Raw genomic sequence first — 55,887 nt, 5'->3', positions numbered from 1 at the left:
TCTATCATCGATAGGCTTTTCATGGACAGAAACATTTTCGAAATCTTTTCTATGGACAGTGACTCTGTAAAAGTACTCTATAGACCTTTAATAGGACCCTTATGGACAAAAGAACTTCAAACGGTGCTCTATGGCCAAGAGATCTTCGAAAGAAAGAAGATGCTCGAAAGGTCTTCTATAAGCAGATGAGCTTCAACACTTGCTATTTGGAAGAAGATCTTCGAAAGGTCTATGGCAGAAGATCTTTGAAACTCTTCTAGGCACTGATGACCTTTAAAGGGTGCAGAAATATTTCGAAAGGTCTGCTAGGAACAGATGATCTGCAAAAGGTACTCTATGGACAGAAGACCTACAAAAGCTCTTCAAAAGGTGTTCTATGGGCAAAATATCTTTGAAGCTATTCTATGATCAGATGACCTTCAAACGGCACTCTTTGGACAGATGACTTTAAATAGATACCCTATGGACCGAAGAACTTCAAAATGTACTCTACGGCTAGAAGATCTTCGAAAGGTCTTCTATAGACTGTTCTATGACAAGAGATCTTCGAAACTCTTCTATGGACAGACGACCTTCAAAAGGTCCTATACGGGCAGAAGAACTTCGAAAGGTCTGTTAGGGACAGATGACCTTCAAAAGGTACTCTATTGGCAGAAGACCTACGACAGGTCTTCAATGTACAGACGACATTCAAAAATACATCTATGAATAGAGGACCTTCGAAATAGAGGACCTTCTTTTCTATGGACAGATGACCCTCTAAAAGTAGTCTATAGACCTTTAATATGAACCTTATAGACAGAAGAACTTCAAACGGTGCTCTATGACCAGAAGATCTTTGAAAGAAAGAAGATACTCGAGAGGTATTCTATGGGTAGATGAACTTTAACACGTGCTCTTTTGAAGAATATCTTCCAAAAGTCTATGGCAGAAGATCTTCGAAACTCTTCTATGGACAGATGACCTTTAAAAGGTGCAGAAGAATTTCGAAAGGTCTGCTAGGGACAAATGATCTTCAAAAGGAACTCTATGGACAGAAGACCATCGAAAGGTCTTCAAAAGTTGTTCTATAGACAAAATATCTTCGATAGGTATTTTATGGGCAGAATACTTTCTAAAGCTCTTCTATGGACAGATGATCTTCAAACGGCACTATTTGGACAGATGACTTTAAATATATACCCTATGTACCGAAGAACTTCAAAATGTACCCTACGGCTAGAAGATCTTCGAAAGATCTTCTATGGACAGTTCTATAGCAAAAGATCTTCGAAACTCTTCTATGGACAGACGACCTTCAAAAGGTGTTATATGGGCAGAAGAACTTCGAAAGGTCTGTTAGGGACAGGTGACCTTCAAAAGTTATTCTGTGGACAGAAGACTTCCGAGGGGTCTTCAATGTAAAGAAGACCTTCAAAAGAACATCTATGAATAGAGGACCTTCGAAAACTCCTCAATGGGAAGATGACAATCAAAAGGGACAAGACTTTCGACCTTCGACAGTTCTACCATGGAACGAAGGCCTTCGAAATGTCTTCCATGGACACTTGACCTTCAAAAGGTGCTCTATGGACAGATGACCATGGAAAGGACTTCTAGGGACAGATGACAATCAATACCTATTTTATATACAAAAGATCATCGATAGGTTTTTATGGAAAGAAGACTTTCAAAAGTCTCTACTATGGACAGAATAACTTCAAAAGATGCCCTATGGCCAGAAGATCTACAAAAGAAAGAAGATCTTCGAAAGGTCTTCTATGGACAGATGAGCTTCAACGCGTGCTCTGCGGACAGCACATCTTCGAAAGGTATTTCATGGATAAAAGACCTTCGAATGGACTTCTCTAAGCAGAATACATTCGGAAAATCTTCGGTTTACAGAATACCTTCGAACGGTCTTCTAAGAACAGATGCCTTGAAAAGGTACCTGATGGGCAGAATACCAGCAAATGGACTTCTATGCACAGATGAGCTATAACGTTTTCTATGGCCAGAAGATCTTCAAAATGTCTTCTATGAACAGTTCTATTACCAGAAGATTTTCGAAATGTCTTCTATGAACAGTTCTGTAACCAGAAGATCTTTGAAAGGGGTTCTATGGACAGCTGAACTTTAAAATGTACTCTTCGAAAAGTCTTCTATGGATAGATTCAAAACGTGCTCCATCTATAGAAGAAAGGTCTTCGATGGACAGATTACCCTCAATGGACCTTCTATTGCCAGAAGACCTTGGAATGATTTTCTATTGAGAAAAGAGCTTTTAAAGGTCATATATGAATATAACCCCTTTTAAAGATCTTCTATGGATATAAGACCTTTGAAACAAGATCTATGTACAGAAGACCACTGAGAGGACCTAAGGCCTTCTAGAGCTGTGACAATAATCTTAGTGTGAACATGACGAAGACTGTCAAAGGTAAATAACTCGATGTTATCCTAGACCACCTTATGAAATGGAAATGATAATGGAGAAGCGGACACTAATGTTGGGGATTCAGACTACAAGTCATACACTGGTTATATGTAACCATGGTTCAGCCCAATGTAACCTATGACTGCTTGTTTGGTAGAAGAATAAGGTACTTCTCTCCATACTATAACTATCAAGTGTGCAAAGGGCAGGGCCAATCAGCGGAACCCCTCATTCTACTTTAAATGGAGTCGTTAATGTCCAACAATTAGTTATCCTGGTTGATAATCTGATGATATAGACATCATGGTACGATCAGTAAAGGAAGTAACCGATACCTTTATGAAGGTCGAAGGAGAATCTGCTAAAGTGGGTCTGGCGGTAAACGTCGAGAAGACCAAGTTGATGGTGTCGACGCGCAATGCGTCCATTGAGATCAGACCAACTGTTGAAAGTGGTTCCTATAATTTTGAGGTAGTAAAAACTTCGTATACCTCGGCACCGTCGTAAACACAACAAACGAAATCAGTTGTGAAATAAAAAGAAGAATTGTATTGGCCAACAGATGCTACTTTGGCTTAAGTAAGCACTTCAAAAACAAAGCCACAACTCGTCAAACAAAAATAACGCTTTACTAAACACTGATACTACGCAAGCGGATAAGGCAGTGCTTGGCGTGTTTGAGAGAAAAATTCTTCGAAAGATCTACGGGTCAATCTGCGTTGACGGTGAATATTTACGTCATATGAACCACGAGCTGTATCTGCTATACAACGACATCAATATAGTTAAACGTATCGAGATGCAGCGATTGTGTTGGCTAGGCCATATAATAAGAATGAGCGATGATGAACCCGCTAAAAAGGCGTATAAATTCGAGGCGGTGCACACAGAATTGGTAGGCCAAAGAAAAAAACAAGTGGATGAAGAGAGGAAAAGGTGCGGTATTCTAGAAAGCGAAGCACTAAAAAACAAGGAGAATTGGAGATCTTTTCTTAGTTCGGTCTACAAATGTTCTGTAATGGGCCAGCTAATAAATTAGTTATCCTGGTTAAACCTTAGGGAGTCAAAAACGTAACGAAATTCGCACTTGGGCCTTTGGAAGTTCTTATTCTTCACTGACAATCAACTTGAACTTGGTGACGGTAATCACCTGTGTGATGCCCCTCAATTAGGTTTGACTCATCTTTTTTATAAATTCCAAGCAGAGACATTTAAAGCGAATTCGAGTTGCTTCAACGGAAATCAAAGTGATTCGAGAGCAGGTCTTAAAGTGAATTTATCCGAAATTTTGTGTGGGAGGTACCTGATGTAGTGGGCAAATATAGTCCATATTCGAACTTAATCTATATCTGGTAGATATATTAGGATGTGTAAAGTATGGAACAAATCGGTCCTTCACTGCAAGAGTTATCATGCACACAAATTTCCGAACATTTTTGAACTTTTGTGGGGTCGATAGATTGGACCAAATCGACAGATCCGTTCGAGAGTTATCGTGCGCTTCAACCACTACAGTCGGGGTCATATGGGTTTTTTGCACCTTTCAGGCTTTTTTCTCAGGAAGTATAGACTTGCTCCTGATGAAATTTCTACCGTCTTATGGGGGGCAGTGAATACAAATTGTTACAACAAAAATTGAAGCGATTCGAGAGCAGATCCTAAACTGAACTTATCCGAAAATTTGTGTGGGGGGTACCCGAAGGAGTGGACCGATTGTGTCCATATTGAAACTTCGTCTAAGCCGGGCAGACGTTTCACCATGTGCAAAGTATGGACCAAATCGGTTGCTCCCTTCGAGAGTTATAGTGCGCACAAATTTTCCGAAATTTTTTAACTTTTGTGGGGTGGTACGGGAAGGAGTGGACCGATATATCCCAACTTCGAACTTAAACTAAGTTTGGACAAAATATTACGAAAGCCAACTTTTGGACCGAATCGGTTGATTTGTTCGAGAGTTATCGTGCGCTCCAGCCAGACAGACAGACGGACGGACATTTCTAAATCAACTCAAAATTGTCTGAAACGGATTTCGTCCTAACATATTTGGGGTCTAAAACGATTATTTCGATGAGGCACATTTTGCCCGTATGAAAGTGTATATACCTTCGTTAGCATAAATGCTGAGCGTATAAAGAATTAGCGTATCAACTAGCTCGGGATGGATCTCAGTCGAGCGATATACCAATTGATGGAACTGTTATTCCAAAGCCTTGGGAATGCGCACCGCAGATGACAAGTATGCAGAATATCCAAGTCAATATGGCCTGCCATCTTCCAAATAAATATGTTCCCACAAACCTCTCAAAATGGACATGGGAGATTTTTCTCACATCAATGGGTGTACATCGATTCATATTAGCTGATTGAAATGAGATCTAATATTCGTCGCCTAGTTTGAACATGTAGACAAGTTTTACACGGCTGATATACTCAGAAAATATTCCATACATTGCCATCGCTAAAAATGTGATGTTGTCTGGCCTCTGAATTGAAGCCGGGTATTCGGTGGGCAAGACAAGTGTACATACAATCGCACCACGGTGGCGCCACCAATAGAAGAAACATTTACCTTCTCTTACTCGATAAGTAGTTGCCTGACTAGTGTATATTATATGGAGATTCATAAGAGCTAGTGATGGGGCTGCTGTCACGGTTTGTGGAAGTCACAAAATGGCCAGTATGGCCAAAGTTAATACACAGTACTTGGAATGCTTAAGAGAAAAATTCTTCTTGGGGGAAAAGTTGAAGTGCATCTGAAGATCAGTTTTGCGTTCTGTTTCAAGAATAGACTAATTTTCGAAGATCTTATGCAATTACATAATGATGTAAACACATCAAAATATTCCTCACTTGAAAAATTTCCACCATGAATTTCAAATTTCATATTTCTTATTTATTTAATTGAATAGCATTTCAATGTGACGTTTCACTTAAAATCTTTTAAATATCTATTTTTGGGCGAGACTTTGTAAAGATTACAATCTTCTTAATGTTTTTGCTCTTGCAGCATAATTACCTTAAGTTGGTGGGCACACTAATCTACCTACCATGTAAATCTCATTTGGTTTCATTTTTGGTATTTGTTGTTGTTGGTGTTTTATTTTTGTTTAATGGACCAAAAATAGAATTGTTTATAATTGAATATCCATCCAGCCAAGGTAAGTAACCTTGAAATTCTGAGTTACAGGCAAACAAGTTAGAATGTTACAAGCTGTTGGAGTCTGAAAAAAAAAGACCATTAACAGCGACTAGCACGCACAATAAACCAAGCGATAACGATAATAACCGAAAATAATAATGAGAATAACAATAATGGACACTTAAAGGGCATCCAAAAATAATTTCAATTACAAATCCAACAGTCATCATCATCCTCGCCGTCATCTCATTGTAATCGATCAAAAAAATCTTTGAATAATGGCTAACGCGTAAGAAGGTTCAATAATTTGTATATGGTTTGTGGACGGTTTTACATTGTTTGTAATTGATTTTAAGATAATGGAGAGTATTTGTGGTTGTTCTGTTATTTTCAACAAACAAAATAAAACGTATATAAATATATTTATATGGTCCAAACAAAATAACACAATATTTCGTACTATACAATTATTCTTTAATTCACATAAGATGGCTTTATTGGAAAAATTACTTACTTACTTAGCTGTCCCATTACAGAACATTCCTTGGCCTGCCAATTTTGCGTGCACCGTCATGTGGCATGTATTTATACGCCTTCTTAGCGGGTCCATCATCGCTCATTCTCATGATATGGCCTAGCCAACGCAATCGTTGCATCTCGATACGTTTAACTATATTCATGTCTTTGTATAGCTGATATAGCTCGTGGTTCATACGACGTCGATATTCACCGTCAACGCAAATCGGCCTGTAGATCTTTCGAAGAATTTTCCTCTCAAACACACCAAGCACTGCCATGTCTGCTTGCGCAAGTATCCATGCTTTGGAGCCATACAGTAGCACGGGTAGTATCAGCGTTTTGTATAGTGTTATTTTTGTTTGACGAGATGTGGCTTTGTTTTTAAATTGCTTACTTAAACCATAGTAGCAGCTGTTGGTCAATACAATTCTTCTTCTTATTTTACAACCGATGTTGTTTGTTGTGTTTATGGCAGTACCGAGGTAAACGAAGTCTTTTACTACTTCAATATTATAGGTACCAACTTCCACAATTGGTCCGAGCTCTATGCACGCTTTACGCGTCGACACCATCAATTTGGTCTTTTCACCGTTTACAGCCAGACCCACTTTCGCAGATTCTGCTTCGACCTTCCTAAAGGTATCAGTTACTTCCTTTACTGATCGTCCCATGATGTCTATGTCATCAGCATGTGACTGTTGGTGTAAATAGTGCCATTTCTTTTGACATTTGCATCTCGTATTACCTTTTCCAGCAAAATGTTGAATAGGTCACTGAACTGTTCGGAGAGGTTCTTTCCAATTTTAACTGAGGACCTAGTATCAGTTAAAGTCATCTTACAAAGCTGAGCTGATGAGCTTTTCGGGGATACCAAATTCAGACATTGCATGGAATACCTTTGATCTGAGGGGACTGTCGAATGCTGTTTTATAATCGACAAAAAGGTGATATGTGTCGATCTGCATCTCTTGGGTCTTCTCCAGGATTTGCCTCAGGGTAAAAATCTGGTCAATGGTGGACTTGTCAGGTCAAAAGTCACATTGGTATGGTCCAATAATTTCGTTGACCATTAGCTTTAGTCGTTCGCACAATATCCCTGACACTATCTTGTAGGCGATAGGGAGAAGGCTTATGCCCCTGTAGTTAAAGCATACAGTCTTATCTCCTTTCTTGTGGAAAAGACACAGGATGCTCAGGTTCCAATCGTCGGGTACGCGTTCTTCCTGCCAGATGGTGCTAACTAGCTGATGCATACAACTAATCAGCGCCTCCGGTTTTAAACAGCTCGGCTGGTAAGCCATCGGCTCTGCTGCTTTATTATTCAGCCGGTTGATTGCTTTTTTCTGGGATTGGATCTGTGTATCATCGTCTTCGCTACTATTGGGTACCAGCAGATCGGAGAAATGTTCCCTCCATATCCTGAGCACGCTATCTGTATCTGTTACCAGATTACCTTGTTGGTCTCTACAGGAGGATGTGCCTGTACCAAAGCCGCCTGTTGGATGTTTCACTCTTTGGTAGAATTTTCGGACTTCATTCTGACTCCTGTACATCTCGTTTTTTTTACACTCCCGCTTTTCCATTTCTCTCTTTTTCTTGCGGAAAAGACGTTTCTCTTCTCTCCTTTTCTACCGATATCTCTCTCGTGCGCTACGCGTTGCTACGGATTGTAAAGTAGCCCTATACGCCTCATTTTTTTCTTCGGTAGCAGCACGACACTCCTGATCATACCATGGATTCTTTGGTGGAGGTCTCTGGTATCCAAGTATGGATTTTGCAGCTGTTTGCATGGAGTGGGCAATACTTTGCCTTTGCGCTGATATATTATCGGGATGAGGAGTGCTTTGATTAAGCAATTGGGCTAGTTGAGTGGAATGTGCTGTGGCTATCTGATGTGATTGCAGCTTACCGAGGTCTAACTTTCGTGTTGTGTCTGTTCGTGCTTTATTTGCAACGTTTAGACGGGTACGTACCTTTGCTGCAACAAGATAGTGGTCCGAATCAATGTTTGCGCCTCGGAACGAACGCACATCCAACACGCTCGAGAATGTCTTCCATCTATCACTACGTGATCAATTTGATTTCTTGTTTTCTGATCTGGATACAGCCAGGTGCCCTGATGGATGTCGAGATGATGAAATCTGGTGCTGCTAACTACCATGTTTTTTTGCAGCTGCAAAGTCTATCAGCCTCATACCATTGTCAGATGTTTCACTGTGGAGACTGAATTTTCCGACTGTTGGGCCAAAGATATTCTCCTTTCCAAGTTTGGCATTAAAATCGCCTAGAATAATTTTAATGTCATGGGCAGGACAACGGTCATATGTTTCTTCTAAGCGCTCATAAAATATATTTTTGGTCAGTTCGTCCTTGTTTTCAGTGGGTGCATGAGCGCAAATAAAGCTGATGTTGAAGAATTTTGTTTTTATTCGAATTGTAGCAAGTCTTTCATTCACTGGTGTGAAGCTGGAGACCAGGTGTTTTGACCTCCGACCAACTACAAATCCGCAACCAAACTCATGCTTTACGTCATGGCGGCTATAATACAGTGCGTCACCTTTAGGTGTTGTTGTGACGCCTTTCCCATTCCATCGTATTTCCTGTATGGCAGTAATGTCGGCCTTGTACTTTTGAAGTACATCTGCCAATGCGTAAACTGCACCTTCTCTATAGAGAGTACGAACATTCCATGTGCAGATTCGCAGATCATAGTCCTTAAAACGTTTGCGAGAGGTCGTCAACTTTAGAGGGATTTGTTTTTCTTTTCTTTTGTATTTTCATAGTAGGCTGCTTTTTCTAGGGGAGGGTTACTCACCCTGCGCACAAATCCAAGTTTTTAACGTTCTTATGGGTGAACGCGCTGCACATTTTAGCTCACTACCTTTAACGAGTGTTAAAGGCAACTCCCCAGGTGACAACACGGGGAGGTCAGTGTCCACTTGAGATGAAAGGGGAACCAAGATAAATCCTGGACTTTGCCACGTTAAAGCCGGTCAGGACCGTTTCTTGGTATTTTTCATCCCCTACGTCAGCTTCTCTACAAGATTGGCTTTCGTGATTTTTTCCTAGGTTGTACCTTTTTAAGATATATAAGTTTAAGTTGGGAAATTGCAGTCATGACATTGTTTTATAAGGAGGCGATACAGTCAATCCATTGTCCTAATTTGAGCTTCTATATCTCAATAACGGTAAAAACTACTAAGATATCATAAACGTCAATACTATAGAGAATTTTCATTAACGTCTTTTTTATTCCCATTTCGTAAGGACTTGCGGTTTTCAAGCAAAATCGTGAAAACCTAAAAACCCTTAAAATGTCAGCTTTAATCCCGATTTATATAAAAATAGATCCGGCGTTTTTTTAGTTTTTAGATTTTTCTCATCTATGAACATTGTAGGTTCAGAATCCGCAAAAACTTCCCAGGTGTAAGCCCCTTCCATTTAAATGTGATTCAAGAACACATTGCAGTGGAGAAAACCACAAAATAACTCAAACTTGTTTCAATAAAATATTGAAACAAATTTGTGTTTTTAGGCTTAGCTTATTTAAAAAAAACACTCTCAACAAATACCTGTGGTTGGCATCTGGTTTTATAATTTTAGAATGATTTGAGTATTCAAGAAACGAAATAAAAACAAACAAACCAAAATTCTAAAGAAAGCCACACCTTTAAACCATCAAAAGGATTGTGTCGTACGAAGTGAATCGACGTATCGAATTACTTAAATCTGTAAAAAACTCAGATTATAATTTAAGTTTTAAATTGTTTCATTAAAACAAACAAGAATAATTTCTAGAATGGAACAACGTGGCTGGAATTCAAATCCTAAATAATCAGCTTTAATTGTCAAAAAAAATCATTAAAAAAATAATATGGATGGTGGAAATAAATGAATCGGATAAAGCTTTTAAAGGCGTGCGCCAGAAATTATGGTATTTACTTGAAACAAATATGATTATGTATTTTTAATATTTTCAAAAAAACTCAATATGGTTATATTAACATTCATTTTATTTTTTTAGATTTTACGACATCAATGAAAATATGTACTAGTTGCCATTATTCAAATATTCTATTCTTCTTTTCCTTAATATAGTTCTGTCTTTCAAAATGTTCAGAGGAAATAATTTTTTATATGTGTATTTTCAAATAAAAACCTTATCCATATTTATTAAAATATTATTATTTCTGATTCCTCAAATTTACTCCATGAAATTATCACCACTTTCATAGACACAATGATGAGTACATTCTGCTAAGGTACACCAGCGATTATTGTTGCCACCATAACCCTTATACTGCATTTGTTCACACTGTCGTGTCTCCTTGCTATAATACCACATACGGCGACCAACATAGCCTTCTTTTTGAATACCTTCATCACTCGTCTCATGACATGATGGGTGGGCTAAAAAATATTTCACAACTTGCAGATTACTTTCTTTTGAGATTAAATTAACTTACTTGGTCTTCCAATGCAACCTCCATGAGCCAACACGACAGGTATGGCTATAAACAATACAGCAAATAAAATCTTCATTTTTTTGTTTGGTTTTTGTTCTTTACTTCTATTCTATGTATGCACTGAAACTGTGGTTCAATTTCGAATGAAGATCTCATCCAAAATTACGCTGTATTTATAAGAAGATTAAGATTCTGAAGTCATCATATTCTTTTTATTGTTGAGTGAAGATGAAATACTAGGTTGGGTTATAATAAAATCTTTAAAATGCAGGTAACAGAGAGAGAGAGAGTGAGAGAGAGAAAGAAATGTACGGTTAAGAATCAACGAATATATTATACCCTCTAAATGTAATTTTAATGAAATATTTTATATTTTTAATATTTTAAACTTTATATTTAAAATTTTATATTTTACGGGTGACGTAGGGGATGAAAGCGTCAAGCGTCACCTGGGGAGTTGCCTTTAAAACCCGTTAAAGGTAGTGAGCTAACATGTGCCGCGCGTTCACCCATAAGAACGTAAAAAACTTGGGTTTGGGCGTTGGGTTAGTAACTCTCCCTTAGAAAAGCAGCCTACTATGGAAAAACGAAAGAAAAGAAAAGAAAAACAAACCCATCTAAAGCACTGCCGACCAAGAAAAGGGCACACAAAATTCTGAATATTGGCATCTTTCGACAGTGTGTTAGTAAGGTTGTATGCACGCATGCTTCAAAACACAAACAAATCAAAACATTTGCTCTCTTTTGTGTGCTCTTCCGTTGCGTTCGGGTCCTGTGTGTGAATTGCCGAAAAACTTTGTAACTTCAAAAATACCAAAGAATGGCATTGCTCTAAAGTTGACGAATCCCGCAAACGTTTTTGGGACCATGATCTGGGAATCTGTACCCGGAATGTTCGCACACTTTATAGAGAAGGTGCAGTATACGCATTGGCAGATGTACTTAAAAAATTACAAGACCGACATTACTCTCATACAAGAAGTACGATGGGATTGGTAGAGGCGTCACAACAACACCTAAAGGTGACTCACAGTACTATAGCTGCCATGACACAAAGCATAAGTTTGATTGCGGAGGTTAAACATTTGGTATCCAGCTTCACCCCAGTGAATGAAAGACTCGCTACAATTCGATTAAAAGCAAAATTCTTCAAAATCAGCATTATTTGCGCTCATGCTCCCACTGAAGACAAGAACGAACAGACCAAAGGTATATTTTACAAGCGCTTAGAAAAATCTTATGACCATTGCCCTGACCATGACATTAAAATTGTTGTAGGAGATTTCAATGACAAAATTAGAAATGAGAATATCTTTGGCCCAACAGTCGGCAAATTCAGTCCCACAGTGAAACATCTGGTAAATAAATTGAAAAAATCTTTTAGTGATAAATGGAATATATTCATCGAGCCTGTCGAATGTAGGATCGTTCCGAAGAGCAAACGTAGATTCGTCTAAACGTTGCAAATAAAGCACGAACAGATACAACGCGGTAGTCGGACCTCGGTAGGCTGCAAACACCACAGATAGCAACAGCATATTCCACTTAACTAGTCCAATTGCTTAATGAATGCACTCCTCGTCCCGATAAAATGTCAGCACAATGGTAAAATATTATCCACTCCATGCAAACAGCCGCAAACTCCATACTTGGATACCAGAGACCTACACCAAAGAATTTATGGTATGACCAGGGGCGTCGTGCTGCTACCGAAGAGAAAAATGCGGCATATATTGTTACTCTACGATCAGTAGCAACACGTAGCGCACGAGCGAGTTAGCGGGAGAAAAGGAGAGAAGAGAAACGTCTTTTTGCAGGAAAAATAGGGAAATGGAAAGACGGGAGTATGAGAAAATGGAGATGTATAGGAGCCAGAATGAAGTGTGAAAGTTCTAACAAAGAGTGAAACATCAAAATGATGGCTTTGGCACAGGCACATCCTCCTGTAGATCCCTACAAGGTTATTTGTTAACTGATACAGATAGTGTGCTCAGGATATGGAAAGAATATTTTTCCAAACTGTTGGTATCCGATAGTAGCGAAGACGGCGAAGATACCATATATCCAATCCCAGAAGGTGGTATTGAATTTATACCGCCCAGCCAGGATGAGGTAAAGACAGCAATAAACCGGCTGAAGAATAATAAGGGAGCTGGAGCCGATGGCTTACCAGCCGAGTTATTCAAAACTGGAGGCGACACGCTGATAAGGTGTATTCATCAGCTAGTTACCACCATCTGGCAGGAAGAAAGAGTACCCGACGATTGGAACCTGAGCATGAACCTCTCCGAAGAGTTTGGTACCAAAAGTGGTTTCAGACAAGGAGACGGCCTCTCATGTGACTTATTCAACATGCGAAGGTCAAAAGAAATGGCACAATATATACAAAACACCATATCGTCGGTGACATGCTTAAGTGTTCCATACGCCATTTTTGACATTTTGAGATACAAGGTTTTGAACCATGCTCTTTCAGATTTTTTGGTCGGTTTTTCTCTATCTCTTATAGTTTCTGAAATATTCAGATGCCAGTATGTTCCATATCCGTTTTGTGACCCAAAAAATCTTGTCGTTTTGTTCCACATCCATAAAGCCTGGCGTATGGAACAAAACAACTTTGAACTTTTTAGTTCCATATCCATGTCGATTGGCGTATGGAACAAAAAGAGACAAAAACGAATTGTTCCGCACCAAAAATGATGGCGTTTGGAACAAAAAATTACCCATTTTTGCCAAGTAACGAATAATGTGGCGCATGGAACAAATTGTTTTAAAGGACTTCGTTTAAAAACTGATGAATAAAGTTTCTAAATCCAAAAATTTTTGAATATTGTACTGTTATATGAAATGTATCAATCGTTTATACAAAAAAATAAGAAAAACGCGTTTAAATGTTTTATGTTACCTTAGAAATGCAAAATATCAATCCGTTTTGTCCGATCGTAATTTTTCCACAAAAAAAAGTGATAAGTGGAGACAATCCCTTAAATAAATGTTAAGAAAACCTATAATAATGGTCCTTATTGTATTTATATGAGAAAAATAAATATTTCATTTAAAGTCCTGATTTTTAAACTCCACAGTAGCACTTCATATAAGGGAGGTGGAACACGATTGATGAAAAGTGTTTTGGTTGAAATGTGACAAAATGTGTTCCATGTGACACAAACTGCCAAAAACATGAAAAAAGATTCCATGGAACAATTCAGAAACTTTTTGCAATTAAAAAAATTGGCCATAACTTCTATACTATCACAGATATCTGACTAAAATAAACTACTGATATATTCTATGACTTTAGGTATGTAGAACTGAGCTCTTAAAGTATTGGATTGTTGCACCATTTTTATTCTGTATGGCCTTAAACATTAACTTGAGTTTTTCTCGAATCAGGCAAATGGCGTATGGATCACTTAAGCATGACACCGACGATATGTAACTTGCTTATGCCGATGACATTGTCATCATGGGTGGATCGGTAAAGGAAGTAACTGATACCTTTGCAAAAGTCGAAAGGAAATCTGTTAAAGTGGTGATGGTGTTGACGCGCAATGCGTCCATAGAGATCGGACCAATTGTTGACTTTGGTTCCTATAATTTTGTGGTAGTAAGAAACTTCGTATACCACGGCACCGCCGTAAAAACAGCAAACGACATCAGTTGTAAAATAAAGAGAAGAATTATATTGGCCAACATATGCTACTTGGTTTAAGCAAGCAGTTTAAGAACAAAACCACATCCCGTCAAACAAAAACAAAGCTCTACATAACACTGATACTACTCGTGCTGATGTATGATTCCGAAGCCTGGGTACTTGAGCAAGCAGACAAGACAGTGCTTGGTGTGTTTGAGAGAAAAAATCTTCGAAAGATCTATGGACCAATCTGCGTTGACGGTGAATATCGACGTCGTATGAAGGATATGGTTTGGGAAATTCGTACTTATGTGTACGATGAATGGATGGAGGTGGAATGCTGCAATTTGGAATAATAATTGTTGTTGGAGATAGGAATTAGGTAGTTTTGGTAATTCGTACTTATGTGTACGAAAAATACTAAACGGTACTAAATTTGGTACAATTTAGATTTGGGTGAACGGAGAGAGGTGAAATCCTGAAATTTGGAATTAGGATTACTGTTGAAGAGTACGATTGAGAAAGTACTAAAAGGTACTAAATCTGGTACAATTTAGATTTGGGTGAATGGATGGTGGTGGAATTCTGAATTTTGGAATTAAAATTACTGTTGGAGTGGAGGATGGAGGTATGGAGGTGGTTTTGGATTATCGTACCTATATGTACGAAAAGTACTAAATGGTACTAAATTTGGTACAATTTGGAGTTGGGTGAATGGATAGAGCTGGAAACCTGAAATTTGGGATAAAAATTACTGGTGAAGTTTAGGATTGAGATATGAAGGTAGTTTTTGAAAGTCGTACGAAAAATACTAAATGGTAGTAAATTTGGTACAATTTGGATTCTGGTGAACGGAAAGAGCTAGAAAAACGAAATTTGGAATAGTGATTATTGTTGGAGTATAAGAAATTCGAGTATTGGAAATTCGTACAAATGTACATGAAGAGTTTTAAATGGTACTATATTTGGTACAATTTGGATTATGGAGAACGAATAGAGCTGGAATTTTGGCATTTGGAATTTATATTATTGTTGGAGTGTAGCATTGAGGAAATTCGTAATTAAGTGTACGAAAAGGACAAAATAGTACAAACTTTGGTAAAATTTGGATTAGGGTGAACGGATAGGGCTGGAATCCTGAAATTTGACATATGATTACAAATTCCGAAATAAGGAATGGTGGTCGCAGAGGGCAGAGAAGCACGAAAAGTACAAAATGGTACTAAATTTGGTGTTAGGTGTAGCAAGGAAGATGCAGTTATATAATTGCTGTGCGAAAAATTCTATAGGGTAATAAATTTGGTATTAGACTAAGGAATAGAAGTATTAAATAATACTAAATATTGTAGCACTGGTATTGAGTGAACCGACAAATCAAATTTGTTATGAAAATCAGCATATCATTAACATTGGATGAACAAGTAGAGCTAAAACAGTAAAATTTAAGATAAGGTCCTGGATTTTAAAAATTCTACTGAAAAGTGTATTATTGGTTTTATATTAGCGAGAAGGCGGTTTCTAAATAAAGCACTGAAATCGAAAATTCAAACGTGTCTCTTCAACAAAATTATTTTTTATTCCGGACGTTTTAGAAAGTTAATTTAAAATCATAGATCAATGCGACTATTGTTTTACAAGAAGATAATAAACAAGTAAAAAAGCGTTAAGTTCGGCCGGGCCGAACTTTTCATACCCTCCACCATAAAATATTCTGAACTAAAATGGAATAATTAGTTTTCATTCCTGTCCCCAACTTTTTGTGGTTACGTTAAAATGTCAGATAATGTACATAAAATGCTTCCTACTATGTATGTTGACAATTTTTGGTGGGCTAGAAATTGGGAGGTACCGTTATATAGGGGTTATAATAAAACATAGACCAATGTTGACAGTTTTTGATGGGAGCCTTTAATGTCAAATAACTCCCAATTCGGTTAAAAATTGTAGCTAGATTCCTTAAAATACCGAAAATCGGTACATAACATGGGAACTTCAAATGTCATTAACAGCTAGTTCGGAGGTATGTGGGCTATACGAAAATATGAACTTAAATGAACAATTTTTGTTGCAGAACTTTTGTTGGCTTTTAAATTTAAAATTACAGAAAGTTCGTCCAAAAAATAAAGCTAGAGGGCTATACCAAACCATGGACCTACGTTTGTTAAACATTTTAAGTAAAATCCTCAAAGTACCGAAAATCGGGAAGTATCGTTATATTGGGGCTATATTGAAAATTCAAATGTCAAATTACAGTTAATTCGGTTAAAAATTGTAGCTTAAATTGCCAAATTACTAAAAATTGGGAGGTACCGTTATATGGGAGCTATATCCGAACATGGACCTATGTTGACGGTTTAATATTGTAGCTAAAATCATATGGGGGCTTTATCAATACATCGACCTTTCTTGACAATTTTTGGTTGGGAGGTGTGGTGACCACTAAGAATTTCAAATGTCAAATGTTCAAATTACAGATAATTCGGTTAAAACTTGTAGGTAAAATTCTCAAAATACCGAAAATTGGGAGGTACCGTTATATAGGGCTATACCAAAACATGGACCTATGTTCATAATTTTTTCGAATGTAAGTTTTTTGGTCACTAAGAACCCTATATATCAAATTATAGCTAATTCGGTCTAGAAATGTGACATAAAACGTCAACATATTTGAAATCGGGCGGTAACGTTATATGGGGGCTATTCCAAAACATGGACCTATGCCCACTAGTTTTGTTATATAAGTTTATTGACACTTAAGAGTCAACTTATAGCTAAATCGAACTGAAAATGTAGCTAAAGACTTCAAAATGCCGTAAACGGGGGTACCGTTATATGGGGGCTATACCAAAATGTGGACCGACATAGCCCATCATCGAACTTGACCTGCCTGCAAACAAAAGACGCATTTTCCCAAAATTTCAGACAATTTTGGTGGAGAGGTGTGGTGACCACTAAGGACTTCAAATGTCAAATATCCAAATTACAGCTAATTCGGTTAAAACTTGTAGGTAAAAATCTCAAAATACCGAAAATCGGGAGGTACCGTTATATGGGACTATACCAAAACATGTACCTATGTTCATAATTTTTTTGAATATACGTTTTTTCGTCACTAAAAACCCTAAATATCAAGTTATAGCTCCCGTAAATCGGGAGGTACCGTTATATGGGGGCTATACCAAAACGTGGACCTATGTCCACAAGTTTTGTTATATAAGTTAAGTGACGCTTAAGAACCTTAAATGTCAAACTATAGCTACATCATTCTGAAAATGTAGCTAAAAACGTCAAAATACCGTAAATCGGGGGTACCGTTATATGGGGGCTATACCAAAACGGGGACCTATGTCCACAACTTCTGTTATATAAGTTTATTGACACTTTAGAACCCTAATTGTCAAATTATAGCCAAATCGGTCCGAAAATGTAGCTAAAAACGGCAAAATACCGTAAATCGGGGGGTAACGTTATATGGGGGCTATACCAAAACGTGGACCTATGTCCACAACTTTTGTTATATAAGTTTATTGACACTTAAGAACCCTAAATGTCAAATTATAGCTAAATCGGTCTGAAAATGTAGCTAAAAACGGCAAAATACCGTAAATCGGGGGGTACCGTTATATGGGGGCTATACCAAAACGTGGACCGATATAGCCCATCATCGAACTTGACCTGCTTGCAAACAAAAGACGCATTTTCCCAAAATTTCAGCGTTCTATCTCCATTTTTGTGGATGCTAGAGTGATTACCACAGACGGACGGACGGACGTGCACAGATCGACTCAGAAATTTACCCTGAGGGTCGCAAATGAGTATTACAATGCGTTACAAACGGAAAAACAAACTTAATATACCCTCCATACTATGGTGGAGGGTATAAAAAGCATAAATTAAAATGTCTCAAAAATTAACTGTAATATAGGGGCCATGTCAAAACGTGGGCATTAAGTAAAATTTTTTGAATAAAGATGTTGATATCACAACTTCGGAAATTAGAGCAACTTCGCTTGGAAAATGTCCATCAAATGTTCAAGATATCCGTTCAGTGGACTAAAATTAAGAATGAGGGTCGGTGTTGATTTGATACGATTAGGTTTTTTGGAAATTCGAACCAAAGGTGTACGAACAGTACTTAAATGAATTTATAATTGTTCCACAAACATCCCAGAAGGACAAGGGAGACTTCTCTCATATCAATGAGTACACTCCGATTCATATTAGCTCAATGATATGCGACCTATTATTTATCGCCGAGTCCAAACGGCGTGTCTTAAGACACCACTTGTAAAGAAGTTTTATTTGGCTGAAATACTCAGGAAACGTTGCCAACATTTCCCACCGTTGAAAATTTGATGTTGGTTGGCCTGGGAATCGAACCGCATCGAGTTTCTAGGTGCAAGGCGGGTGTGCATACCATCAATTAAAATATGTGTTCGTTTTCCGCATACGAAGTAGCGGGCATTTTGCTAGTATTTTATATATTACATTTTTTACTCTATTTTATATGTTATGTTTTTACTGATTTCCTCTACCCGCCAACATAGCCGGGTATAGGGCATAGAAAAAAACTTTCTTTCGGCTACCTGTATTTAACAGTCATAATTTAAAAGATGTTACTCTGCATCTTCTCCGCCAATTGCATTTCCTTAATAAATTAAATAAATTTATTTACTCTCAATTCAGTAGCGTACTCTAACAATTAACACATGTTATTGCCTAGACGTGGTAAATGAACAGCTTATTAACGATTTAGCCTATAGGTAAAAAACAAGTTTGATACCAAAGAAAACAAGTATGAAATGCTTGATAATGGCCTTCTCTGTTCTTGAAAAATGTTTGGCGACCAGTTTTAATCCCCCTTTTTTGAAAATATTGAATTGTATTTTGCAGTATTAGATACAATTGAACTTTAATGATATACAACACCTAAGAATGTCTCGTTGCTACAATTCAAGAATTCTTTTAGGTAGAAAAATACAATAGTAGAAGAAATGTATGTGGGCACATATGTACATGCTAGACTAATCAATTTGCGAAGGGCAATCGCAGTTACAGTGGAACATTATTGCAATAAAGGAGAATTAAGAAAACGGCGTATTTCATGGTGTTTCAAAGGTAGGACAAATTTGAGTTCGGGTTGCGAATTCGTTGGTAAGCAATTATAATATAGACGGAATGGGCACAGAAAGAGTTTATTCTTGTAACGTAAAAGGTCCGGCGTTGTTGAAATAGGGAAACCCAAGATTCAAAGTAAGCCTTAAGTTTTAATGACAGAATGTTTTACTCCTTTAATATTTTGTATTACCTAAACCGGGTGATAATATCATCATCAATTTTCTTGAAAAACTTCAGTCTATATGGTCTAAATGTTTGAAAAAGGAGGTAATTGAAGGTAGTTTCCAGTTTGGGAACTTTGTTTATATGGGATACCGTTGGCTGAGGTCCATATTTATAAAGGAACACTCATTCTTCCCGAGGACTTTCTCTACACAAAAAATCCATCTTGGGGTCTTAATATTTCTTGATTGTACAAACCGTCTGTAAATTATTTTTAATTGTTTCTATTCTCTGTTCTTAACCAAAAAAGTAGCACAACAGATTTGTAGGCTAACGGCCCACTGTCTTATTGTGGCAAAACATTTGGACATTGACACCTCTCGATGACATGACACATGCCATAATTATTGTACCATATTATTGTTGTATAGAACTATATATAGACGATAATTACTTGAGTGTCGCTATCAGTTTCTTATTGGAGTTTCATTGCGTAAATTCAAATTAAGAAATTTAATCATTCAACATGTATAAATTGGTAAATTTCGAATTAAAGTGAATTAATTGAATTATTTAAAAGCAAATATTAAACAAATATAATATGTTCTGTTCTTCTCTTCCTAGATCTTCATTACAGCTGCCTTTGTTGCCTTGGCTCATGGCTATCCTGGCTTGATTGCAGAGGAATTGGTCTTGAGTACAGTGGGTCACAATATCCATGCCATTCCATCAGCCTATAGCAGTCAAAGTCAAACTGTAATCCATGGTAGTTCGAATGTTGTCAGTGACGTTTCTGAATCAGTATCAGCTGTTTCTGTGGATCCCGTTTCAGCCGTAAATGTCAATACTGTAAGTGAACAATTACCCGCAAATTCTGTTGTGGATGTTCCTTCCGAGGCTGAGGTAAGAGAAAACAGCAATTTCGTGTCGAGCGAATCTGCCACACCCAAAGAAGAAGCAAGTGAAACTGCTGAAGTGAAATCATCAGGAGATTCTGCTGAAACCACAACCGTGAAATCTGTACAAGAAGGAGAAGAAGAAGCAACACAGGCCAAAGAAAAATCAGCTGATAATGTAGATGATACTTCTTCTGTTGTCAGTTCCGATTCTGCCACAGTTGATGCTAACGTTCAAACTGTTCCCGTTGCTGCTGCACCTGTTGGTGTTGCTACCCATATTCCATCTGCTTTTGTAACACCCGTTGCCAGCGCAGTTTACACTCCTGCCACCGTTGTTGCTGTACCACCCTCAGAGATTTCTTTCCATGGTACTCCCTTGTTCAAGAGCTTGGCTGCTGCTTCCACATTGCATGCCTATGTTGAGGCACCAATTGCTGTAGTACATTAAAATTCATCAGCTTAAAAAATAAAAATATATAAAAATTTAAAAATAAAAAATATTTTCATCTATTAAAGTGGGATGTATATATTCTGGGTGCCACCGTGGTGCAATGGTATGCACATCCGCTTTGCATACATAAGGTCTTGGGTTCGATTCCCCGGTCAGACAACATCAAAACACTTTTCAACGGTGGCAAAATACCCCTCAGTAATGTTGGCGACATTTCCTGAGTATTTTAGCTATGTAAAACTTCTCTACAAAAGTGGTGTCTTAGACACGCCGTTCGGACTCGGCGATAAACTGTAGGTCCCATATCATTGAGCTAATATGAATCGGGGTGCACTCATTGATATGAGAGAAGTCTCCCTTGTCCCTTATGGAATGTTTGTGGAACAATTATTATTGAATATATGAATATATTGTATATATTCTATTGGAATATTGGTCGGAAATTTTTATGTTGGCTCTTTAATGAAACTATGTCCCAATAATCATATTCCTTTTCAACTATACAACAAAACAAGTAAGAACTTGTTATAACCTCCACCACAAGTTGTATTGAAGTAAAATGGAATAATTAGTTTCCTTTCGTGTATGAAGAAGACTAAATTTCAGCAATTTCGGTAAAACAAAACAAACTATGGGGGCTATTTCAAAACGTCGATCTATACCGACAAATTTCTGACTGACAGTTTTTAGGCTCAAAGAAGACAAAATACCAAATTTCCTATATTTCGGTAAGAGAATGTGGAATGTGGAAAACTAAAAAAATACCGAAAATCAAGAAGTAAGCTTCTATGGGGATATAGGAAGACGTGGACCTATACTTATAATACTCTTCTGGAATATGTTATAACTCTTGGAAAACGAAATAACGAATTTCAGTCATTTCGGTTGGATATTGACGTCACAATCTTCAGTATTACGAAAATCGGGAAGTACCGTTCTATGGGGGTATATCGAAACGTGGATCTATATCGACGAATTTTAGTCAGAAATGGGGCAATATGAAAGCGTGGACCTGTACAGATATATTTCTGGCGAACAGTTGTTTATCACATTGAAGACTAAATACCAAATTTCAGCCATTTTGGTGGAATATTGAAGACACAACCTCCAGAATACGAAAAATCGGGAGGTACTTTTCCATGGGGGCTTAATGAAGGCGTGGACCTATACCGACAAATTTAAAGGAGAAGTTAGAGTACCCCCAATGAAGTCTAAATACCAAATTTCAGCCCTTTCGGTGGAATATTGAGGCCACAACGTTCAAAATACCGAAAATCGGGAGGTACCGTTCTATGGGGGCTATATGAAGGCATGGACCGATACCGACAAAGTCCTGGGGGAAAGTTTTATACCACCAACGTAGACTAAGTACCAAATTACAGCCATATCGGTGTGATAATGAAGTATAAAACCTTCAAAATACCGAAAATCGGGAGGTACCGTTCTATGGGGGCTACATGTTTGTTTTGTGTAATGAAGCTAAAACCTTAAAAATGCCGAAATTCGGGAGGTACCGTTCTATGGGGACTATATGAAGGTGTGGACCATGTTTGTTTTGTGTAATGAAGCTAAAACCTTAAAAATTCCGAAAATCGGGAGATACCGTTCTATGGGGACTATATGAAGGTGTGGACCGATACCGACAAAATTCTGGGGGAAAATTTTATACCCGTAAAGAAGACTACGTACCCAATTTCAGCTATTTTGGTAGGATAATGAAGCTAAAACCTTAAAAATACCGAAAATCGGGAGGTACCGTTTTATGGGGGCTATATCAAAACGTGGACCGATATATCCCATTTTCAATACCAACCATCCTGCAAGTAATAAAAACGTCTGTACCAAAATTTGACTCTCTATCTTTAAAATTGCGAGCTGTATCTTGATTTCAACAGACAGACGGACGGACAGACGGACATGGTCAAATCGACATAGAATTTTATGCAATAGTGCATAAAAAAATAGGAAAAATTAGAACGCAAAATTATGAATGAAAAGTTCAAATAAAAGTTGGCAGCACTTGTTATCGGTAGAGCTTTACGAGTGCTTCTTATTTGTTGCTAACTTAGCGAAAAACATCGTTAAAATATTTCGATGTGCTACAAACGGAATGACAAATTTAATTATACCCTCCATATGGTGGAGGGTATAAAAACATAATATCGCTGTAAAAAGGGTCACTAGGAAAACCTTCGGTAAAAATGTCCAAAGGATTCTCGAACATACCTTTAACCACACAAAAATGTTGAACTTTTGTGTGGGTGGTACCACAAGGACTGGACAGATAGCCCCCAAATTTGAACATAAAATAAGTTTCGACAATATTTAGAGATCCAAAGTTTGAACCGAATCGGTTGCTACGTCTATGAGAAATCGCGCGTACCATGTTAGCGAATATTTTCGAACTTTTGTTGCGGAGGTACCAAAAGGAGTGGACAAATAAGCACCACCTTCGAATTTCATCTAATATTCGAAGAAATATTATAATATCTCGGTTCGAGCTCTCCAACCACTACATAGGGGTTTTTACAACTTTCCACAGTGGATCCACCCATTGGCCAAAAATAAAAAAATGAATGTCAAAATTTTGGTACAACATCTGGCAAAGCTGACAGCTATGACATGGACGTTTTTAAAAATATATTAATTTTTGCTTTATTCGAACGCGATCTTCTTAAGAATAGCTTCAAAAGTCGGAACATTTGACTAATATATTTTGTTGTGAGTACAACCTATATTTTAAGTGCAAGTAAATATATTCAAAATATCGCGAAACTAATACATAGAGCAAAATATTATAGTGGATTTTGAAGGGGGAGGCAATAGCTTAATTTTCAATAAAAAATAGTGTTTTAGCGTATTGTGGAATTCTAGTTAGCTGCATGTTTTCTTAGTGTATTTTGTAATGTCAATCCGATCATATACTTAAATTTGACCTAAGGTTTTAGTCATGATGCCCACCAGTGCCCACCTCGTGAAAAATTTTCCAAAGTAGTTCATAGGTTCAAGATTATTCAGTATTAAAATCAGCTGCCATCTAGTGCCAGACTATAAATGGTGGGCCGCTGACTAAAGCTGCCATAGAAGAGGGTTTCTATGGATATATTAGCGTATAACTCTGTTATCTGACCACGTACATTAACATAATTGGTATCAGTGGCAAGACAAAGAAATCTTCTTCCAAATTTGTCTTACGTTGGCGGTGCGTGCCTTCCACGAAGAACGCTATAAGATCTATATTAACAATTTTACCAATTTTCAAACAAAAATGTTGATTTTTTTAATCCGCTTAATTGGTTGGATTTTATGTTGTTTTCGAGATTGTTTTGTTTCCCCAAGCCTATTTTTGCATCATAAGATAATCGGGATCTTTGTTCATGTCATTTTGTATTAACAGAAAATTCAATTCTTAGCGTATACTCCCTCCAGAGGGGAAAGGGGGGAGAATGTTACGCTCCTGGTCTCTTAAAACTCTCTTCGCAACAACACAAAGCTGTAACCAGCGCATTGGCTTGATATTTACACGGGAAATATTTTTGGCCACTTTCTCTATACAAGTGGATCCACTGTGCTTTCGTGCTATTTTCTCAAGAAGTATGGACTTGCCCCTGAAAAAATTTTTACTGTCGTAATTGAGGCAGCCAATGTAAGCCGCTTTAAAAAAAATCAAAGTGTTTTAAGAGCAGGATTTAAAGTGAATTCATTCGAACTTAAACTAAGTTTGCACAAAATATTACGACGGCCACATTTTGGACCGAATCGGCTGATCCTTTCGAGAGTTATCTTGCGCTCCAACTACTACACACGTGTCATATGGGTTTTTTGTATCTCTCAGGCTATTTTTGCAGGACTTGCCTCTGATGAAACTTGTACCGTCGTATGGGGAGCAATGAATACAAGTTGTTGCAATAAAAATCAAAGCGATTCGAGAGCAGTTCCTAATCTGAACTTATCCGAAATTTTGTGTAGGAGGTACCCGAAGGAATGGACCGATTGAGTACATATTGGAACCTCATCTAAGCCTGGTAGAAATTTCACGATGTGCAAAGTATGGACCAAATCTGTTACTCCCTTCAAAAGTTATCGTGCGCACAAATTTTCCAAACATTTTCGAACTTTTGTGAGGGAGGTATCGAAAGGAGTGGACCCATATAACCCATCTACGAACTTAAACTAAGTTTGGACAAAATATTCCGAAAGCCAAATTTTGGACCGAATCGGTTGATCCGTTCGTGAGTTATCGTGAGAGTGTATTACCCTCGTTAGCATAAATGCTGAGGGTATAAATACTTCCTTGTAAAAAGGACCCCAAAAAGTACCTTCGATAAAAATGACAAAAAAAAAAACTGCACATAAGCGAAAATTTTAAACTTTTGGGGGTGTTGTCTGGCATAGACCTCCTTCCGACTTGATGTATGTATGTTTGGAATAAATTAAGGGTGTCCAAAGTTTGTTTAATTATCGTGCTCAGTAGTCTTTGTAGTTGGTACTGGCAGGGTTTTCGGTCCATTATCTCAGAAAGTATTAAATTACCACCGACAACAATTTTTCCATAGTAAATGGGTCAGCTAGGATAACCTGTTGCAATTTCAAAACCACCCGAGACATCTTCTTAAAACGCACTATTGTGAAAATTTTTGAAATTTTGTGTAAGTTGTACCCGAAGTAGTGGTGCTCGGTGCTCTTGAGCCAGATTTAAAGGGAAGGTGCTTACACCTGGGAAGTTTTTGCGGAAAATATGAATTAGCCAGTCTTGTACATTATTTTCTTTAGTCCCATTTCGATAGGACTTGCGGTTTCCAAGCAAAATCGTGAAAACCTAAAAAACCCTTAAAAATGTCAACTTGAATAGCGATTTATTTTAAAAGCGCTCCGTCGGTTTTTTTTATTGTTCTCATCTATGAACATTGCTGTTTCAGAGCCCACAAAAACATCCAAGGTGTAAGCACCTTCCATTTAAATTTGGTTCAAGAGCACCATGGGACCAATATAGTCCATATTCGAACTTCATATATTTTTGATAGAAGTATTACAATCTATCAAATCGCGAGTTACTATGCGGTCCATTTTAACTAAACTTTGTGGACTTTGGTATATAAGGTGGACCGATTTTTTAGCTAATGTGGCCCGTTTTCAAACTTGATCTTAATTTGGGCAAACTACTACGAGGTGCAGAGTTTGCACCAATTCGGTAGAGAGTTATCGTGCGAACCAGCCAGCTAGACAGACTGAAGGACAAACAGGGGAAATCGCCTTCATATTATCTGAAACCGATTTCGTCCAAATATACTTGGGATCCAAAACCATTATTTTCCTATGAGATCGAATAAAACATGTGTCGTTAGACTGAAGACTGAGTGTAAAACGCCAAATAATTGTGATAGATGGAAGATATTGTTCGAGTGCATTGGATGTACTATCGATGCGGGAAAAAAGCTGCAATCATAAAGAGGCTGTACGAGGGCTCCACGAAAAACGCGTATAAGTAGTCTCCAGCATGATTTATACACTTTTTCATGAGCTCAAACCGATTGTAGAAACACTTTTTCCACTCGATTAAGACACCTCCAAAACATGGTTTTTATACGCTTCAACAGCATCTTCTGGCGATATGCTGGAATCAAATGAAGTCATGCGTCACCAGTCAGGGCTGTACGGCGGATGACCCTTCAATTGTCCGAATCGATGTGTGAGAGCTCGCATAGTAATGATACAGAATGATTCGTGTTCCCTTGTTCGTTTTTCGAATTTCTCAGGCTAAAATGTCAAACTTTCCACAAAAAAAATTTCAAATGGGGCCTGGCAACACGCGACCGATATCTAAAGTAAAGAAGGGAGTGGAAACCTCTTTTCGCAGGAACACAACCTGCTAACTAATTTAACCTTTTTAGCCTCTAAAATCGAAAATAATCTGTAAAAACCATGTGTTGTACATAGTTTTTAGAACTATTGAGATGTATTTATGTTCAATTCCATCACACTGTCCATTTATTTTTGTTCGCAAATAACAGGTCGCATTTGTTAAGTGATTACACTAAAAATTGGGGAAGATAATTTTTAGCCAAAGGAAAAACGTATTGTTTTTGGTGAATATTTTCGCCCGATTTCATATATTTAATGCACCTAACACCCAAATTCTGTCTGTCCATTTTTCATAAATTAGGAAAATGTCACCAAATCCGGACTAAAGTCGGAAAGAAGGGGCTTACATACATATTGCTCATTTACTCAAAGAGTACCACAACTCAAAAAATCAAGTTTCGAGAAAAACGCGTTTTATGTTGTCAATTGAAATTTGACTTCCCAGTTTAAAAAGATTATTATATAAAAAATAAAATAAGTACTTGAAGCATCTTTTGTAAAAAGCTAGCCAGATATCAGTGCTAAATTTCTGTGCAAGATGAAGCATGATTTGGAGTGTTTTAGTGCTTCATAAACTCAAAAAACTTTTTTGTTGATTTATGCCAAAATCCTACGATGTAAGCTGTAACTTTTTATGTTTTATAGATATCAACATGAAAATTTGACACAAGATAAAGAAGAAGTCGTAGAAGAAATAGAAACCATTTTTGAGTTATACCACTCTTTGAGTAAATAAGCGATATGTACATTCAACTTAGCTTCGGTACAAGGATGAAATAAATTACGTAAACAATCACTCAAAAAAGGCTCTATTTGATTGGTACAAAGAAATTGTGTAAAGAAACGATCGCGGTGCTTCAGGCGAGGTTTCTAAGATCGCCATAGACAACTTATCTTGAATCCATGCGTATGAGCCCCAAACAAAACAGCAATCGACGATGAGCCAAATCCAACGAAAATTCTTCATGGAAAAAGCACTTTGAAGAAAATGGTCGCCAGTTTCTTTGGCTAAACTGACCATGTGGCTACTATGCGCCTTGAGGAACATAGGACGGTTAATTTTGAGTGGTACACTACAATTTTTTGCCTGGAGTCTCCTGAGAAATAAGAAAAACGAATTAGAAAAGACGAATCATTGTGCATTATGGCAATGTGAGCTCTCACGCATCTATTCAAAACAGCGCACTATGGGCGAAATCCAAATCTAGGGGGGAAAAATTAATAACTCCTACACTAATTGAGGTAAGCGACTATAATTTGGTGCATGTGTTACTTATTTGTATTGGTATGATTACACTGAGTATGGCGAATATACCTCACCGTTAAAGCATATCGTCCTCGTACCGGTACCTCCGCATATAAGGTATTTTGGGTATTTGGACCATATTTCACTGTTAATTTTTCTGTATTTTTGTATTTAGGATCTTCAGGTGGTATATAAAATTAGTTCTAATGATGGGGGTCTTAGGTCAACGTTTTGGTCTATCCCCGAGATTTTCGTTATTTTGAATGTATTCTTCATATTTTCCAATCAAATTGGCTGTACTTTGGTATTTCGGGTTCTAAGTACACACAAAACCTCCGTACCAAAAATGTTCGACCTAGATCAACGTTTTGATATAGTGCCCATATATAGGTATCTCCAGATATCCAGAATTAAGAAGGTTTTAGCAACATTTTCCAACGAAAAGGCTGCAAATTTTGTTTTCGGGTTTTTAATAGACAAAACATCTACACACCAAACATTACTCACTTAGGTTCACGTTTTGGTATATCCCCCATACAAATGTCCTACTTTATATTACGTATTTTAATGTAAAAATGGGTTTATAAAATTGTTGATAACATGAAAAAAGGCAAAAAGAAGGCATACGAAATTTTGGGAGTAGATACCTCGGAGTATGTAATTTAATATTAAAAAAGTCATGTAGTGTTTCTGTGTGTTTCCCATAAGTTGCACTGTACTTAAACGCTCTAAGTAGAAAAAAATCTGATATAAGTGTTTAAAGATTCTTTCAGAATACACTGTGCAGCACTTTTAAGGTGATCTTGTGCAAACAATTCGAATTGAGGATTTTTGAAAGTACAGACCCAAACGACAAGAAACCCTAGTTGCGTTTTGTTGTGTCAGATCCAACTCGGATTTTATGGCCACATCTAAACATGGTTAAATATTGAGTTTTTAAAGAAATTCGGGGCTATATCTCTGAAACCAATCTTCTTCTGACCTCTGAAGCAAGTTTGTAGATAAGGACAAGAATAGAATATTTGGAGAAATAATGAACTCGAAAAACTACATTTATTGCCTCAAATTTCAAAATATATTAAAAAATACCACAATTTTCATACATTTCGCACCGTATCTCCAAAACCGTTAATTTTTTCTGAATATTTTCTTTTGGAAAAATATTCCCTGGAATGTAATTTACAACTCTTCAGAACATGTCATTGTTGTAAAATGCCTCTATCCCGTTGTTTTCAGTAAATTTTTCAACGACGATTTAATAAAGCTGTCAATAATGTAGTGAAATCCGAAATGCGAGAATAAACTGTTGGTGTGAACTGTGTTTGAAATACGTGTTATAAAAGATATGATGCAAAATACCGCTGAAACAACATGAAGTAAGCATTTTAGAGTTTCAGAATGTTCTAAAGAATTGTTGAGAACTTTATTTGGAAAATTTTTGCAAAAGGTTACTTGGTTCAACTCCCAATGGTTTAGCCGATACTGACCAGAATTTCAGCAATTATGTAAAATTGTCTATATTTTATTGATTTTGATGCCCTAGATGTAGTTTTTCTTATGTGGTTTCTTCAAAAGATAAGTTCTACTAGTTTAGATCTACAATATTGCTAAAGACAGCAAGGCCAAATTCCTATTCGTTTTTGAGATAAAGGTCTGAAAAATGCAAAAAAGTGTAGATTTAGCCCGGTTTAGATGAGGCCATAAAATCCGAATTGGATCTAACAGGACAAAACCCAACTAGGGTTTTTGTAGTCTAAATATGTACTTTCAAAAAATCCATACTAGAAGTTGTTTGCATTTTCAGTGTTGCATAGTGATATTTACAACATCAAATAATGCTACAATTATTTTTTTTAATAAACACTACTTCCAAACTATCTGAAAAAATTAAATTACGGTCATATTTATTTTCATTTTTCTATATTACTTGTCAATATACAAGTCATCAAAAAAAGTCGATTTTATTACTTGCAAAAAAACTTCTGGTAAATGTACCGTTATAACGGCCAATAACCATTAAATGCAATACTGATTGTTATTTTTAGGGCCACCAGTATGTTTGGAAAAAGACTGCATTGATGAATTTTACTTAGCTCTTGGTCAGTTTTCGGACTTTTCCCCGCTATATTTGAATTTCGCCCACAGTGCAGCGTCTTTTTAACCGGACAAAATGTGGAATTAATGGATCATCCGCCGTACAGCCCTGACCCCATGACTTCATTTGATACCCGCAAAGCAAGATAAAAGGCGTGGTCAACGATTTTCGTCGCCAGTAGATGCTGTTGAAGCATTGAAAAACCATGTATTGAAAGTATCAATCGGAGTCAAAAAAGTACTCAATAAATGTATAAACATGCTGGAGACTACTTAACAAAACAGTATAACTATTTTTGATGGTATATGTATATTCGTGTTTTCATTGTTAGACCAGAAACTTTTCTAGTTCCCCTCGTATATGACTTAAGTGACAAGTGCGGCTAAGGATTAGTTAATTTCATTGAATAATAGACTAATCGATCGATGATTCATAGTCTTCAGAAATTGTATTAGTACAATGACAAACTATCACAGAGTTACTCCCCACAAAGATACTTCTAAATTGTAAATTCTATACAAATAAATTTTTAGAATGAATCTAGTTGTCATTTCTCTATAATTTTAAATTCTTATAGGCGAATAAGTTCCGGTAGTTATTGGCAGGTCATTAGTACCCTTTAGAAATTGCAAATCATATTTACTTACCCTACACGTGTTCATACTATTTTATTTCAACAGATTTCCGTCCACTCTGTTAAGAAACATGCATGACCAATAGAGTTAATGTCAATTGTAAGAAAAACATATGCTGAGGAAAGACAGCAACCGGTTTAACGCTCTTCGATCAAGTTCAACATTAAGGCAGCAACTACGCAGCCACTGTTTGATTACCAAAATAATTTTTTGGTATAAAATCAAAATGTTACCCATGGCAAATCATCAGTTTCAATTTCATTCTCATTGTGAAATCAATCAGCTAACCTCCAAACTCCATTCAAAATGTTCAAATTTGTTGCTTTCTTTGCTTTGTTGGCTGTTGCCGCTGCTGCTCCTGGTTTGGTGACCGAAACTCATCATGTTGTCCAACCTGTTGTTACTAAGACTGCCTATGTTGATCACAGTGCCTCCTCAGCTATCACTCATCAAAGTTTCACCAACTTGGAAAGAAAAGTACCTGTAGTCCACACCGTTGCTGCTGCCCCTGTTGTTAAGACTGTTGCCACCCCAGTTGTTCACACCTACGCTGCTGCTCCTGTTGTCAAAACTGTTGCCACTCCTGTGGTCCATACCTATGCTGCTGCTCCCGTAGTCAAGACTGTTGCTACCCCTGTTGTCCACACCTACGCTGCTGCTCCAGTTGTACACACCGCTCCTTTGGTTAAGACTGTTGTTTCCGCTCCTGTTGCCTACACCGCTTTCCATTAAAAGGACTTAAGCGAGATCGCCAATGTTTTATGTTATCTAATGATTTAAATAAATTTTAAATTTTTTATTTAAGAAAATGTCTTTATTCTTGATTATAAACCAGTACCTTGTCTCATATATGGCAAATTTGTCTCCGCATCATAATAAGACTGAACAGGAGACATTCATCCATAAAAAACTAAGCTCACCTATATATAAAAGGGGTGCCAATTTACATATATGAAAGCCTTTACCACAGTGGGTGTACAACGCATGTACATTTATTTCGTCAGGGATTTAGTTGTTTAAAACTAAATTCATTAACAACACATCGTTTAGCCGTTTGTGGGTTAGGTATGAATAAACAGTAAGTTGGTTTTAACTCAAAGGGAAAATCGATGTCGGATTTTTTTGGGCGGCACCCCACAAAATTGTTTAGTTTTGTTAGAATTTTAAAATTGTTAAAGTTTGAGCACAATCGGAATATACTAACACGTGAAGTATCCATAGTAATTTGTACGGGGCCAAAGGCGAATTTTCACGAAATAAAGGGTGGTTAAATTGTAAGGGCCGATGTTGATTTTGAATAAAACACAAACTATTTAGGAAATTATTGTAATTTTATTTTATTATGATATATTGGTATTACTCAATTATGTATGGAACAAAATATCGGCCAAATGGGCGCCGCGAACACGGCGGCACACCTCCATCCGATGGTCCAAATTTTCAATGACCCTGAGGCATAATGGAGGTTCTATGCCGTTAATGTGCCGAATTATCTCATCCTTTAGGTCTTGAATTGTTGCTGGCTTATCGACGTACACCTTTTGTTTCAAATCTTGGCGGCCAATTGACATCGCCATAACGTGAGATAACACGGCCATTGAATTTGTTGCGCAAAAGAGCAGTTGTTTCATTAGCTGTGTGGCAAGTGGCACCGTCCTGCTGAAACCACATATCGTCCACATCCATATCTTCCAATTCGGGCCATAAAAAGTTCGTTATCATATCACGATAGCGAACACCATTCACAGTAACTGCCTGACCGGCTTCATTTTGGAAAAAATACGGCCCGATGATGCCGCCAGCCCATAAACCGCACCAAACAGTCACTCTTTGTGGGTGCATTGGTTTTTCGACAATCACTCTTGGATTCTCATTCGCCCAAATGCGGCAATTCTGTTTATTGACGAATCCACTGAGGTGAAAATGTGAAAAATGTGAAAATGTGATTTGAACGCCCATTTTCATAATAAGTCTGGATAACTTTAACACGTTGTTGGATTGTGTATCTCTCCATGGTTCAAATTGAGTAAGTCTGAAATAGAGAAATGTCAAATAAAACTCGGAAAAAACTTGGCGTTTAGGTGTGGTTCACATTCAACATCGACCCTTACAATTTAACCACCCTTTAGTTCTATAGGCACCATTTATTGTCCAATCGATGAAAAAACTTACCAGTTTTGTTATGACTAAAAAAAAGTATCCTACAAGAAATTGTGAAAATCGAATTCTTTTTTTAACCACCCTAATAAACTTTTCTACAAGTGGTGTCTTAGGACACGCCGTTCGGACTCGGCGGTAAGCTGTAGGTCCCATATCATTGAGCTAATATGAATCGGGGTGCACTCATTGATTTGAGAGAAGTCTCCCTTGTCCCGCTTGGGTGTTTGTGGAACAATTATTAATAAACAGTGATCCTACCTAGTAGAATTTCAAGGAAGTGGTTCCATGCGAACCAATTTGTTATTTTTATTGGTTTATTTATCGTAATATCTGTTATTGGGGGTTAGTGAAGATGATATGCTTAGGGTTTGAAAATGAACTGCAGCTTTTGAGGGTCAAGCTCTTGTAAAACAAGTGAAAAAGTATTTGTCGGCTTTGTCGACAGAGATATAAACTCAGCCTGTGCGAGTTAAAACCTTCATATATGGACGATATTGAATTGAATACCAGCTACGCAACCAAAATCATTTTCCACAATAATTTTAGATATTGTGGCCATTACATTAGACGTTTTGGACCAGCATGGACTTGTGCACGAAAAAAATAATAACGCTGTAAACCAGGCCGCAAGGAGTAGCATCTGTATACTTTATCAAATGATCTTCGAACAGGTCATGAACTGCAGTTAAATAAAAATATTGAAACTTTTGTGGTGGAGGTACCTAATGGAGAAGACCTATATGGCACATTTTTGGAGTTAAACTACAATTGGACTAAATATTACGAAGGTCACATTTTGAAACGAATGGGCTGATCCGTTCGATAGTTATCCACCCTAGGGGGTTTTTTACACGTTTCGGTCAATTTTCTCAGGAAGTGTGGACTAACCCCTGAAAAAACTTGTACCGTTGTATGGGGGCAGCGAATTCAATTTGCTACAACAAAAAACTAAACCGATTTGTGAGCAGTTCTTAAGCTGGGTACACATGGTCAGTTTTGAATGACAGCTTTGTGGTTGCTTGCTAGTGTGACCGTTCATTTTTGTCATTCATCACGCAACCACAAAACCACGGCTGGACAGTTATCGATAATTGCGAAAAATCGACATTCAAAACTGACAATGTGTACTGCACTTTAAACTGCACTTTTCCGATATTTTGTGTGGGAGGTACCCGAAGAAGTGGGCCGATAAAAAATAAAACATAGTACGAAAGCCGAACGGACATGGCTAAATCAACTACAAATTGTCTGCAACGGATTTCGTCCATGATGAATGAAGATGCTAAAAAATAGCATTCCACATCACTTGCGCTAATGCTTGAATAGCATCTTTGGCAACGAACATTTTGCAGGGTGGTATTTCACTTATAGACCTAACAAAACATAAAACTTCTTGTTCTCGTCATTATCGAGAGAAGTGTGGACTATTATGTATGTCATGAAACACGAAAAATTGCTGTAAACAAGACATCAAGGAGTCTGCCCTGATTTTAAGGTTATATTGGGGGTCGGAGACCCCCAATGTGGTATACCAATTTTCATATCTCGACGAGATAAAGCGATTTTGAGATGTGTGTCCGTCCGTCCGTCTGTCCATTATAAATTGTAAACACGCTCCAGACCCCAATTATGGACCGATCGTCACGAAATTTTGTATGGAGGTCAGGTTCAGATCAGAATAGATCCCTATTCTTATTGGTGATGATCCAATTTTCTAGAAGCTCTGTAGGTCTCAATAATAGTCCGATCAACGCGTAATTTTAAATAAGGTAAGAGTATATCTCAAAGGAGAAGCTTGCAATTTGAGATGGCGATCGGATAATATTTAGAGGGTTAAATGGACCAAAACTTTTGTGTGAAAATTGTGAAAATTTTTAATATACAGCTTATATCTTAATTCCTGGAAATGACATTCCGGACAAGTGAGATATACTTGAAAGTGGAACGCTTGACCTTTCAACTGATGCCAATTATGTTAGTGTGCATGATCAGATAATGCTTGGTTTACATTTACGAAATCCACTCGATTTCAACTCTCAAATCCATAGGTTAAACGTCAAATGAAATCCAGATGAGATTTCATTTGACGTTTGAGCTATGGAATTGACAGTTGAAATCGAGTGGATTTCGTAAATGTAAACTTAGCATAACAGAGTTACAGCCTAATATATTCCGTTATTTGTTTGTAGTGTTATAATAAACTCGCTAGAAGTCGCAATTATACATCAATAGTCACGAAATTTTGCACCGGGTAAGAGTATAGGTCGAAAATGATGCCTACAATTTTGAATGATGATCTGATATTATTTAGCGGGTGAAATGCACCAGTACTTTTGTATGAAAAATATAAAAATTTTATTTTTGGTCGATATTTTAATTCCTTGAGGACATATATATTTCACAATGTAGCCTCTGATGTAAATTGCAATAAAGTGTTTGCTAGATAACGGCCTACTGCCTACTGGGTTCTGTGTAGAGAACCACATTTTTATCCCATGCTACTTACTGTCTTTCCAAAAGTTTATGTAACACCACGAAATATTCGTCCTAGACCCCTTATTTGGTATCCCGAAATTCATATCTCGACGAGATAAAGCGATTTAGCGATGTGTGTCCGTCTATTAAAAATTGTAAACAAGCTTAAGGCCGCAATTATGGACCGATCGTAACAAATTTTTTAAGGAGGTTGGGTTCGGGCCAGAATAGAAATGATTAGTTTTTGCTGATGATCGGGAAATGTTCAGGGGATGAAATGGACCAAAAACAAAATTTTAACCAATTTTGTAGCGGCTCTGTAAGTCAAAATAATAACCCGCAAACTTTTAAACAAGGTTTGAGTTTATGATGAAGAAGAATCGTATAAACCAACGTGAAGATCGGATAATACTTAGCGGGTTGAATGGACTGAAACTTTTGTGTGAAACTGGTAAAAATTTCAATAATGTGGCGGTTAAACAACGGAAGTAGTAGTACTACATAAGTGGGTTTCATTACATTTTAGTTTGTGTGAACTAAATTTTCCTTTCCTGCTACAAAAATGTCTTTGTCATGCTAGATAACTTTTTGGTTTTGGTACATCTCCGATATTTGATAATTAAATTTTCACAATCATTGAAAAGAATTTCCGTGGAGAGCGATTGTCCAGGGTTAGTGGTATAGGGTATCCCACGGTCGGCTCCGTCCGACTAAAGACTTTTCTTACTTGTTTTTTTTTTTTTAATTGATTTTGGCCAAAAAGTTTGTAACGCATAGTAGCTACGATCTAGCTACGCGTTGACCCATGCTTATATATACCAAAATTAATGTCTCGACGAGCTGAGTAGATCTGATTATGCTTGTCCGGCCGTCTGTCTAACTAAACTTTGTAACAAGCTACAGGTCGTAATTTTGATCGGAATGTCACGAAATTTGGACAACAAACTAGTTTGAGAAAAAGTCAGGGTTATATTCTAATGCAAATATCGCCGCTTCTAATAAGAGTCCTATAAAATGCAAAGCCTGATAATGAAAGTGGAAAAATTCGTCTTAACAACAATGCATAGTAGGTTGGCGGGGGTGGACAAACAACGGAGATATCGCAATAGTCGGTGGACTTCCAAAAGCAAAGCATGCCTATGAAAGAAGAAAATCTACCCTTTACAATGACGTAGGTTGGCGTAGGTGGTCAAACGACGGAGATATCGCAATAGTCGGTAATACATCCCATTTTTCCATTTTTTGTAATCACGCTACAGGTCGCAAGTTTGATCGGATAGTCACAACATTTTGGGGTTAGTGGGCGTCCCAAAGAGGAAAATTATTCAGGGGTCGGAAGGTAAAGAACTTATGTAGAGACAAATGCAAAGTTTTATTCCGAGTGGCTGATATCTTATGTATTGCCCTAAAAATGTTTAACAGCGAGAAGCTTATGCACAGTATAGTGATGTAGGGTATTAAATAGTCAGTCCAGACCCGACTATAGCCTTTGCTCCCTTGTTCATATTTTTGTGGGGGAGGTACCCGAAGGTGGGGAACGATATGGTTAATCTTCGAACTTGACCTAAGTTTCGATAAAAGATTACGAGGGGCGAATTTGAACCAAATTGGTTAATACGTTAGAGAGTCATCAAATCCGTAATCAGTTAACGCATACCAAGGATCCTTTCGGAAGTTCCTTACTACAGATCACTGCTTTCAATTCTGGTAACATTGTGCAACAAATTTCAAATACTTGTCATAATAACAAGAAAAACTCGGCGGCTTATAAAAGAAGAACGTATCGTCGTTTTAAAAGGACATCCAATATTGTATATTTTTATGGAAAACTTTAACTGAAAAACTTACCTGAAGGGATCCGTTTAGTTTATTTTTATTTTAGGAGTTAAAAACATCTTTAGAAGTAGACTGTATCAAGTACATATATTCCACAAAAATGTTCGCCATAAAAGTATACTATGGATGAATGAATATATACACAAAAATTCGATACTTAACCTAACCTCAATACTATAAACAGGTAAAAAATAATATGGTTTTTAGCTTTTATATTGTAGTATTTCTGATTCGGTGACAAACTCTCCCAAATATTCAATTTTGTTTAATATACCAAGGGAAAAATATTATACGTCGAATTTCACTAACAGTTACCGAACAATGGCAATCTCTATATACTACAAATGAAGTATGGACATTATAATTTGGGTAACAAAAACGGATATGTTCTTAGAGATCTTTGAATTTCGAATCTGTCACTCATCAACATCACTCAGATTCATCTACATAAAGGAGGTAACATCTCATTGAAGCAAAATATAATCCGGTTGAACTCTTTGATAATCCCTTCTAGGATGTTCATGGGAAATAGTGATTAACGAAAGTAATTATATTCTGCTTAAGCGACAAAAGTTTCGGCATGACACTTATTGATTTGTTATTAATTCACAGCCAGCTAATAAAATAGAACAATTATGAAACCATTGTTGTTTTTTCAACATAAACAGTTCAGTAAACGCTCGAAATTATTTTTCGTTTTTGTTTTGGTCTATGTGCGCACAAAACAAAAGTAACATAAAGTAAAGCATATACATGAGATTGGTACTTAGTGTCATAAAACAAACTGAAGAACACGAGAACTGGTTAAACGCCCTTCCATAATGCACAATTTGGTAGCAGCATTGTTGTATTAACAGAAACAAATTTTAGTATAAAATCAAAATGTTTTCCACAGAAAATCACCAGTTTTAATTTCATTGTCATTGTGAAATCAAGCAATTGCCACCAATACTTCATTCAAAATGTTCAAATTCGTTGCTTTCTTTGCTTTGTTGGCTGTTGCCGCTGCTGCTCCTGGTTTGGTGACCGAAACTCATCATGTTGTCCAGCCTGTGGTAACCAAAACCGCCTATGTTGATCACAGTGCCTCTTCGGCTATTACCCATCAAAGCTTCACCAATTTGGAAAGAAAAGTACCTGTAGTCCACACCGTTGCTGCTGCCCCTGTTGTTAAGACTGTTGCCACCCCAGTTGTTCACACATACGCTGCTGCTCCTGTCGTTACCGCTCCCGTAGTCCATACATACGCTGCTGCTCCTGTTGTCAAGGCTGTTGGTACCCCTGTTGTCCACACCTATGCTGCTGCTCCAGTTGTACACACAGCTCCTTTGGTTAAGACTGTTGTTTCCGCTCCTGTTGCCTATACTGCTTTCCACTAAAAGGACTAAAGTTATGTTTTGTGTTATGTATTGATTTAAATAAATTTAAAACATTTAGTTGAAAATATTATCTTATTTTTAGAGTTGGGTAATCTAGTTCCTAGTTCTATCAGTGTACTAGTTCCAAAACGTATAAGTAACGTAATAAAATATAACATGTTATATTACGCATAAGCAGTTTGTTGATACAAATCATGTGGGCCATTGGAACTGCGTAGTGAAGTGCCATATAGCAAATTTGGAACAACTCTATTTTTTTTTTTTTTTTGAAGGCTATTCAGATGTTTGTTTCAAGATTTTTAGAGTATAGGCTGCAGAGGATATATGTGTACACTTTGACGCGATCTGAAATGATCCTTATTGAACTAATGGTTTTAGATCCCACATATGTTACGATCTCTGTCAGCGTGGTTAACATGATAGATCTCTCAGTGAATAATCGATAATTGCATTAGAATTTGTTTAAAGAAAATTGCAAGAAGGTCAGTCGGAATAGGACAAATGCTACGAGTACCTCCCTCACAAAGAGATTTTTTGAGATTTTCACCAAAATTAGTTCTTATACTTAAACTAGGTTTGAAATCGAATCGGCTGATCCGTTCGCGAGTTTTCGTGCGTTCCAGGTATGGCACATGGCTTATAGCGTCATAATAGGAGCAGTGAATACAAGTTGTTGCAAACAAAATAAAAGGGTTTCGGGTGCAGGTCCTAAACTTTTCCGAAATTTTGTGGAGGCTACCAAAGGTGCTGATATATATAGTCCATATTCGAACCTGATCTATGTCTGGTAGAAATTCACCGTCAATACGTCCTTCGAGAATTATCGTGTGCACAACCTTAGCGAAAAGGGTTGAATGTATGGAGAGGATGCGCCAGAAGGAGTGGAACGATATGAGCCATCTTCGAGCTTAAACTAAGTTTGGACAAAATATTACGACTGTCAAATATTGGACCACATCGGGTTATCCGATCCAGAGTTATGGTGCACTCTAACCTGCCAGACCGACAGACTGACGGACGGACGGACGGATATGCCTACATTGACTCCAAATTGCCTGAAACGTATTTCGTCCAAACATACTGGAGGTCTAAAACCATTATTTCGAGGAGGCACATATTGCCCGTATGAAGGTGTATATACCCTTGTTAGTCAAAAGACTGAGGAATAAAAATCAAAACGATTAAAGAGCAGCTGCACTTTTCCGAATATTTGTGAGGAATGGACCAATATAGTCCATATTCGAACCTAATCTTTGTCTGGTAAAAGTATTACGATGAGAAAAGTATGGATCAAATCAGTTACTCCCTTCGATAGTAATATTGCTCTTCATTTTTGAGAAAAAAAAATCAACTATTGTGGGGGAGATATCCTAGAGAGGGGACCGATATGGCCCATCTTCGAACTTGACCTAAGTTTGGACCGAAATGGTTGATACAGTGGAGAGTTATCGTGCCCTGCAGCCAGTCAGGCATACATACGGACGGACTTTTCTAAATCGACACGAAATTGTCTAAAACGGATTTCATCCAAACATTTTTAAGGTTTATTATTTCGATGAGACACATGTTGGTGGTCTTTAGTCTAAACGCTGAGGGTATAAAAACTCCAAATAAAACAGTCCGACAATTTTCAAAAAAAAATCGTTATACATGAACCTGACTATATGCGTCTGAAACTATAGGTAAAATAGAGCAAAATGGTATTTAAGATTTTTTCTTTTTATTTTCATGTTGACCTTTTAAAGGACACTAAAATTTCAAAGAACAACATTTTTAAAAAAAAAAATATTATAAATACTTGTACTCATCGCACGATGCTCGTGTTGGTGTCATATTAAAGAGAAGAATATTGGCTTTATGTAATAATTATAAATTATTGCATTCAAGGATATAAACATCCTGCAACTTTTTATACCCTACACCACTATGTGGGGAGGGTATTATATGTTGGTTTTGGCCAAAAAGTTTGTAACGCATCGAAATAATGGTCGTAGACCCATACTTATATATACCAAAATGAATGTCTCGACGAGCTGAGTCGATCTGGCTATGTGTGTCCGTCTGTCCGTCTGTCCATCTAAACCTTGTAATCACGCTACAGGTCGTAATTTTGATCGGATCGTCACGAAAGTTTGGATTTTGATGGGGGTCCCGGAGAGGAAGAAGCATATTGATTTTGGTGATGGTCGGATAATATTTAGGGGTCGGTAAGGGCAAAAAACTTAGGTGGATAAAAAGACAAAGTTTTTTTCCAAAGCGAATATCTCAGCTTCTATATGGGGTATACCTGACAATGAAATTAGAAAATATGACCTTTCTAATGATGTAAAGTTGGTTCTCGTAGGTGATCAAACAACGAGGATATCACAATACTAGCAAATAAAACCCCAATTTTCATTTTTGCGATTTTAATTATATTGACGAATATCACAGCTTTGGTTGGAAACTTTTCAAAAGCTAGCCTGACTATGAAAGTAGAAGATCCCGCCTTTACAATTATGTAAACTAGGTCGGCGTAGGTAACCAAATAACGGAGATATTCCAATAGTCGGTAATACATCCCATTTATCCAATTTTTTGGAAATCACGCTACAGGTCTTAATTTTTATCGAATCGTCACGAAATTTTGAGGGTTAATGGGTCTCACAGAGAAAGAAGGCTATTGATTTTGGTGATGGTCGGATAATATTTAGGGGCCGGAATGGGCAAAAAACTTATTTAGAGAAAAGTCAACATTTTCTTTTAAAGCCAATATCTCTGTTTCTTTAAGAGGTATATCAAAAGCAAAACCTGGCAAGGAAAGTAGAAAATATCATCTTTACAACGATGTAAAGCAAGTTGTCGTAGGTGGTAAAATAGCAGAGATATGGCAATAGCCGATAATGTATCCCATTTTCCGATTTTTTTGTAATCACGCTACAGGTCGCAATTTTGATCGGATCGTCACCAAATTTTGGGGGTTAATGGGGGTCCCACAGAGGAAGAAGCCTACTGATTTTAATGATAAAAACAAAAAACATTGTTCCACAACATACCATACGGGACAAGGGAGACTTCTCTCATATCAATGAGTGCACCCCGATTCATATTTAGCTCAATGATATGGGACCTACTGTTTATCGCCGAGTCCGAACGGCGTGTCTTAAGACACCACTTATGGAGAAGTTTTTCAAGGCTGAAATACTCAGGAAATGTCGCCAACATTACTGAGGGGTATTTTGCCACCGTTGAAAAATGTTTGATGTTGCCTGGCCGGGGAATCGAACCCCCAACCTTCTGCGTGCAAGGCGGGCGTGCATACCATTGCACCACGGTGGATATTCCAATAGTCGGTAATACATCCCATTTATCCAATTTTTTGGAAATCACGCTACAGGTCTTAATTTTTATCGAATCGTCACGAAATTTTAAGGGTTAATGGGGTCTCACAGAGAAAGAAGGCTATTGATTTTAATGATGGTCGGATAATATTCAGGGGTCGGAATGGGCAAAAACTTATTTGGAGAATGGTCAACGTTTTATTTCAAAGCCAATATCTCTGTTTCTTTAAGAGGTGTATCAAAAGCAGAACCTGGCGAGGAAAGTAGAAAATATCACCTTTACAATGGTGTAAAGTAGGTTGTCGTAGCTGCTCAAACAACAGAGATATCGCAATAGTCGGTAATGCATCCCATTTTCCGATTTTTTGTAATCACGCTACAGGTCGCAATTTTGATCGGATCGTCACGAAGTTTTTGGAATTTTATGCGGGTCCCACAGAGGAAGAAGCCTATTTATTTTGGTGATGGTCGGATAATATTCAGGAGTAGGAATAAGCGAAAAGCTTATGTGGAGAAAAGTCAAAGTTTTTTTCTTATGCGAATATTTCCGCTTCTGGTAGGAGTATTCCAAAAGGAAATCCCGCCAATGGAAGAAGAAAATATGTCCTTTATATTGACGCAAAGTATGTTGGCGTAAGTGGGAAAACAACCGAGATATCGCAAAATATATTATAAAATATAATATATCCAATTTTTCCATTTTTTGTAATCATGCTACAGGTTGGAATTTTGATCGGATAGTCGAGAATTTTTGGGGGTTGATGGGGGCCCCACAGAGGAAGATGCCTATTGATTTTAGTGATAGTCGGATAATATTTAGGGATCGGAATGGGGAAAAACTCATGTGGAGTCAAATTCAAAATTTTATTCTTTGTGAATATATCGATTTCTAGTAGGGTTATTTCAACGGCAAAACCTGTCAATGGAAGAAGAAAATATTACCTATACATTGGTGTAAAGTAGGTTGGCGACGGTGGTCAAACAAGGGATATGCCACAATTCTTCCATTCTACAGTTCGAAATTTTGATCGGATGGTCACAAAATTTTGGTTGCTTATGGGGAGAAAGAGGCATATTTTTTTTGATTAAAAACCAAAATATGTTTGGTGGTAGTCGGATTATGTTCCCTAAAAAAAAGTTTGCCAGTGAAAAGCTTATGCACAGGGGTAGTGGTGTAGGGTATCACATTGTCGGCCCCGTCCCGATTATAGCCTTTGCTCACTTGTTTTAAATATATGTTAATATCCTCTACGTAGTGCAACACTTTCCGAAATGTTAATATCCTAGCTGTGTGAGGCCTTATTGTTAAAAGGGACCATTTTGTTAGGCTTATACCTTCTAAACAGCTAAGAATTTTAATTTGCTTTCGGATGCAAAGTTGTAGCTCTTGTCTTAAAGAATAAATTCTGAGCACATAAAATCCACCAAACCTCATCTTCAGGTCAAAATCGTCAAGGTCAAATTTCCTTTACATTTTTTCTAGGGTCAATTACAAAGACCAACAAGATGAGAAAACAAAAAATCTTAAATGCAATTTTACTCCATTGTGCCTATAGTTGTGGACGTATATAGTTCGGTGGACGTATATAGTATGTGTAATTTTGGGTGCCGGACGGTGTAATATTTGACATTCCCAGTGTTCTTATGTGGTTATATACATATATATAGTACAATAAATAACACAATTTTTGAAATTAAAGTTTTTCGATTTATTTAAACCATTAGATAACAATAAAAATCCTCCGGATCGCAAAAATCCTTTTTAATGGAATGCAGTGTAGGCAACAGGGGCGGAAACAACAGTTTTAACCAAAGGAGCGGTGTGTACAACTGGAGCAGCAGCATAGGTGTGGACAACAGGGGTAGCAACAGTCTTGACTACGGATGCAGCAGCATAAGTACGGACTACTGGAGTGGCAACAGTTTTAACAACAGGAGCAGCAGCGTAGGTGTGAACAACTGGGGTGGCAACAGTCTTGACAACAGGGGCAGCAGCAACAGTATGGACTACAGGTACTTTTCTTTCCAAATTGGTGAAACTTTGATGAGTAATTGCTGAGGAGGCACTGTGATCAACATAGGCAGTCTTTGTGACTACAGGTTGGACAACATGATGAGTTTCGGTCACCAAACCAGGAGCAGCAGCGGCAACAGTCAACAAAGCAAAGAAAGCAACAAATTTGAACATTTTGAATGGAGTTTGTGGGGTAGCTGCTTGATTTCACAATGAGAATGAAATTAAAACTGGTGATTTGCATGGAAATCGTTTTGATTTTATAGCGAAATAAAGTTCAACTGATATAATTACGATGGATTTTATGCTGCTACCAAGTTGAACATTATGGAAGGGCATTTAACCGGTTTCCTATTGTTTTCCAGTTTGTTTGCTAAGTACCAACCTCATGTACATTATTTTTTGCTTTTCTTCTATTATGTGGGCATAGACCAAAACAAAAACGAAAATAAGCAAAAATAAAATAAACAAAAATTAAAATAAACAAAATAATCAATTAACAACAAAAATGCTCATAGCCCTCTGGTGTGTTTTAATTTATAATACCATTGATGTGCATCTTTCAATGAAAGCGTGGAATTTCCCCGAATGACAAAAATTGGTACCTAGCGTTAGAAAGACATCAAAGCCTTATGTTAGCAGAGAAAACCCCCTAAAAATGGTCATGGTTCATTCATGATTTATATTAATTACTTGTTATTTTGTTGTTCCCAATCGAGCGATGCCATTTATTTCTCTGTGAGTCCAATGTCTGTACAGACCTATATTCCTACAGTGCGTGAGATCAACCAATGTTCAGAAGTTCCGCTAATGAACATAATGATTTTGTATTGATTAAATATCTCACCGAAATACCGAAGATAAATTAATTCATGACAAAAGTTATAATACATTTTTTTGTTAATTGTTTCATTTCAAAATACACAGGTCTAAAAACGCTCGCAATTTATTTTCATTCTTGGTTTGGTCTATGTAATACGTATTGTGGGCACAGTACAATATAAACAAGAGATAATGTACATGATGTTTGTACTTAATAGACAAAATAAAGATCGAGAAAACCAGTTAAATGCCCTTCCATAAAGTTCACTTAGCAGCAGTCGTTTTTAGTAGTTTTAGCTGAACCTAATTTATGTATAAAATCATAGTGTTTTCCATAGCAAATAATCAGTTTCAATTTCATTCTCATTGTGAAATCAAGCAATTACCCCCAAAACTCCATTCAAAATGTTCAAATTTGTTGCTTTCTTTGCTTTGTTGGCTGTTGCCGCTGCTGCTCCTGGTTTGGTGACCGAAACTCATCATGTTGTGCAACCTGTGGTTACCAAGACCGCTTATGTTGATCACAGTGCCTCCTCTGCTATTACTCATCAAAGTTTCACCAATTTGGAAAGAAAAATACCTGTAGTCCACACCGTTGCTGCTGCCCCTGTCGTCAAGACCGTTGCCACTCCCATTGTTCACACCTATGCTGCTGCTCCTGTTGTCAAAACTGTTGCTGCTCCCGTAGTCCACACTTATGCTGCTGCTCCCGTTGTCAAGACTGTTGGTACCCCTGTTGTCCACACCTACGCTGCTGCTCCAGTTGTACACACCGCTCCTTTGGTTAAGACTGTTGTTTCCGCTCCTGTTGCATACACCGCATTCCACTAAACGGATTAAAGTGATGTTTACTGTTATCTATTGAATTAAATAAATTAAAACTCTAAATTAAAACATTAATTACGTTTTTGACACATGGAAAAAATCTTTTAAATATGTTCGGTAGATTTCTTTTAAAAAATCATGAAAAATGTTTTTTGATGCTCTATAAGTGGCCATAACCTCTGAATTGTACTTATGGACATGAAGTAGTGGCCTCAAATATTGTGACTTTTCGGGAACATATCTCGCTATAGAAAACCTTCTGGCCTAGACAAAAAGTGTCGCCAGGCGTCATTAAAATTTTTTTAGAAAGTTGGGTTGTTTACAGAGTCTTGATTGAGACTCCTTCAAAACATGAACGCTTTTACAGCATCTTCTGGCTACGAAAATCGTTGTTCATGCCTTTTTCTTGATGCGCTGGAATCAAATGAAGTCATTGGATTCCCAGCCAGGGCCGTACGGTGCATGATCCATCAATTCCACGTTTTGTCCGGTCGAACAGGCGCTGGTTTGAATCAATGTGTGAGAGCTTACATTGTCATTATGCGGAACGATTCGTCTTCTCTTGTTCGTTTTTCGAATTCCTCAGGGTCCTTCAGACAAACAAATTGTAGTGTAACACTCAAAATTAACCATCCTACATTTCTCAATCCGTATAGGCGCAAAACGGTCCGTTTTTCCGAAGAAACAGGCGACCGTTTGCTTCAAAGGTCTTTTTCCATGGCTCGCTTTCGAAGACCCAAGCGGTCGATTTCTGTTTTGTTTCGGGCTCCTAAGCATTGATCCAAAATTCGTCATTTGTGACGATCTTATAAATCTCGACGAGCTGAGTCGATCTAGCTATGTGTGTCCGTCCGTCTGTCCATCTAAACCTTGTAATCACGATAAAGGTCGCAATTTTAATCCGATCGCCACCAAATTTTGGGTGTTGCTCAAGGTCCCGGAGGGGAAGAAGTGTATTGATTTTGGTAATGGTGATGAGAAAAAGACAGCTCCTTTAAAGGGTATACCAAAAGAAATACCGGACAATGAAAGTAGAAAATACCACCCGTGTAACGATGTAAAGCAGGTTGTCAAACAACGAAGATATCGCAATAGTCGCAAATAAAACCCAATTTTTATTTTTTGATTTTAATTATAATGACGTCTGACGAATAGTTAAGGACTTTCTAGAAGCAAAGCCAGACTATGAAAGTAGAAAATCCCATCTTAACAATTATGCAAGGTAGTTTGGCGTAGGTGGCCAAATAACGGAGATATCGCAATACGCGGTAATTTTTCCATTTTATTGAAATCAACGGAGTTATCGCAATAGTCGCTAATCCAACCAAACCAACGATTTCATCCTAACTATGGAAGTAGAAAAACCCACCTTTACAATAATGCGAAGTAGGTTCGCGTAGGTGAACAAGCAACGGAGATATCGCAACCAGGGCTGCCAGATTATTTTTATGGAAAATCGTCAAAATGACGATTTTTATTTTAGAAATCGTCAAATCTATTTTATAAAATCGTCAAAAAAATCGTCAAAAATTAAAATACGCACTTTTAGATATATTTTAATATATTTCTAATTAAAAGAAACATAAAATGGATATTCAAGTTATTAAACATGTTTTTACTTCAATCAGTAAAATGAAGCAATTTATTTTATAAATAAGAATGTGAATAAACATTTCGTCATTAAGTTATTTATTTTTTAAATAAATATGTGAGTCTATCATTTTTATTATGTTTTGTTAAGTTTTAAATCATCTTTGGTATAAAGTATACCCTCCATTAAATCTTTATGAAGAGAATTTTGATATTTTATTTTATTAAGATTTACTTGGCTGAGAACACATTCAACATTTGCTGACGTATGAGGTAATAACTATCATTACTTTCCAGCAAAAATAGCCCTTACCAACCCTTTATTTTAACAAGGGCATGTGGCGCCAAATAAGTATTTATTATTTGACCATTGAAATAAGCAGCTAAAAAGTAGTCGCTTAAAGTTTTGACTACTTATTTTAGTGGTCAAAAATAACAACTAATTTCGTGCGACATGCCCTTCTTAAAATAAGGGGTTAGTAAGTGGTTTTCTAAGGTGTATTTTTGGTGGCCTTCTTTACAAATTTTGTTCTTAAAGGTAATGCATATGAGACATCAGCACATTTCAAACCGAATATTGCATTCCAAAAGCCAAATAAATCCGTTTCATTATTTTCAAACATTTCCGTAATATCCAAACATTTTAGTTCACGAAATTTTGAATCCATTTTTTGTTTTTCCTCCATGTTTACGAATTGTGAAAATCCTTTAAAGATTTCGAAAAACTAATAAAATTGCTTCACAATCAAATTTATTTTAATTTTAAAACTTTCAGTTCTGTTCCAGAACTTGCAAGAGTCTACTATTATCGAAATTTTGATAAATTTTCCTTCATAAATTTTCCAACAAATTCAAAAATAATAGATTTTGCAGGCTCTGAATCCTAGCAATTGTATATTTTGCTTGTTTCACTTGAATCCTGTTTTATTGTTTGTTTACAATTCCTTTGTGTATACACATAAATAAATTTAAATATTTAAATAAATATTTGGCTTTCGAAAAATGGTTAGGTTATAGTGATTTAAGTGTGACAAAAACGTATTAAAAACAGGAAAATGCTTTTCCTGGTGCTCTAGGCTGCGTAGAAGTTACCAAACTGCGTAATTATTTACCATTGTCAAGGATAGTTAGCTTTACAAAATGGGAAAAACCAATGAAATCCGTTGAAAAATGCGTGAGTTATACCATCTTTAGTGTTTTAACTTTTTGGTTTTTCCTTTATAAAAGTTGGCACCTTTGGGCGTATGATTGTAATTTGAATTTGTCTACTTAATAACTACGCACAAGGTACCAACTTTCATAGAGGAGAACCCAAAAAGTTAAAACACAAGAAATGCCATAACTCACGCATTTTTCAACCTATTTTATTGGTTTTTCCCCATTTTGTAAAGCTAACTAAATTTCCTTCTTGATAAAAGTAAATTATTACGCAGTTTTTTAATGCGTTTTTGTCACACTTAAATCACTATAACTTTACCATTTGTTACCCGTTTTTTAGAAATTATGGATTGTTCGAAAGACATGATTCTAACGCCCCGTTTTTCACAACATTTTTCGTTATAAAATCAAAAAACGAAGTGACCCAAAGAAACCAAAGGCATTTTCGTCTTCCATGAACTCACACAATACCGAATTTATGCATCAGAACCACTGCAAAAAAATTGTGTCCACTTTTGTAGCTCAGTGTTATTGTCTACGAATTAATTATTAAAATCAACTAAGAATATTTGAGCAGTTTTTAGAAAATCGTGTTTAACAAAATTAATTATGTAATTAGCAATTAAGTAATTAGCAAAATAACAAAAAATCGTCATTTTTTGGGCAAAAATCGTCAAATCGCCATTTATCAATTTTTGATTAAAAAATCGTCAAAATGACGATAAATCGTCAAATCTGGCAGCCATGATCGCAACAGTCGGTATTGCATCCCATTTTACTATTTTTTTCGTAATCACGCTACTGGTCGCAATTTTGGTCGGATCGTCACGAAATTTTGGTGGTTAATAGGGGGTCCCGAAGGAGAAGAATACTACTGATATTGGTGATGCCCGGATAATACTCGGGGTAGCTAATGGGGGTGCCAGAGAGGAAGACGCATATTAGGTTTGATGAAGATCGGACAATGTACCGTAAAAAATGTTTACCAGTAAAAAGCTTATACACAGGGGTAGTGTTGTAGGGTATCACATAGTCGGCCCGCCCCCACTGTAGCATTTGCATCAATATAAAGGAGATCTTTGCTTCTTCCATTGGCGGGATTTAATTTTGAGATACTCCTACCAGAAGCGAAGAAATTTCACCAAACTTAATAGGCTTCTTCCCCTGTGGGACCCACATCAACTTCAAAAAAATTAGTAACGATCCGATCAAAATTGCGACCTGTAGCGTGAAAACAAAAAAATCGTAAAATGGGATGCATTACCGACTACTGCGATATCTCTGTTGTTTAACCACCTACGACAACCTACTTTACATCGTTGTAAAGGTGATATTTTCTATTTTCTTGCCAGGTTTTGCTTTTGATATACCTCTTAAAGAAACAGAGCTATTGGCTTTGAAATAAAACGTTGATCTTTTCTCCAAACAAGTATTTGCCCTTTCCGACCCCTGAATATTATCCGACCATCATCAAAATCAGTAAGCTTCTTCCTCTGTGGGACCCCCATTAACTCCCAAAAAATTCGTGACGATCCGATCAAAATTGCGACCGGTAGCGGGATTTCGAAAAAAAAAATTAAAAATGGGATGTATCATATGCCATATCTACGTTATTTGGCCACCTACGCCGACCTACTTTGCATCATTGTAAAGGTGGGATATTCTACTTTTAAAGCTTTGGTATTGGAAGGTCCCCAACGAAAGCTGTGATATTCGTCATTATAATTAAAATCGCAAAAATGAAAAGTTGGGTTGTATTAGCGACTATTGCGATATCTTCGTTGTTTGACCACCTACGACAACCTACTATACATCTTTGTAAAGGTGATATTTTCTGCTTTCATTATACCCCTTATATATGCGTAGATATTCGCTTTGAAACAAAACATTGACTTTTTTTCCAAATAAATTTTTTGGCCTTTCCGACCCCTGAATTATATCTGACCATCACCAAAATCAATAGGCTTCTTCCCCTCCAGGACCCTCTTCACCACCCAAAATTTGGTGACGATCCGAAAATTCCAACCTGTAGCGTGATTACAAGGTTTAGATGGACGGACGGACAGACACACATAGCCAGATCGACTCAGCTCGTCGAGACATTCATTTTGGTATATGGGTATGGCTCTACGACCATTATTTCGATGCGTTACAAACTTTTTGGCCAAAACCAACCTATATTACCCTCGCCAAATAGTGGTGTAGGGTATAACAAGTAAAAAAGTGTCAGTCGGCTTTGACGACAGATATATACCCTCAACCAATGTGAAGTGAAACTTTCACCTTCGGACAGATCGAATTTATTTAAAGTCTCTTCAGAATTTTGTTGCCTTTTTGTACATTTGAACTTGCCGACAAAAATGTGGATTAGGAATTAAGTGCACTAAGACACAAATGTTAAACCTTTGTGGGGAGGTACCTTTAGGGTGGAGCGATATGGTTCAGTTTAGAAATTAAACTAAATTTTGACAAAATATTAGGAGATCCAAAGTTTGGACCAAATTGGTTGCCACATTCAAGTGATATCGTCCTAACATTTTAATGACATTTTTTTAAATATTGGGGAGAAGTACCGGAAGTTGTGGACCGGCACTGCCCCATGAACCTAAGTTAATATAACGAAGACCAAATGTTGGACCAAATCGGTTGAACAGTTCGAGAGTTATCGTTCTCTCCGACATCCACATATGGTGACATAGGGATTTTTGACACCTTTCTGGCTGTTTTCCTAAGAAATATGGACTTGCCCCTGAAAAAACTTTGACCGTCGTAATGGAGGTAGCGAATTCAAATCACTTCAACAAAAATCAAAGTGGTTCGAGAGCAGGTCATAAAGTGAACTTATCCGAAGGAGTAGAGAAATATAGTATATATTCAACCCTGATCTATATCTGGTAGATATATTAAGAGTTATCGTGGGCACAAATTTTCCGAATATTTTTGAACTTTTGTGAGGGATGTACCTGATGGAGTGGACCGGTATGGTTTATCTTCGAACTTAAACTCTGTTTAGACAAGATGTTACGGCCAAATTTTCGACCGAATTGGCAGATCTGTTCGAGATTTATTTTGCGCTCCAACCACTATACACGGTGTCATAGGCTTTTTTCTCAGGAAGTATGGACTTGACCTTGATGAAACTTCTACCGTCTTATGGGGGAAAGTGAATAAAAGTTGCTACAACAAAACAAAGCGATTCGAGACAGGGTCCTAAGCTTAACTTTTTAACTTGTGGAAGGTACCCGAAGGAGTGGATCGATTGAGTCCATATTGGAACCTTATCTAAAACTGGTATAAACTTCACGTTGTACAAAGTATGGGCCAAATTGTTAACTCCCTTCAAGAGTTATCGTGCGCACATTTTCGAACTTTTGTGGGGAAGGTACCGGAAGGAGTGGACCGATATAACCCATCTTCGAACTTCAACTAAATTTGGACAAAATATTACGAAGCCAAGTTTTGGACCGGTTGATCCATTCGAGAGTTGTCGTGCGCTCCAGCCAGACAGACGGACGGGCATGGCTAAATCAACTCCAAATTGTCTGAAACACATTTCGGCAAAACATACTTAGGGTCTAAAAGAATTACAGCCAGTTTCTGTATGTCGAAAGAAGAATGTGTGCGAATGAAACACGCCCGAACTTTAGTTTTCGAAATAATTTTACCTTTGCTTTTGCTTCAAAACAAAAAACAAATTTGAAAAACACACAAGAGTTTGGACTTGTTTCTTTCGCACACATTCTTCTTTCGACATACAGAAACAGGCTGTTACTTCGATGAGGCACATTATGCCCTATGAAAGTGTATATACCCTCGTTAGCTTAAATGCTGAGGGTATAATGAAGGGGATATACAAATCATAAAAACTGCTTGCTGTAAAAATTATAAGCAATTCATGAGGAGGTTTGAAAATGGATGTAAGCCAACATTTTAGAATGCTTCGAGAGTCTTAAAAAGCCATTTTCATGAATTTTATCCAAGAAAACTACGAAATGTTTTTTAGATTTTCTTCATCTGAAAGAACATACAAAATCTGCTTTCTGAATTTTAATTTGAAAAAATACCAAATGTCCGTATACGAAAACCTCTTTTTATAAAAGCGTTTTGCGGTGCCAGCTCGAAATCTAAACCGATCGCCATATATTCTTGTGGACTTATCAAGAACATCAAAATCTAGTCCTTCATCGATCGATTTTGTAAAAAATATTAGAATTTACAGAAATGGTGAACAGAAAAATCAAAATATTAATGTTTGGCTTAAAAACTGACGTTTTTGTCATAAAATGGGCCAACAAAATATCGATTGATAAATTTTTAGATTCTGATGTCCTTTCTAGATTTTTATAGAAACATCTAATAATAAATATTTTTCCCCATTATTACAAGTCTTCTTTTGTTATATTTTTGATTTACCGATCAGATTTAGAGCGTTCCGCTTAACATAAAGTTAAAAGTGATGATTAAATTTCAAGGAGGAGCTTCTTGGCATTAACTTTCAATGTAAAAATTTATTGTTAATGCCTCCAAATTGGTTTATTTTGCGTTTTCAAATCCATCAGATAGTAAAAGAACATATATAATAATGACCCTTTATCTAATTGTATGTAAAATCTCTTCAATTATAATTCGAATATCATAGAACTTTATTCTCAACATGCGTTTTGTAATCAAAATAGAGATGAAAAGATTTGACTTCAAAGGATAATAGATATCCTGTGAATCGCCCTTTAACTTAGTGTAATATAAATTGTTTTCTTATATTTTGGTTTTAAAATAAATAATGAGTTTTTGAAAAAAGTTGGTGTCCCGATTTTAATGTTATATTTCAATGATGTCGAAAAAATTGACCGGAGATGAGTTTTTTTTTCGACTCAGCCAGCAAAATTGTTCGACTCCGACTCGTAGACTCCGACTCCGAAACTGAAAAAACCTATGTTGGGTTATGACGAACATTTCAAAAAATTATCCTAATCGGTTCAGCCGTTCTTAACTGATGCTCTTACCAACGAACGCCTTTTGATTTTTATTTATATTTATTTATTTTTTTTTTTTTTTTGTAGATAACAAAATGTCGAGAAAACAAAGCTGAAGAAAAGCTGGGAGGAAATCCAAGAAGACGAAAATGTCTATGGAACATAGACGTTCTTACAACGCGAACTTCACTTCTTTTTTGTTTTTATCTTTGTCAAAGTTATACTTAAAGCATTGAATCCAGTGCTTCGGAAAAATGATCCCTATTTTGTTCTGGGTCCTAAATTCATAGGTCAATAAAATTTAAATAAATCAGTATTGTGAATTTATTTCTGTTTAAAAACAAAACCGTGTTAGCCATTTTAAAGCTATTGCAAATATGAAACCTTCAAAAAAATAAATTTAAATTTGACAAGTTTCTCAAAATATTTTAATAATTTGCTAATTATATCAAGACATAGAGAGCAGATTGTTCTTACACAATAACAAACGTTTATATCAACAAACAATGTACATAAAACCACTGTCATTGAAAATTGAGTCCCCCGCAATAAAATCTGGTTTCTTCAGCTAATATTCTTAATTCTATTTTTGTTAGTGTGACAAAAGTTCCGGCAAAGTGTTTATTGATTCTGTATTGATTCTATGAGCTGTCAAAAACAAAACAATTCTAGTGTTTTCGATATTTGTTGTTACTTTTAATTCTCATCATAGGTCAGTAAACGCTAGAAGTTGATTTTCTTTTTTATTTTTTTTTCTGTGATTGTATGTACAAGACTTTGCCCGTATGGTTAATACCTGCTACAATTACTGTAAGAAAAATAAAGTACATGAGACTGGTGTACTTATGTCAAAAACATGGAAACCGGTTAACTGCCCTTCAAGTAACATTTTTATTTGGTTTATGTACCAAACATTAAATTTTGCTATAAAATCAAAATGTTTTCCATAGCAAATCATCAGTTTCAATTTCATTATCATTGTGAAATCAAGCAGCTACCTCAAAACTCAATTCAAAATGTTCAAATTCGTAGCTTTCTTTGCTTTGTTGGCTATTGCAGCTGCTGCTCCTGGTTTGGTGACCGAAACTCATCATGTTGTCCAACCTGTGGTTACCAAGACCGCCTATGTTGATCATAGTGCCTCCTCAGCTATTACCCATCAAAGCTTCACCAATTTGGAAAGAAAAGTACCTGTAGTCCACACCGTTGCTGCCGCCCCTGTTGTTAAGACTGTTGCCACCCCAGTTGTTCACACCTATGCTGCTGCTCCTGTTCTCAAAACTGTTGCCACTCCTGTGGTCCATACCTATGCTGCTGCTCCCGTAGTCAAGACTGTTGCTACCCCTGTTGTCCACACCTACGCTGCTGCACCAGTTGTACACACCGCTCCTTTGGTAAAGACTGTTGTTTCCGCCCCTGTTGCCTACACCGCTTTCCATTAAAACGATTATAGTGATGTTTACTGTTATCTATTGATTTAAATAAATTTAAAACTTTTGCTTGAACAAAAAAAAATTTTTTTTGAATTATTCAGAAGGTTATATTACTATTAAGGCAAGTATATATTTTACCGGTTTCGTGATTTCAGCTTTTAAGGTAATGAGGGTATACACACTTTGATACAAACAAAAATGTGCCTCATCGAAATAAAAATTTTAGACCCCAAGTATGTTTGAAGGAAATTAGTTTCAGACAATTCTAGCGTGACCGCTACTTTTTGGTTCTACCTAACATAACTACTACCCACCCACCATTACTGAAGAAGAGACAAAAGAGACAAAAACACTATACACATTAGACATATCACTTGTATAACATATTCCTGATTTGTACTAACTCATTAAAAGGAATGTTGATTCAGTGTATTTCCTGTGGACTCGCCTTACAAATAATTCTCATTCACTCCGTAAACACAGAGGGATAAGGTGTTGAGTTTCGTCGCTGAATTTGTCGAGTGGTGGCGGTAAATGAGGTACAAGGTAAGAAGCATGGCATTGACCGCAGCCACTTGAATCTAACAACAGCCGTCGGTCTTGCGTTTCGTTCGCTCCTTGCGATTTGTTCGCTCCTGACGATTCGTCCGGTCCTTGCGAATCGTTCGCTCCTGTCAATTCGTTTGCTCCTCGAGATTCGTTCGCTCCTTGCGATTTGTTTTCTCCTCGCGATTCGTACGATCTATGCGATTCGTTCCCTCCCTTACCTAATCATTGCCGATTCTTCTATTGACTGAGTAGCACAACCGATGGACACACGAGTATCACCGTTCATCCGAACGTCACCCATCCGAAAACCGATCGTTCTGCCGAGCCGAGTATTGCCAAGCGAAGTATCGTCAATCCGAATCCATGCGAGGACTACCGACGACTGCCAAGGAGACAACAGCATCCGATTACCACCGAGCCGAGCAACACACCCGACGTTTGCCAACGAGCCGACGGCATCCGATTACCTAGAGCCGAGCAACACACCCGACGACAGTCGAGCTGACAGCCACCTGAATAGCACTAATCCGAGCCCCACACCCGATTACCACCGAGCCGACATCAACAATACTATTGCTATCGAACCGTCTCATCAACCCGATCACCATCGATCCAACATACACTAGAACTCCACCTAATTAAAAACACATTTAATCCTACAATTAACCGTTTTTCTTACCAAAGGTTTGTGGGTCCTTAAGTTGCGCTAAC

General features: G+C 37.1%; 7 protein-coding genes across 7 annotated transcripts; 5 read left to right on the top strand and 2 right to left on the bottom strand.

The window, feature by feature from the left end:
* Positions 1–10,218: 10,218 nt before the first annotated feature.
* Positions 10,219–10,672, bottom strand: LOC141403514 (chymotrypsin inhibitor SCI-III-like). The gene is made up of 2 exons (XM_073986042.1): positions 10,541–10,672; positions 10,219–10,484 (listed from the first exon to the last, which is right to left on the bottom strand). Exons 1-2 carry the CDS (start codon positions 10,614–10,616, stop codon positions 10,279–10,281), a joined length of 282 nt encoding a protein of 93 aa, XP_073842143.1. The 5' UTR covers positions 10,617–10,672; the 3' UTR covers positions 10,219–10,278.
* Positions 10,673–19,926: 9,254 nt separating this feature from the next.
* Positions 19,927–20,851, top strand: LOC141403405 (uncharacterized). Its single transcript, XM_073985771.1, has 2 exons — positions 19,927–19,992; positions 20,079–20,851. The coding sequence occupies exons 1-2, from the start codon at positions 19,981–19,983 to the stop codon at positions 20,799–20,801; spliced, it is 735 nt and encodes a 244-aa protein (XP_073841872.1). The 5' UTR covers positions 19,927–19,980; the 3' UTR covers positions 20,802–20,851.
* Positions 20,852–30,948: 10,097 nt separating this feature from the next.
* Positions 30,949–31,374, top strand: LOC141402720 (uncharacterized). The gene has a single exon (XM_073984583.1). It carries the CDS (start codon positions 30,949–30,951, stop codon positions 31,372–31,374), a length of 426 nt encoding a protein of 141 aa, XP_073840684.1.
* A 6,698-nt stretch (positions 31,375–38,072) lies between these two features.
* Positions 38,073–38,492, top strand: LOC141402695 (uncharacterized). The gene has a single exon (XM_073984480.1). The coding sequence runs from the start codon at positions 38,076–38,078 to the stop codon at positions 38,490–38,492; it is 417 nt and encodes a 138-aa protein (XP_073840581.1). The 5' UTR covers positions 38,073–38,075.
* Positions 38,493–43,574: 5,082 nt separating this feature from the next.
* Positions 43,575–44,031, bottom strand: LOC141402630 (uncharacterized). Its single transcript, XM_073984305.1, has one exon. It carries the CDS (start codon positions 43,998–44,000, stop codon positions 43,575–43,577), a length of 426 nt encoding a protein of 141 aa, XP_073840406.1. The 5' UTR covers positions 44,001–44,031.
* Positions 44,032–45,053: 1,022 nt separating this feature from the next.
* Positions 45,054–45,479, top strand: LOC141402753 (uncharacterized). The gene has a single exon (XM_073984672.1). The coding sequence runs from the start codon at positions 45,054–45,056 to the stop codon at positions 45,477–45,479; it is 426 nt and encodes a 141-aa protein (XP_073840773.1).
* An 8,689-nt stretch (positions 45,480–54,168) lies between these two features.
* On the top strand, positions 54,169–54,636 carry LOC141402712 (uncharacterized). The gene has a single exon (XM_073984529.1). The coding sequence runs from the start codon at positions 54,211–54,213 to the stop codon at positions 54,634–54,636; it is 426 nt and encodes a 141-aa protein (XP_073840630.1). The 5' UTR covers positions 54,169–54,210.
* The last annotated feature ends 1,251 nt before the right edge of the window (positions 54,637–55,887 follow it).

The sequence above is a fragment of the Musca autumnalis genome, unplaced genomic scaffold (assembly GCF_047663935.1).
Source record: "Musca autumnalis isolate F117 unplaced genomic scaffold, ASM4766393v1 scaffold_4, whole genome shotgun sequence".
NCBI lineage: Eukaryota > Metazoa > Arthropoda > Insecta > Diptera > Muscidae > Musca > Musca autumnalis.
The sequence above is the reverse complement of the archived record's forward strand: the minus strand, read 5'-3'. Positions and strand labels throughout refer to the sequence as shown.

Coding starts and splice junctions, on each gene's coding strand:
- LOC141403514 (XM_073986042.1), bottom strand. CDS start 10,616: ATGAAGATTTTATTTGCTGTATTGTTTATAGCCATACCTGTCGTGTTG. Junction 10,485..10,540: donor AGGTTGCATTGGAAGACCAA/GTAAGTTAATTT, acceptor AATATTTTTTAG/CCCACCCATCATGTCATGAG.
- LOC141402720 (XM_073984583.1), top strand. CDS start 30,949: ATGTTCAAATTTGTTGCTTTCTTTGCTTTGTTGGCTGTTGCCGCTGCT.
- LOC141402695 (XM_073984480.1), top strand. CDS start 38,076: ATGTTCAAATTCGTTGCTTTCTTTGCTTTGTTGGCTGTTGCCGCTGCT.
- LOC141402630 (XM_073984305.1), bottom strand. CDS start 44,000: ATGTTCAAATTTGTTGCTTTCTTTGCTTTGTTGACTGTTGCCGCTGCT.
- LOC141402753 (XM_073984672.1), top strand. CDS start 45,054: ATGTTCAAATTTGTTGCTTTCTTTGCTTTGTTGGCTGTTGCCGCTGCT.
- LOC141402712 (XM_073984529.1), top strand. CDS start 54,211: ATGTTCAAATTCGTAGCTTTCTTTGCTTTGTTGGCTATTGCAGCTGCT.